The sequence below is a fragment of the Uranotaenia lowii genome, chromosome 2 (assembly GCF_029784155.1).
Source record: "Uranotaenia lowii strain MFRU-FL chromosome 2, ASM2978415v1, whole genome shotgun sequence".
Lineage (NCBI taxonomy): Eukaryota > Metazoa > Arthropoda > Insecta > Diptera > Culicidae > Uranotaenia > Uranotaenia lowii.
The window spans coordinates 77,523,027-77,585,902 of record NC_073692.1 but is presented as its reverse complement, the minus strand read 5'-3'; the positions used below and the strand labels follow the sequence as shown (position 1 = coordinate 77,585,902).

At 39.1% G+C, this 62,876-nt stretch overlaps 5 protein-coding genes across 5 annotated transcripts; all 5 read left to right on the top strand.

Moving 5' to 3' along the window:
* The first annotated feature begins 17,138 nt into the window (after positions 1-17,138).
* On the top strand, positions 17,139-18,875 carry LOC129749760 (uncharacterized). Its single transcript, XM_055744830.1, has 3 exons — positions 17,139-17,260; positions 17,323-18,162; positions 18,224-18,875. The coding sequence occupies exons 2-3, from the start codon at positions 17,847-17,849 to the stop codon at positions 18,334-18,336; spliced, it is 429 nt and encodes a 142-aa protein (XP_055600805.1). The 5' UTR covers positions 17,139-17,260; positions 17,323-17,846; the 3' UTR covers positions 18,337-18,875.
* A 16,022-nt stretch (positions 18,876-34,897) lies between these two features.
* LOC129747670 (methionine aminopeptidase 1D, mitochondrial) lies at positions 34,898-36,362 on the top strand. Its single transcript, XM_055741977.1, has 4 exons — positions 34,898-35,091; positions 35,300-35,519; positions 35,587-36,040; positions 36,100-36,362. The coding sequence occupies exons 1-4, from the start codon at positions 35,024-35,026 to the stop codon at positions 36,294-36,296; spliced, it is 939 nt and encodes a 312-aa protein (XP_055597952.1). The 5' UTR covers positions 34,898-35,023; the 3' UTR covers positions 36,297-36,362.
* A 957-nt stretch (positions 36,363-37,319) lies between these two features.
* LOC129745209 (cilia- and flagella-associated protein 20) lies at positions 37,320-40,484 on the top strand. Its single transcript, XM_055738144.1, has 2 exons — positions 37,320-37,762; positions 40,039-40,484. Exons 1-2 carry the CDS (start codon positions 37,487-37,489, stop codon positions 40,363-40,365), a joined length of 603 nt encoding a protein of 200 aa, XP_055594119.1. The 5' UTR covers positions 37,320-37,486; the 3' UTR covers positions 40,366-40,484.
* LOC129745210 (uncharacterized) lies at positions 38,313-39,523 on the top strand. The gene is made up of 2 exons (XM_055738145.1): positions 38,313-39,168; positions 39,229-39,523. Exons 1-2 carry the CDS (start codon positions 38,919-38,921, stop codon positions 39,513-39,515), a joined length of 537 nt encoding a protein of 178 aa, XP_055594120.1. The 5' UTR covers positions 38,313-38,918; the 3' UTR covers positions 39,516-39,523.
* Positions 40,485-48,285: 7,801 nt separating the features above from the next.
* LOC129741581 (uncharacterized protein K02A2.6-like) lies at positions 48,286-52,371 on the top strand. The gene has a single exon (XM_055733317.1). It carries the CDS (start codon positions 48,286-48,288, stop codon positions 52,369-52,371), a length of 4,086 nt encoding a protein of 1,361 aa, XP_055589292.1.
* Positions 52,372-62,876: the final 10,505 nt, after the last annotated feature.

The window sequence follows — 62,876 nt, the reverse complement described above, 5'->3', positions numbered from 1 at the left end:
GCAAATTAATTGCTATAGTTAGAAACAGGCAGAGCTCATTGAGATGTCTTGTTTAAAGGAGTGAAAAACTAATTCGAATTGTTCATTTAGATAGACCCACTGATTGTACTCAGATGCGTAACGGTCAAGATTGAAAATTTGAAATATTACAAGAGTTTTGAGAAAATTTATGATCCTCTTTTTGTCGAACAAACTGGATTTTTCGAGCGGTGGAATAGAAACTATCTTAAATCCGATTTCTGAGTTACCTTTTAAGTGGTTTTGACTTTTGAAGCAATTGAGTGAATCCCTTGAGGAGTATTTGCGGATTTCTTAAGAAATGGCAAGAGAATTTAAAGTTTTTTTTTCAGAAATTTCGGAAATGTAATGGTCAACTGTTCTCAGTAAATTGAGACCGACGATTCTCTACAGTCGAAAAAGCTATTAACGTTCTTAATCAGAGTTTTATGATTCCCTATACACATCAAGAACGGTCATTAAACCTATTTGTGCCCTCGCAGCCAACAATGGTAGAAAAGCTAAACTCTAAAATAAACACTTGTATCACGATCTGTGGGATTAACGTAATTTTTTGCAGCTAACCACGAACATTGGTCATAATCCCAATTATTTTTCCCAAGGATTTTCTCAATCATCAAACTCGAAGGGGAATACCGTTTCGATACAACTACTGTAGGAATTTCGGATAGACCACAAATGAACTCAGGCAATCCAAATAAGTAAATTTATTTTCAATCACTGATCCTAAAAAGACAAAAAAAAATCAAGTATCGTCTAAAAGCTTCTGCTTTGATAGGTGCAGTACTTTGATTATTTGACCATTCCAAACCTTGTCCTTGGTACCTCACAGGTCCTGGACCAACCATAAATCCGGAAAAGATGGCAGAGGCATCGAGGCAATCGAGATCCTTTTTGCTGCATTCTTGAGACACCGGTACCTAAAAGAAAGAAATAAAAAGAAAACACAAATTCATGTGTAGCTTTTCTTATTTCAAACGATACATAAAACTCACCAAAAATCTCCTCCGTTTGTTTCCTTCCGTCCCCACCGAGGTTGATGTGAAGAGCTGGAACAACGAGGAAACATGTTTAATCCGAATTGTAGATAAATTTCGGATGTGTTATAGAGCACACAAAAACAAAAATAATCAAAACTTACCTGCTGATATTTCGATAGTATTCCACTATTCCGGATATTTCTTCCCCGCAGTTTTAGCTAGAACCGTAGAAAGAAACGAAAACTTAAAAATTAAACTAAAATCTGCACAATTAGCGCTTAGGAGGATTTATACTGTGAAAATAAGGACTTACCTGAGAATCCAAACAGCAACTTGTAGGTAACTTGTTTACTTTCGGGTCGACCCAACTCGTTTATAATGATTTACTTCTTCTTGTATTCCTGTTCATGAACATTTGATTTCATCGCATTTGACGTTTGCCGTGAGTGCCGTCATTAATGATCGCTACAACAGCGAAAGACACTGAACCAAAACCACTAGCTGTTTCTGTCACCAGGTGACTGTAAATTATGCGGATTGTGAGTTTGGAAGGTTCAAAAGGTTGATAACTTATTTTGATCAATCAAAATAAATTAAAGGTATTCGAAACTTTTACATTCATCTCTCTTGGGCAAAATGAATGAATTCATTTTGAAAAGGGACGATGGGGTAATGTAACCGTTTGGTACAATCTAACTATTTGTGACTTCGCCACAAAATCCTACCACTCCTGTACTCCGTTGAGAGTAATACCACAGTAGATCCAATCCCTCTTTCCTAAACGCCTAAATGCAGGCACTTTTCTCTGAGGGATATCCATGGGCGTCGGGTTTAGGCAGGGTACATGCCGGGGAAGTGTGATCACCCGGAGAGCGAACACACCCGCGTAAAAATTACATTCTCCTTCGTATGTGTGTCGGTCAATTGTAAAGTAGATTTTTGCACATGCGGGGCGAGTTCTTTCTGCCTGTGACCGTTTCAGAGAACGGAAGTGCGCGTCGTTAAAAGTTCGTACAAATTGTGAAAATTGTGGTGTAAATGGTTATAAAGTTTTTTCATATTTACAGATAAAAAGTAGCCAAATAAACCGTAGTAAGGCTTACAGTGGCTTATACCAATTAAAAGCCTAGTTAAAATCTTATAAACTAATTGTTAAAAGTAGTACGGTTAGTAGAAGTTATGATGTTTGTTAAAACGAATGTAAAACTTATTTAATGTATATATAAAATAGATTAAAAAAGTGGTTAAAAACACAAAAACCACATTCAGTGTGAAACCGAAGTCGACAGAACACAACATTAAAAAGGTAAATTGTAAAACAAGAAACAAACAAAAATATAGATTGTAAACCACATGTAAATTAAAAGACGTCACAGATATATGCTATAACCCATTTGGCAGGTCCAAGAGGGCCTTTTTTGTGTTTCCACCAAATTTGCTCAACAGCACGACGCAGCTGACACCAAAGCGGGCAGAAAAGAAGCGGTCGGAAAGCCAAAATCCGACGGACCATCGAGCCTACCAAGAAGCACGTCCCCTCGTGGTGAAAAACCTAACTACGCCGGTGACATCTTGGAGAGGATCGTGGGCTCTTCCGGGACGCCGGTAAAGAGCCCGTGATACCCTGGGCGGTGCTGTAACCATCAGCCGTCCAACCCTGGTCTACCAGTACTCGATCAACATCATGCAGCCATACAACACAACAAGGTTCAGCGGAAGGCGAAATTTCGATCAGCTGGCCAAAAATATTAGAACCGCAAGTATATATATATATCCATGTGACGTCATGAGGGAACCAAATTTGCGAATAAACACCCCCCAAATAATGTAAAACATATTAGGATTTCTGTTCTTTATGGGAGAATTTTTTATCCACTTACACCATTTGCTCGGTAACGTTACTGGCTGAAAGCCGTCCCTCCAAACTTCACTTTTGAACGGTCCAGGTTGGGATTTGCTAGCTCCGATTTATCTTGATTTTCTTAAAGATTTTGACCCGGTTGATAGCATGCGAGGTACCACCCGGTACGTCCCTGTCTAGCTTGGTTCTTTTTGGATATCCCTTCTGTGAGTTCCCCGGAGGAAAGTGTCTCGGGTTGAAAAGAAAGCAATCTTGCATACGATCCTGAGTTCCATCATAATTTCTTTTCCCATGTTCCCACCCACTGAGTGTAGCAGCTGTCAAGTTACAATCCCAAATTCAGCTCAGAATCCCGAAAAACGGCTTCTAAAGGCCAGAAAACGCATTTTAAAGTTGTGATCCCAAATTAAGCTCAGAATCCCGAAAAACGGCTTCTATAAGCCAGAAAACGCATTTTAAAGTAGTGATCCCAAATTAAGCTCAGAATCCCGAAAAAAACGGCTTCTTTAAGCCAGAAAACGCATTTTAAAGTTGTGATCCCAAATTCAGCTCAGAATCCCGAAAAACGGCTTCTAAAGGCCAGAAAACGCATTTTAAAGTTGTGATCCCAAATTAAGCTCAGAATCCCGAAAAACGGCTTCTAAAGGCCAGAAAACGCATTTTAAAGTTGTGATCCCAAATTAAGCTCAGAATCCCGAAAAACGGCTTCTAAAGGCCAGAAAACGCATTTTAAAGTTGTGATCCCAAATTAAGCTCAGAATCCCGAAAAACGGCTTCTATAAGCCAGAAAACGCATTTTAAAGTTGTGATCCCAAATTAAGCTCAGAATCCCGAAAAACGGCTTCTAAAGGCCAGAAAACGCATTTTAAAGTTGTGATCCCAAATTAAGCTCAGAATCCCGAAAAACGGCTTCTATAAGCCAGAAAACGCATTTTAAAGTTGTGATCCCAAATTAAGCTCAGAATCCCGAAAAACGGCTTCTAAAGGCCAGAAAACGCATTTTAAAGTTGTGATCCCAAATTAAGCTCAGAATCCCGAAAAACGGCTTCTAAAGGCCAGAAAACGCATTTTAAAGTTGTGATCCCAAATTAAGCTCAGAATCCCGAAAAACGGCTTCTATAAGCCAGAAAACGCATTTTAAAGTTGTGATCCCAAATTAAGCTCAGAATCCCGAAAAACGGCTTCTAAAGGCCAGAAAACGCATTTTAAAGTTGTGATCCCAAATTAAGCTCAGAATCCCGAAAAACGGCTTCTAAAGGCCAGAAAACGCATTTTAAAGTTGTGATCCCAAATTAAGCTCAGAATCCCAAAAAACGGCTTCTATAAGCCAGAAAACGCATTTTAAAGTTGTGATCCCAAATTAAGCTCAGAATCCCGAAAAACGGCTTCTAAAGGCCAGAAAACGCATTTTAAAGTTGTGATCCCAAATTAAGCTCAGAATCCCGAAAAACGGCTTCTATAAGCCAGAAAACGCATTTTAAAGTTGTGATCCCAAATTAAGCTCAGAATCCCGAAAAACGGCTTCTAAAGGCCAGAAAACGCATTTTAAAGTTGTGATCCCAAATTAAGCTCAGAATCCCGAAAAACGGCTTCTAAAGGCCAGAAAACGTATTTTAAAGTTGTGATCCCAAATTAAGCTCAGAATCCCGAAAAACGGCTTCTATAAGCCAGAAAACGCATTTTAAAGTTGTGATCCCAAATTAAGCTCAGAATTCCGAAAAACGGCTTCTAAAGGCCAGAAAACGCATTTTAAAGTTGTGATCCCAAATTAAGCTCAGAATCCCGAAAAACGGCTTCTGAAGGCCAGAAAACGCATTTTAAGCTCAGAATCCCGAAAAACGACTTCTAAAGGCCAGAAAACGCATTTTAAAGTTGTGATCCCAAATTAAGCTCAGAATCCCGAAAAACGGCTTCTAAAGGCCAGAAAACGCATTTTAAAGTTGTGATCCCAAATTAAGCTCAGAATCCCGAAAAACGGCTTCTAAAGGCCAGAAAACGCATTTTAAAGTTGTGATCCCAAATTAAGCTCAGAATCCCGAAAAACGGCTTCTATAAGCCAGAAAACGCATTTTAAAGTTGTGATCCCAAATTAAGCTCAGAATCCCGAAAAACGGCTTCTAAAGGCCAGAAAACGCATTTTAAAGTTGTGATCCCAAATTAAGCTCAGAATCCCGAAAAACGGCTTCTATAAGCCAGAAAACGCATTTTAAAGTTGTGATCCCAAATTAAGCTCAGAATCCCGAAAAACGGCTTCTAAAGGCCAGAAAACGCATTTTAAAGTAGTGATCCCAAATTAAGCTCAGAATCCCGAAAAACGGCTTCTATAAGCCAGAAAACGCATTTTAAAGTTGTGATCCCAAATTAAGCTCAGAATCCCGAAAAACGGCTTCTAAAGGCCAGAAAACGCATTTTAAAGTTGTGATCCCAAATTAAGCTCAGAATCCCGAAAAACGGCTTCTAAAGGCCAGAAAACGTATTTTAAAGTTGTGATCCCAAATTAAGCTCAGAATCCCGAAAAACGGCTTCTAAAGGCCAGAAAACGCATTTTAAAGTTGTGATCCCAAATTAAGCTCAGAATCCCGAAAAACGGCTTCTATAAGCCAGAAAACGCATTTTAAAGTTGTGATCCCAAATTAAGCTCAGAATCCCGAAAAACGGCTTCTAAGGCCAGAAAACGCATTTTAAAGTTGTGATCCCAAATTAAGCTCAGAATCCCGAAAAACGGCTTCTATAAGCCAGAAAACGCATTTTAAAGTTGTGATCCCAAATTAAGCTCAGAATCCCGAAAAACGGCTTCTAAAGGCCAGAAAACGCATTTTAAAGTAGTGATCCCAAATTAAGCTCAGAATCCCGAAAAACGGCTTCTATAAGCCAGAAAACGCATTTTAAAGTTGTGATCCCAAATTAAGCTCAGAATCCCGAAAAACGGCTTCTAAAGGCCAGAAAACGCATTTTAAAGTTGTGATCCCAAATTAAGCTCAGAATCCCGAAAAACGGCTTCTATAAGCCAGAAAACGCATTTTAAAGTTGTGATCCCAAATTAAGCTCAGAATCCCAAAAAACGGCTTCTATAAGCCAGAAAACGCATTTTAAAGTTGTGATCCCAAATTAAGCTCAGAATCCCGAAAAACGGCTTCTAAAGGCCAGAAAACGCATTTTAAAGTTGTGATCCCAAATTAAGCTCAGAATCCCGAAAAACGGCTTCTATAAGCCAGAAAACGCATTTTAAAGTTGTGATCCCAAATTAAGCTCAGAATTCCGAAAAACGGCTTCTAAAGGCCAGAAAACGCATTTTAAAGTTGTGATCCCAAATTAAGCTCAGAATCCCGAAAAACGGCTTCTATAAGCCAGAAAACGCATTTTAAAGTTGTGATCCCAAATTAAGCTCAGAATCCCGAAAAACGGCTTCTATAAGCCAGAAAACGCATTTTAAAGTTGTGATCCCAAATTAAGCTCAGAATCCCGAAAAACGGCTTCTAAAGGCCAGAAAACGCATTTTAAAGTTGTGATCCCAAATTAAGCTCAGAATCCCGAAAAACGGCTTCTAAAGGCCAGAAAACGCATTTTAAAGTTGTGATCCCAAATTAAGCTCAGAATCCCGAAAAACGGCTTCTAAAGGCCAGAAAACGCATTTTAAAGTTGTGATCCCAAATTAAGCTCAGAATCCCGAAAAACGGCTTCTAAAGGCCAGAAAACGCATTTTAAAGTTGTGATCCCAAATTAAGCTCAGAATCCCGAAAAACGGCTTCTATAAGCCAGAAAACGCATTTTAAAGTTGTGATCCCAAATTAAGCTCAGAATCCCGAAAAACGGCTTCTATAAGCCAGAAAACGCATTTTAAAGTTGTGATCCCAAATTAAGCTCAGAATTCCGAAAAACGGCTTCTAAAGGCCAGAAAACGCATTTTAAAGTTGTGATCCCAAATTAAGCTCAGAATCCCGAAAAACGGCTTCTATAAGCCAGAAAACGCATTTTAAAGTTGTGATCCCAAATTAAGCTCAGAATCCCGAAAAACGGCTTCTATAAGCCAGAAAACGCATTTTAAAGTTGTGATCCCAAATTAAGCTCAGAATCCCGAAAAACGGCTTCTAAAGGCCAGAAAACGCATTTTAAAGTTGTGATCCCAAATTAAGCTCAGAATCCCGAAAAACGGCTTCTAAAGGCCAGAAAACGCATTTTAAAGATCCCAAATTAAGCTCAGAATCCCGAAAAACGGCTTCTAAAGGCCAGAAAACGCATTTTAAAGTTGTGATCCCAAATTAAGCTCAGAATCCCGAAAAACGGCTTCTATAAGCCAGAAAACGCATTTTAAAGTTGTGATCCCAAATTAAGCTCAGAATCCCGAAAAACGGCTTCTATAAGCCAGAAAACGCATTTTAAAGTTGTGATCCCAAATTAAGCTCAGAATCCCGAAAAACGGCTTCTAAAGGCCAGAAAACGCATTTTAAAGTTGTGATCCCAAATTAAGCTCAGAATCCCGAAAAACGGCTTCTAAAGGCCAGAAAACGCATTTTAAAGATCCCAAATTAAGCTCAGAATCCCGAAAAACGGCTTCTAAAGGCCAGAAAACGCATTTTAAAGTTGTGATCCCAAATTAAGCTCAGAATCCCGAAAACCGGCTTCTATAAGCCAGAAAACGCATTTTAAAGTTGTGATCCCAAATTAAGCTCAGAATCCCGAAAAACGGCTTCTATAAGCCAGAAAACGCATTTTAAAGTTGTGATCCCAAATTAAGCTCAGAATTCCGAAAAACGGCTTCTAAAGGCCAGAAAACGCATTTTAAAGTTGTGATCCCAAATTAAGCTCAGAATCCCGAAAAACGGCTTCTATAAGCCAGAAAACGCATTTTAAAGTTGTGATCCCAAATTAAGCTCAGAATCCCGAAAAACGGCTTCTATAAGCCAGAAAACGCATTTTAAAGTTGTGATCCCAAATTAAGCTCAGAATCCCGAAAAACGGCTTCTAAAGGCCAGAAAACGCATTTTAAAGTTGTGATCCCAAATTAAGCTCAGAATCCCGAAAAACGGCTTCTAAAGGCCAGAAAACGCATTTTAAAGATCCCAAATTAAGCTCAGAATCCCGAAAAACGGCTTCTAAAGGCCAGAAAACGCATTTTAAAGTTGTGATCCCAAATTAAGCTCAGAATCCCGAAAACCGGCTTCTATAAGCCAGAAAACGCATTTTAAAGTTGTGATCCCAAATTAAGCTCAGAATCCCGAAAAACGGCTTCTATAAGCCAGAAAACGCATTTTAAAGTTGTGATCCCAAATTAAGCTCAGAATTCCGAAAAACGGCTTCTAAAGGCCAGAAAACGCATTTTAAAGTTGTGATCCCAAATTAAGCTCAGAATCCCGAAAAACGGCTTCTATAAGCCAGAAAACGCATTTTAAAGTTGTGATCCCAAATTAAGCTCAGAATCCCGAAAAACGGCTTCTATAAGCCAGAAAACGCATTTTAAAGTTGTGATCCCAAATTAAGCTCAGAATCCCGAAAAACGGCTTCTAAAGGCCAGAAAACGCATTTTAAAGTTGTGATCCCAAATTAAGCTCAGAATCCCGAAAAACGGCTTCTAAAGGCCAGAAAACGCATTTTAAAGTTGTGATCCCAAATTAAGCTCAGAATCCCGAAAAACGGCTTCTAAAGGCCAGAAAACGCATTTTAAAGTTGTGATCCCAAATTAAGCTCAGAATCCCGAAAAACGGCTTCTATAAGCCAGAAAACGCATTTTAAAGTTGTGATCCCAAATTAAGCTCAGAATCCCGAAAAACGGCTTCTAAAGGCCAGAAAACGCATTTTAAAGTTGTGATCCCAAATTAAGCTCAGAATCCCGAAAAACGGCTTCTAAAGGCCAGAAAACGCATTTTAAAGTTGTGATCCCAAATTAAGCTCAGAATCCCAAAAAACGGCTTCTATAAGCCAGAAAACGCATTTTAAAGTTGTGATCCCAAATTAAGCTCAGAATCCCGAAAAACGGCTTCTAAAGGCCAGAAAACGCATTTTAAAGTTGTGATCCCAAATTAAGCTCAGAATCCCGAAAAACGGCTTCTATAAGCCAGAAAACGCATTTTAAAGTTGTGATCCCAAATTAAGCTCAGAATCCCGAAAAACGGCTTCTAAAGGCCAGAAAACGCATTTTAAAGTTGTGATCCCAAATTAAGCTCAGAATCCCGAAAAACGGCTTCTATAAGCCAGAAAACGCATTTTAAAGTTGTGATCCCAAATTAAGCTCAGAATCCCGAAAAACGGCTTCTATAAGCCAGAAAACGCATTTTAAAGTTGTGATCCCAAATTAAGCTCAGAATCCCGAAAAACGGCTTCTGAAGGCCAGAAAACGCATTTTAAAGTTGTGATCCCAAATTAAGCTCAGAATCCCGAAAAACGGCTTCTATAAGCCAGAAAACGCATTTTAAAGTTGTGATCCCAAATTAAGCTCAGAATCCCGAAAAACGGCTTCTAAAGGCCAGAAAACGCATTTTAAAGTTGTGATCCCAAATTAAGCTCAGAATCCCGAAAAACGGCTTCTAAAGGCCAGAAAACGCATTTTAAAGTTGTGATCCCAAATTAAGCTCAGAATCCCGAAAAACGGCTTCTAAAGGCCAGAAAACGCATTTTAAAGTTGTGATCCCAAATTAAGCTCAGAATCCCGAAAAACGGCTTCTATAAGCCAGAAAACGCATTTTAAAGTTGTGATCCCAAATTAAGCTCAGAATCCCGAAAAACGGCTTCTAAAGGCCAGAAAACGCATTTTAAAGTTGTGATCCCAAATTAAGCTCAGAATCCCGAAAAACGGCTTCTAAAGGCCAGAAAACGCATTTTAAAGTTGTGATCCCAAATTAAGCTCAGAATCCCAAAAAACGGCTTCTATAAGCCAGAAAACGCATTTTAAAGTTGTGATCCCAAATTAAGCTCAGAATCCCGAAAAACGGCTTCTAAAGGCCAGAAAACGCATTTTAAAGTTGTGATCCCAAATTAAGCTCAGAATCCCGAAAAACGGCTTCTATAAGCCAGAAAACGCATTTTAAAGTTGTGATCCCAAATTAAGCTCAGAATCCCGAAAAACGGCTTCTAAAGGCCAGAAAACGCATTTTAAAGTTGTGATCCCAAATTAAGCTCAGAATCCCGAAAAACGGCTTCTATAAGCCAGAAAACGCATTTTAAAGTTGTGATCCCAAATTAAGCTCAGAATCCCGAAAAACGGCTTCTAAAGGCCAGAAAACGCATTTTAAAGTAGTGATCCCAAATTAAGCTCAGAATCCCGAAAAACGGCTTCTATAAGCCAGAAAACGCATTTTAAAGTTGTGATCCCAAATTAAGCTCAGAATCCCGAAAAACGGCTTCTAAAGGCCAGAAAACGTATTTTAAAGTTGTGATCCCAAATTAAGCTCAGAATCCCGAAAAACGGCTTCTATAAGCCAGAAAACGCATTTTAAAGTTGTGATCCCAAATTAAGCTCAGAATTCCGAAAAACGGCTTCTAAAGGCCAGAAAACGCATTTTAAAGTTGTGATCCCAAATTAAGCTCAGAATCCCGAAAAACGGCTTCTATAAGCCAGAAAACGCATTTTAAAGTTGTGATCCCAAATTAAGCTCAGAATCCCGAAAAACGGCTTCTATAAGCCAGAAAACGCATTTTAAAGTTGTGATCCCAAATTAAGCTCAGAATCCCGAAAAACGGCTTCTAAAGGCCAGAAAACGCATTTTAAAGTTGTGATCCCAAATTAAGCTCAGAATCCCGAAAAACGACTTCTAAAGGCCAGAAAACGCATTTTAAAGTTGTGATCCCAAATTAAGCTCAGAATCCCGAAAAACGGCTTCTATAAGCCAGAAAACGCATTTTAAAGTTGTGATCCCAAATTAAGCTCAGAATCCCGAAAAACGGCTTCTGAAGGCCAGAAAACGCATTTTAAGCTCAGAATCTCGAAAAACGACTTCTAAAGGCCAGAAAACGTATTTTAAAGTTGTGATCCCAAATTAAGCTCAGAATCCCGAAAAACGGCTTCTAAAGGCCAGAAAACGCATTTTAAAGTTGTGATCCCAAATTAAGCTCAGAATCCCGAAAAACGGCTTCTAAAGGCCAGAAAACGCATTTTAAAGTTGTGATCCCAAATTAAGCTCAGAATCCCGAAAAACGGCTTCTAAAGGCCAGAAAACGCATTTTAAAGTTGTGATCCCAAATTAAGCTCAGAGTCCCGAAAAACGGCTTCTAAAGGCCAGAAAACGCATTTTAAAGTTGTGATCCCAAATTAAGCTCAGAATCCCGAAAAACGGCTTCTAAAGGCCAGAAAACGCATTTTAAAGTTGTGATCCCAAATTAAGCTCAGAATCCCGAAAAACGGTTTCTATAAGCCAGAAAACGCCTTTTAAAGTTGTGATCCCAAATTAAGCTCAGAATCCCGAAAAACGGCTTCTAAAGGCCAGAAAACGTATTTTAAAGTTGTGATCCCAAATTAAGCTCAGAATCCCGAAAAACGGCTTCTATAAGCCAGAAAACGCATTTTAAAGTTGTGATCCCAAATTAAGCTCAGAATCCCGAAAAACGGTTTCTATAAGCCAGAAAACGCATTTTAAAGTTGTGATCCCAAATTAAGCTCAGAATCCCGAAAAACGGCTTCTAAAGGCCAGAAAACGTATTTTAAAGTTGTGATCCCAAATTAAGCTCAGAATCCCGAAAAACGGCTTCTAAAGGCCAGAAAACGCATTTTAAAGTTGTGATCCCAAATTAAGATCAGAATCCCGAAAAACGGCTTTTATAAGCCAAAAAACGCATTTTAAAGTTGTGATCCCAAATTAAGCTCAGAATCCCGAAAAACGGCTTCTAAAGGCCAGAAAACGTATTTTAAAGTTGTGATCCCAAATTAAGCTCAGAATCCCGAAAAACGGTTTCTATACGCCAGAAAACGCATTTTAAAGTTGTGATCCCAAATTAAGCTCAGAATCCCGAAAAACGGCTTCTATAAGCCAGAAAACGCATTTTAAAGTTGTGATCCCAAATTAAGCTCAGAATCCCGAAAAACGGCTTCTAAAGGCCAGAAAACGTATTTTAAAATTGTGATCCCAAATTAAGCTCAGAATCCCGAAAAACGGCTTCTAAAGGCCAGAAAACGCATTTTAAAGTTGTGATCCCAAATTAAGCTCAGAATCCCGAAAAACGGCTTCTATAAGCCAGAAAACGCATTTCAAAGTTGTGATCCCAAATTAAGCTCAGAATCCCGAAAAACGGCTTCTATAAGCCAGAAAACGCATTTTAAAGTTGTGATCCCAAATTAAGCTCAGAATCCCGAAAAACGGCTTCTATAAGCCAGAAAACGCATTTTAAAGTTGTGATCCCAAATTAAGCTCAGAATCCCGAAAAACGGCTTCTATAAGCCAGAAAACGCATTTTAAAGTTGTGATCCCAAATTAAGCTCAGAATCCCGAAAAACGGCTTCTAAAGGCCAGAAAACGCATTTTAAAGTTGTGATCCCAAATTAAGCTCAGAATCCCGAAAAACGGCTTCTAAAGGCCAGAAAACGCATTTTAAAGATCCCAAATTAAGCTCAGAATCCCGAAAAACGGCTTCTAAAGGCCAGAAAACGCATTTTAAAGTTGTGATCCCAAATTAAGCTCAGAATCCCGAAAAACGGCTTCTAAAGGCCAGAAAACGCATTTTAAAGTTGTGATCCCAAATTAAGCTCAGAATCCCGAAAAACGGCTTCTAAAGGCCAGAAAACGCATTTTAAAGATCCCAAACTAAGCTCAGAATCCCGAAAAACGGCTTCTAAAGGCCAGAAAACGCATTTTAAAGTTGTGATCCCAAATTAAGCTCAGAATCCCGAAAAACGGCTTCTAAAGGCCAGAAAACGCATTTTAAAGTTGTGATCCCAAATTAAGCTCAGAATCCCGAAAAACGGCTTCTATAAGCCAGAAAACCGACCCTTGGTCATCCCTCATGAGCGTGTACGCTGAGCAGTCAGTCAGTCAGTCGGCGATCTAGCGAGCGAGTTAAGTGGTGTGTGCATTCTCCCAGTAGTTCGTGATCCGGTGATTCAAGGTGTTGTTCCCGAGCTACGGAGCTCCGGACAGGTCTGCACATTGGCGACCGTGGCAGGTGTTTCTCTTTGACTTGCTGGAGCGGTTTGTGAAAGTCGAGGTTGGAGAAACGAAAAGCGGACCGAAAAGAAAAACACGTGTTCTAAGATTCACGTAGAAATAATGATAGTCAAACTCGCTTTAAAATCAAACGGATTACAAGTTACCCATTGTTAAACATACTGAGTAAAATAAATACCCATTGGGTAGAAGCATTTGTAGCAGGAAAAAACCTACACCGTTGGTTTCTATTTCAGTCAAATGGAAAAAAAAGAAACCGTTATTTCGAATGTGGGAAATAAGTGATTTTACGAACGAGCAGATTATGAAATATTGCCAAAATTGTGATGATGAACATGATATATAAAGCGAGTTGAGAGGACAGCCTGAACATATCGATAAGAATTCAAGCGAGTTGAGAGGACAGCTTGGAATTCAAAGGCGAGTTGAGAGGACAGCCTGAAAATATCGATCAAAATTCAAGCGAGTTGAGAGGACAGCTTTGAATACAAAGGCGAGTTGAGAGGACAGCCTGAACATATCGATAAGAATTCAAGCGAGTTGAGAGGACAGCTTGGAATTCAAAGGCGAGTTGAGAGGACAGCCTGAAAATATCGATCAAAATTCAAGCGAGTTGAGAGGACAGCTTTGAATACAAAGGCGAGTTGAGAGGACAGCCTGAACATATCGATAAGAATTCAAGTGAGTTGAGAGGACAGCTTGGAATTCAAAGGCGAGTTGAGAGGACAGCCTGAAAATATCGTTATTGTTGGATAATGTTATTGGGAAGAAAAATACGAGATAATCTGATTATTTGATTTGTTTACAATTCATACTGATATTTTGAACTGGTGGAGATAGCTTGTCTGGAGGGTTAATCAATGAATGTAAGAGACTGCACCTTGAGTTAAGAGCTGCATGGTCATCGTTAAATTATAACACCGTATAGATTATGTCAACCGTGTATCAAATTCATAGAATGACGTTCCATAAGTAAAACATAAAAAAGCGACTAGCCTAAAAACCACTGCGATTCAACTTGTCTTTTGTTTCTTTAATAGGGACACTTTTTGTGATCCAGTACAAATCTGAACTATAAGGATGGTGTACAAATACAAATATAATGTGGTTCAACATATTAGTTTACGTTTACGATTTTTGATCACCGCCAGTTGTTGTTATCTTTTTAAGTTGATATTTTTGGGTGATTGTTGAGTCAAATAATAGCAATTTCTTAACATTAGTTTATGGAGAATATTAAAAAGACGATTTCGACAAACGAAGTTTGGAATAAAGGTGGCAGTGAAACATAGCATGGGCTGCGCATTTGTATTTTAATTATGCTTTGCATTAGTTAATTGGCCTCGTAAGTTCATAGAACTTTACATCAGCTTATTGATAGAACTCATGTAAGAAGTTCATTAGACATTTTTCGAGAACAAAATCGAACATGTTCAAAATTGAAAATTTGCTTTTTGCTTTCACCTTTAAATGCAATGTCTTGTTTAATCGATTAAAATCTGACATTGTTATGAATCGTATTAAAAATTAAAATAAAAAATCCAAAGAAGTACGGAATCAAAGAAAAAGGAAGCATCTTATTTGTGTGATGTGCAGTTTTGATAAAGCAATTAAATAAAACGTAGACAAACTTGTTTTTTTATTTGCAAACTTCTTTGAAAAAAAGCGGGACATTTCGAGTAAAAAGCGGGACGTCGGGACATTTCCCAAAAAAGCGGGACATGTCCGCCTTTTGCGGGACGGATGGCAACCCTAGCTGAATCCTTTTTAATAAGTTAGCACATTCATTCTCTTCTCCGTTTGACTCATTCGGCCAGTTGGGGACTAATAGGTATTAATTATCTGTGACTGTTCCGGCATGATGTGGAAAAAAACATAACTAAAGGAACACAGCTTACAACGAATAACTTTTACATCTTGTTTTCATAAGCATGCATTTTTAGTCGTTATTAACAGTGAGCGTCTTTGAGTATGCAAACAGTAATCAATATGCATAAAATAGGTAATATGCTTAAATGCCTCGTACATAAAAGCACACCCAAAATAATTTTCACTTAAAAAATAAGTGACATCTGTAGTAAATTCTCGCCATACGTAATTTCATTTGAATTTTAAGTAATGGGTCAAGTGAATTCACTTAAGTGACCGGTCAAGTGAATTACACTATGACGTTCGAGTGAAATTTATCTGAATTTCTAAGTAAATTTCTAGTTAATTATCTCTCGCGTGTTTAAATAAAAGAACATTTATAGAACAGCACTTCGATTTCAAATATTTACATTACGCTTCGCCATAAATTTATTGATTGGAAAATTCCATCGTAATCCCAAGGCAGATCGGTAACTGCGGATAGTGCGATTTCTAAATCTTCCCTGCTGCAAACCAGAAAATCTGTCCAGTCCAATCCACAAGCTGAAACATGATAACACCCCGCATAATTAAAAACAGTTGGGGATATAGTACTAACTATTAACTTAATATATTGGTAGCAGTACCAGTATGAAATATCTTCCAAGTATCATTTCATTATACATGTTCAAAATTTTATTACCTCAATAAATTATGACAGGATCGTATCAGTGACAGTGACAATATGATATATGATTTAGTAAGTATAGTATAATAAGAGAATAAAAATTTGCAACCTTTGAATATTGTCTCTGGACCTTATCCAGGACTCTAACAGTGTACGACAAAGTTTCCTTATATTTTCTTAGCATTAGACATTAAATTAAAAAAAAAACAACATTGACAACATTGTATGAGTTAGACAAGTCGTTATCATTTCACCTCTTGCGGATAATAACTAATATTGTTATTTTAAGATGTAGTTGTGAGCTTATGCATTTTTTCGCTCTTGGGTTCAGCATCTGCTAATTTTCACTTCACTTCGTTAAAATTTGTGTCGGCAACCCCACGCCAGGTTCGGAACTGAAAACTGTGTTCAAAATGGCTCCGAAAAAAAAGAATCACGCTGAGAAAAACACACAGAACGCGAAAAGTAAGTAAAACTATATTATATTATCGATAAAAACTAGTGAGATTAAATAAAACTAATGAAATTACAGAAACAAAGATCTCTGCTGAGCGGAGAGCGGAAAAAAAATCTACTGAAAGGCTGAACAATGCAGATCTGCACAAATAGGTAAGATTGTATAATCCATGTATAATATCAGAAATAAAAAATAAAAATCTCAACATTTAAATTTTTTAATTTTATTTTATTTTTTGTGGGAAAGAATTGGAACTATATTGGTTATGGTACAGGGAAGCTCTTTTTAAAAATATTTTACAATATGCGGAACGTATGATTGAGCGTTATTTTTACTACAAACTACTATAAGCAAACTATATCCATTGAAGTTGATGAAATCTATGATTTTGTATTCCAACGTAGCTAGAACATTCAGGTAGATTGTTTTGCTCGCCAAAAGTGGATGATATTTTAACCGTATCCAATAATGTAGCATGAAATATTTGTTCGAAAAAATCGCTCTTTTTGAATGGTAAACATGCTTAACAGCCCTTTCCCCATATGGTACTTTAACAGATAATCATAATACAGATTGTTAATATGGTCTGTGTTATTGTACATATACTGTTCACTTTACAATAAACGATAACGTTTAGAGACAATATAGAATATTCTCTATATATTGTAATTGATTATGCGGGACCTTTAAATAACTTTTTCGTACATCACGTTTAACATAAACTACCGCCAAAATCCCCTATTAAAGAATTGGGAAAATCCAAATCCAGCATAAGCTTTAAACGCTGCTCTTTAGAATTTGCCATTTTGAACTCTGAAAATAAACACAATTACAACCTCCCGCATAATCAAATATCATACACCTTATCGTCGATATTATTCTGTTCTGATTACATGAATAGTGACTATTCGAGTAATAATTCTTAAATCTTTTAATTTTTGACTAAATTTTCCACTTTTGATGTGTCTTCGCTTGAAATGATTCAAAAATATTCAAGAAAGATACCAATGATCCTTAAAATAAAACTCTGAATGCATCAGAGTGTGTCTTTAAGCCTAGTCCACACTAGGAGACGGTTCGTCTCGAGACGGTCTCAGCGTCTCCCATTTTCTTCGGGAGACACTGAGACCGTCTCAGGTTTCCAACAACAACAACAGACAACAAAGTTCGTCTCATAACAAAAATCGCAATTCATGTTGCCTAGTGTGGACTAGGCTTTAGTCTTTACTGGCTTCAAAACAAATAAAAATGGCGCGTGTTTTTTGTTTGGCTAGCAGAAACGACGGAATTTATTTTATTTAGAAAATCCTCAGCTAAAATGTAAGTAAAGGAATTATGTTTTCCATAAATTATTTTTAAATTGTTCCAATTATTTTTTTCAGTAATTAACAACCCTACAATCCTGAGGTGCACCGTTTGATGGTCCGGAAAGGAAATTTGCCGGTCAAAACATTCGCAGCAACAGCAGCACAATCCAGTATATGACTCCCGCCGGAAGCGATCCAGTACCGCTACCGAGGGTCCCCTCTGGTGTGGCTGGTGAAGAAATCGATGAATGGCTAAAGATGTCCAGGGGGACTAATCGAAGCATTCGATAACTACTTCCCCGATGGCCAGTCCCCAAGATTGCGTCAATGATCCGCACTCACGGCTGTCGGTCAGACTGTTTTACAACGAACAAAATTAAATATTCTTATTGCTAAATCAACAAAACGGGCAGGATCCCCCATTGCTGATGGTGTATGTGCATCGCTAAATGGTAGTGATCTGTGTGGTAGACACTTACCGATTGTCTTAGCCGAGGCCGAGGTCATCCACTCTTCCCAGCGGCCAGAAACGGCGCAGCGAACATTGTTCCAGCACCGCCTCGAACCACAGATTGTCGCAGCGAGTAAAAATTCGAACGATGACCGTGATGAGGACAGAAGCAAGGCAGAGAAAGAAGCCACGCATGCGAAGCGTCCCGATAAGGAACCACTGGCAGACGATGATGGTCTACGATCGTCTTGAATCACTCATCCGTGACGCTGCGCTTGTCCCGTCTAGGAACAACCGAGGACACGGCCGTAGCACTCATACACGAAGCAATTCCCTTGGAGGCTCGTGTTTGGCAGCTCACACAGTGCACCCGGCCACAAGTGCGGCAAATGCAAAGTACCTCTACATCTGCTCAAAGTATGAGTCCAACATAACAACTTCGATGAATAAGCGCACCGATGAAGGTTAGTGAAAAAGTTTTTTGTTTTGCGAAAGCTTTAATTTTTTTTCAATTCTCCGTTTCAGCTAGCCAAAGTACAGCAGATATGCAAGTAAAAATTCCCCCACCCTGTCGGACAAACAACGGAACGGTTCATGGGCCGCATAGAGTTGTTTTTGACATTTCTCACGCACATTAACTGGTATCCCACTGGCGTGTACGGGCGAGAACGGGACAATTAACCTCCAAAAATTTCAGTGCAAAAATCGAGCAGTCGGCCGACAAACACGTTCGTTTTTTAGGTTAATGTTCCCAAAATGGAAAAGTGTCAGTGCAAAGCCCTATATTATGACACGAATACTACTAGCGGCAAATAGGACTATAGAATTATTGCAGCAGCTGTGGCCGGGGGAAATTAGGGGAACATGCCCTATTATGCGCCACCTAAGCGAATCGCTGATTTTCTAAGTATTCCACGTACAAATTGTGTTAAAAATGGGTGTAATCGTTGAAGAAAAGTGTTTTCTACAAATTCCTATGATTTTTCATTACTCAAATTGCAATAATTTCTTTAAAAACATGATTTTTAAAAACCATATTCAAAGCCACAGAACAAAACTGTGTTGCGAATACGCGCCGCTGTGTATTCAATACGCGCCTAGCAGCCGAACACACCCGAGAGCAGCCGAAGACCGAAAACACACCAATACTTTCAGACACTTTGACTGAAAAGAAAATCAAAATGGACTAATAGAAATTTAACAAAAAATGAAAAATAGATTTTTTGGGCTGAATTAACGCTCAAAATATGGTTTTAGACTTTTTGTTAATTTTCAATGAAAATTGGCCTTTTTGAAAAATTAATGCTATTTTCAGCCTACTACGATTGGCGCGTTATAACGAGCGCATGGGCCACGATAGAACATACCCATAAAAAGCATACCTTAGCGAGTTCAGTATGATTTTTTAGCATAAAATCATAGTTTAGATTCTCCTCTTTCGATCTGTCAGAAAATATTGTCTTATTTGTTTTTCTCTACTTGATGACACCTTATTGAAAGTGTTTTAAAATTTAGATCGAAATGAAGAAAAACCTAAATTGTGAAATTATCACGACACAGGGGCATTTTAAGGAAAAATTCATACTTGCCATGACCAATCACAGCATTTAAAACAAATTGGTAATATTTTGCAGGCTTAAAATGTTTCAGATTCTTCAAAACAAGAGTGGCGCGTATTAGCCACATGGGGCGTTATATGAACTTTTCCCCTATAATTGTCTATTGTGTTTGAAAGAAACTCAATAGCGGTACTGGAGATGGCATCAGCACCGGATTCCCAAATTGAAAAGTGGTGGCTGCGAAGCAAACAAGGTTAATCCGAAAGACTCGAATCCCCAAAACTGCGAAAAAGGAACCGGCTTCTATGGCACTGTTACAGCCCGGCCGGATAAACACCGGAGCAGTTTTAAACAAGTTAACACTGGGACACATAGAGACGGTTTCGTTGCACTGTTGACTCACCCGGAAAAATCATCTGTTGGCAATAGAGGTTGTAAATTTGGTAAAAACCAATGATGTTTTAAAGTTTTTTTTTTATTTTTTCAAGGTTGTTCCTGATGTATGTCGATCAGCGGAACCGATCGAACAAAGTGTTACTTTCCTCGAGAGACCTGAGTCTCCTCTCCGGGCATTGGCTTCAACCGTACAAAAATTCTCTCGAAATGCCGTGGAGTCCTCTTCATAGTGATGAAATTTGTAAGTTTTAAAATGTCATACTGTTATGTTTTTAAAACGTTAGCTTTAGTTGTTGCTGTATAAGCGTAGCCGGAAGCTTCTTTATACAGTCAATGTATTATCAACGGACAGGCAATTCTTACATAGCAGACAGTCGATTTTGTCAAACGCCTTGAGCCTTACTTTTCTGGTATCCGTTGTAATACACAACTCATCCCGATCAGGAGGGAAAAACAAAATTATATCAAAATGAGATAATTTGATACTTATTTTTTTCTATCTAAATGAGTTATAATTCAGTACTCGTAGGATGTTAAAATATCTCAAATTATATCAAAACATCTATACGATCATAGCTAAATTATATCAGTTTTTGATATGCTCCTATCAAGATTATATCTCGTTCAGATAGCATAGTTTGATATTGGACAGAACAAATTATATCAAAATTATAACTTATCAAGATATGAGTGCTTCGAGAAAATTTTCTAGTGGAACGTCAATAAACCACATTATTTGATAAAACCATGCCCCATTTTTGGTTTCCCAAAAATTTGATTCAATTTTATGAATCTGTTGAACGAAACTCGTTAATGTAAGGTTTGAGCTGTTGACTTCGATCCCGATCAGGAGAGCATATCAAAATAATAACTCAAACTTATCTCACCAAGATATTTACATCTGATTCAGTTTTAATTAAGTACACTGAACCAAATCTGGCAATAAAATTTATAGGGTCAATCTAATAAATCTTAAAGTTCAGTGTGTAATAGAAGCTACTGATAAATCCAGTACAAAATATTGGAAATTCCATTGAATCTTAGCAGCTTGTTACAATCACTATCAATTACAAGAATTTTTCGATAAATTTTAGCAGTTTAAAGTTAATATATTTTTTACAGAATAGCTATTCCTCCATTCAGTGTGCTTAAAATTCGCTATTTTCAGTTTGAGTACAATGAGTTGGTAAGTTTATATGTTTTAAACCTCATAGAAATAGTTATAATTGTTTGAAATTGATTTTTTAGGAATAGATACGGTTGCTACGAGCTTCATCAATAATCCCTCCATGCAGGGGAAGCGAAAAAGGCATTCGATCTTAGACCAGTTATTGTTAAACAAATTGTTCCTCCGCTGGGAGGAATGGGAAATCACCTTCATTAGGGAATTGGATTGTTCTTCCCGGAAGAGATGGATGGAACTGCAATTTATTAAGGGTAATTTTTATGACTTACATAATCTTGAGCATTTTTATATAAAACTTAATTACGATTCCAGACATCCAATATTTTTGGTCGGATGTGCTTTCGATTCTCATACGTTACTGGATTGAGTCTCCTAGGGCCCGCCGGAGAATGCTTTCTATACCCGGAAAAAGTGCATGCCATCATCCAGCTAACAGAACATGACCGATTCTAAACAGGATTGAGGCGGAAACCAGGTCTGTTCTGATTTTAAATTGAAAGGTAAATTAGAATTTGATGGTTAATGTTAAGATAAACAGGTCTATAAACTGCTTTTCTTTTTTCAGATTGAAAAAAATTTCCGTTAGGATCATCGACGAACTAACAGCCGACTCCAGAATTATGCACTCGGGAATGTGGCAGTAAAATGCTGGAGCAGGCGGAATCAAACAAAAAAGACAAACTACGTCCTAAGTGTCTATTTTTTACCCGTTTACCAAGGATGCCACTTACTGAAACAAAATTTGATTGCATTTATAAATACATCAAATTTTAATTCAATTTTGAAGCTTAAGTTGCTTTACTGATCATATCACACACGCCAGCAATTGTATATCAATACAACTTAAAAAATAAAATCACAATAATGCCGAAAAATAAACAAAATACGAGCATATTTTATTACACTAATAAAACCATTCATTTCACTACCTTGAACAATAAATTTTATCAAATTGGCTCGCTTTAGAATTCATTGGAAAAAATATAAAATCAATCATTCGTCTAATGGTAAAAAGTATTGGATTTTCTTTTAGTGCGAAAACACTAGAATTCCCAATAAACCTTATAGCCAGATTTTGTTCAGTGTACTCTGAATTATCGATTTTAAGTTTCTCCAATCTGAATTACCCGAGCAGACTTCTATGGCAAAATTATAGCAAATTTTGCTATCACGCCATGAGAGCCAAATTTGCTCTCATTTTGCTTGACATAAGGTGGTACACAGCAAAAATGAGAGCACAAATTTTCATACTTGGTTAGCAAAGTGATACCAAATTTTGCTAAAACTGAGACCCTAACTACAGCTCGTTTTCTGAAAGCTTGGAGAGCACAATGATGCTAATATAAGGCATCAAATAATTTTTAATGAAAGCAAAATTTAGCATCATTAGGCTTTCAAAACGATCTTAAAACGAGGCATCATTTGGATCTCCAAAAAAGTAAAATTCGGCATCGCTTTGCTAGCCACGTAAGGAAATTAATGCTTTCATTTTTGCTGTGTATCACCTTAAATTAAGCAAAATGAGAGAAATTTTGAATTTCAAGGCGTGATAGCAAAATTTCATTTAAATTTGCTCTAGGAATAGTGCTCGAGAAACCTTCCAAGTTTTCGCATTCAAAACCGAGTTGGATGATAAGCGGCTTTATTGAGTGATTTATTATGAAAATGGAAAAACACCGCGTGCAAAAACGCCTGAATGTATACGATTCATATGACATCAACCAATTTAATTTTTTTCCTGAGCATATCACCCGACGTAACAATTTATATTTTCAATTTACTTTTGCATTTATGATTGTTGTTGAATCAAGATGATAAATCATCGAAACTATCGTTCAAAATTTCAACATCTTTACTTCTACTTTATGACTTGTAGTACAGATATTATGATTCTAAATTTTTAATGAATTTTTTTTTTTTTTTTTTTTTTTTTTTTTTTTTTTTTTTTTTTTTTTTTTTTTTTTAAAAACGAACACAAACACATACAGGATCTCAATGAAACATGATGTTTCCTCGAAGAGATTCCCTTTTCTTAATTCTAAGCGTACATCTTTCGAGGATATGATGGGTAGCATCTTACAAATGCTAAAACCACCAACCCACAGAAAGTGTACTATATGTGCCGTGATCGGGATTCGATCTCATGCCCGCTGGCTTAGAAGACTTGAAGGCTATCCTCTACGCCACGGGCTGGCGGCAATGAATGCATTTTTCATGAATTTTTTTAAAATAATTCATCTTAATATTCTGGTTTTATGATCTAGTTTCATACTTCGAGCTCGGAATTCTGACCATGCGCAAGTATTTTTAATTCCAATATTCAAAACTAAATCCGAATTGAATTAGAAGCCTTCTTTAAATTAATGTATCCTATTATAGTTCATGAAACTGATTTCGAAAGCGCTGGTTTGCATTTAATAATCTCCATGCACAATGTGTACATTGTACATAAATCACTATTTTGTTTTGATTAAAGTCGTTTTTACAGCTCCGATAAACTAAGCAGGTACAGCTATGTTGTTCATACGTTTTAATGTAACAGTACTATAAAAAAGATTGAAAACATAAATTTTAATTCAGATACTCAGAGTGATTTTACTCTTCATGATTTCGACGAATAAGATTTTTTTTAAAACTCGCACTTAAATATACGTCTTGAATCAAAATGAACATATGAATTTGTTTTTCTTTTGAATCGTTAGGTTTAATTCTTACTAAAAATAAAGTTCACTTCAATTCTTTTCAATCATTTATTCTAAAATCAGATTTATAATAGTGTAAGTTTTTAACAGGTATTAATTTTTAAGCTTATCAAAAATCTGCAGTAACTCTAATCTGTGAATTTACTTTTGTTATGTTAATTATTCAAATTCAGACATTACATTTTCTATCAACGATCGAAGTTTGGATTGTTCACGAACCATGTATTATATTCTAATGAACAAAACGCCTGAATTTATACTATTATACCATCGATATTATTAGCTTGTGTCAATTTAACCAATTTAAAAAAGTCGAATGAAATGCATAGAAAAATTTGGCCTTTGTGTAGACAACGAGTCCATGAAGTTTCAAAAAATCAGCCTTTACTCATGGAACAGCTTCTATTCGCATTATTGTATCTTAGAATAAAATTCTTTGAAAGAAAAAAATATTGCGTAAATTATGTTTATTATCCTGTGGTTTTCTTGGATCCATGCAAAACAAATGGTTACACCTTTAGGACCAAAGATATTCGTGGGTTTGACCATGCTACAAACAATTGAAGCGCTTGTGATCAGAGGGGAGCAAGTGCCTAAATGATAGTTTCGAGAAAACGCTTCAAAGTTGTAAAGGTGCTCGATTTTTTCATATATTTTTCGAATTCGAGCAGCTTTAAGTCAATCAAAAAAGTATTCAAAAGAATTATAAAAAATCTGAGTTTTGCACCAGATGTACATTGAAACATGAAGTTCGTTAAGTAGACCTAACTCTAATTAAATGATTTTGGCACTTGCATCCCTCTGATCCTGAGGGCCTCAATTCATCAAGCACAATAAATTTTGTCTTTTTAAATTACTCAGTCACGTCTTTGGTGTAAAGTAATAAAAATTTTAGCGAATGAAATTCCAATTGCTGGGATTTTTATGTCTCCCTTTCAAGTTTAAGTAATAAGCTCATTATTTTGTTTACCGGTAAATTAGTTAGCAATTCTGGCAAAATAGTATCTCTTCGAAAGTTTTTATAAATTCTCAATTTATTAAGTGTGATGAGTGGTCAATGGTTTGTCGTAGTTTAGAATGTTTTTCTGGTAATCTTAGGCACTTACCTGTGTAGCAGCTGATTTTACCTAGGTGAACATTACCCTACTGCACTTCCGTCGAAAACCTTCCAAAACAAAACGTGCGTTCGTCGTTTCCTCTCATGTAGAATCAGGGATTTCATCTGAAGTACAGAACCACAGCTATTCCTTGCTTTAGGCCGATGAGCTCAATACCCGGAGTTTCTTGCTTTGACTTTATTTTGATCTGGAATTCTGTGCGTTCAGCTTTAGTCAGGGCCAGCCAGGTTTCGAGCGGGAGAGCGGCAACGATATCTGGAACACTGTTTGGATGACTGAATACTACCCATCTGGTTACTCGTCGTAGTTGTGCCAACATAGAAGCTAGCGGTTCTTTTTAATTTCCACTTCACCGAACTCACGATGGTAGAAGCAACTCGCATTTGCACTTTACTGCAAGATTGTTTGTTTACGTTCCTACACGCTTACAAATTTAAACTAAGCATTGGACAAAATCGAGGAACTTTTTAATTCCTATAAATCTTTTTCTTTTTTTCAATAATTTTTCAAAATAATATTTTAAAACGCTAATATCAATAAGAATTTCTGAAGCAAAAATATTACCATAAACTTTCTCATTGCGAATAACCAAGTATTTATTGAATTTTCTATCTTCATGATGATAAAAAAAACCTTTGAAATTAAAACAAATTCTTTTAATCAATTTTTTTTTAAGTTCAAAGAATAAATCATTTCTTTTCAAAAATATTATTTGAAAACAAACTCATAACACATTGTTTAAAAAAAAGAAGTTTGTTTCTAAAGAGTTTTTTTTTAAATCAAAATCTATTCGATTTTGGTTCGAATTCCAAGTTTTCTCTGAGGAATTTTTCGAATTTGCATAAAATTGTGTATGCAACTCGTTGCAAAACTCGATTTTCTCCAGCATTTGACGCATTAATCCAATTCGCCAAGCCTCGATAAAAACGTCAAGTGCAGAAGAAATTTTTTACCACTTGTAGCATAAATAAATATTCCATTAGCAACTTAAGATTCAACATTTTGGCAACTACTTGATTTGAGAATGTACAGTCAAACTCAAAATAAAAGGATCACCTTATGAGCCTATAGAAAACAAAGAGACGAAATGCCACGATTGGAATTGTCAATTTTTGTCAGTGTCATTTTCATTCCAATCGAGCGAAAGACGGTGGTTATCTTTTGAATAAAAAATGTTAACAAAGCAGATATTTAACCAAATTATTTCTCAATTATTTCTAATCAATTTCGAACAAAGTAAAAGAATTGTGATCAACTTTTTCTGTTCATCCGGAACAACAGTCACAAGAATTTTTATTATGGCAATGCTGGGGCAACATGGTTGCATGGGTCACTAATAAACTACCAGTTTGAGCCACAGCACCCAATTTTGAGTTTGTAATCGGAAGCGTGTAACTTAAGGTTGCCAGAATTTTTTCCACTCCCATCCGGGCCTAGCAATTCCGGGCATTTTTTCAAAAAAACCTGGCAAAATCCGGGCATGGATTTCAATTTTTCAAATCCAAAAACCGGGCAAAATTTAGATGTTATTACATATAAAAGCAAAGAAAAAATGCAAAAAAAATGAAATTAATATTTTATTAATGTAATTGCAGACTTCCGAAAACTTTTTGGAACACTTAAATATTTAAAGGTTTATAAAAGTAAATCAGCGAAATTATTTGAAACAACCGTTGAAAATTTCCATACCGTTAATCGATTTTGCTGAAACTTACTCAAAAACTTTGATTTTTTTTTGTTTCTTTGTGAAAATTGTGAAAAAATCCGGGCAATATCCGGACTTTTTTCACGATATCCGGGCAACCGGGCCGGACCGGACTTTCTCGAAATTTTGCATCAAATATCCGGGCAAACCCGGATAAAACCGGCCAATCTGGCAAGCTTAGTGTAACTGATTAGTTTTTAAACAGGATGGATCGTAGACAGCGTTCATATACCTAACCATATTTATTAACACCATGATGTTTTTTTTTTTCAAATCAATAAGTTATGTTACATTTTGATTTCAGATTTGTGTTTTTAATTAAGGATACCCAAATAAAGCCTGATTTTACAATTGGTTTAGTTTAACAGCAAATGATGCTATTATTTTGGTTTTAGGTTTTAATTTCATAAAAAAAAACTGGTTACCTTAATGATGGCTAATTTTGCTATCGGTGTAAATTCTACAGTAAATTTTGCTTCCATTTTGCTGTTGATGCCTAAAATTGGTCTCAGTATGCTGTTAATAAAACGTTTTTGAAAACTTAGTTATGCCTTAATTTGCTCTCACACAAAATTCAACATCAAAAAATGCTATCGGTTTGCTGTTGATGCCTTTTTCAGGTCGCAAGATGCTATCAATTTTGGCATCAAAGTCTGCTCGGGTATATCTTATTCTGATTGGCAGACTTGAATGGGGTTGAGCTCATTTTCAATGATAAAGATTTTTTTCGGATTGTCCTAAAATAAAATGATTATATCATATTTTGATATACGTGCCACTTTTTCTGAAACACGGACATCGAAGTCATCGGCCCAAACCGTGCATTAATGAGTTTCGCTCAACAGATCCATAAGATTGGATGCAATTTTTGGGAAACCAAATATGGAGCATGGTTTTAGCATATTATGTGGTTTATTGACGTTCCACTAGAAATTTTCCTCGATGCACTCACATCTAGATAAGTTATAATTTTGATAGGTTTTGTTCTGTCCAATATCAAACTATGCTATCTGAATGAGATATAATCTTGAAAGGTGCATATCTAAAATTGATATAATTTAGCTATGATCGCATAGAGTTTTTGATATAATTTGAGATATTTTAACATCCTACGAGTACTGAAAAATAACTCATTTGGATAGAAAAAAAAATTGTATCATAATATCTCATCTAGATATAATTTAGTTTTTCCCTCCTGATCGGGATGTCCGTGTTTCAGAAAAAGTTGTACGTATATCAAAATAAGATATAATCATTTTATTTTAAGACAATCCGAAAAAAATCTTGATCATTGAATATGAGCTCAACCCCATTCAAGTTTGTCAATCAGAATAAGATATAATTCAGATTGGAGAAACTTAAAATCTAGGGTAACATTTCAAAAGGGCGAAACTGCCAAATGTAAACAAACGGTCATTCCGGATGTACGCGGTTGCACTTTACCTAATAAACGCGGTTTCATCTAAAAATCGCTTAAAACATTCAAAAACTTGATAAAATTTAATTGGGCGAAACTTCATGTTAATGCATTTTCGTTGAAACGTGAAGTTACGCCTATTCAAAATGGGATTAATTTTTCTATTCGTGTAGGGCCAATAGGCGTAACTGAGTTGACCGTGTGTGACAAAACGGCCTAACGACAAAACTAATAAGTTTTTGCGTGTAGGGCCAAAGGGCCTAACTTCAAAACCAAAACAAAAACGGCCGATCAATTGGGCGAAACTTGCAGGCGTAACTACAATCGAAAACGAAAAAGGGCGAAACTCGAAAATCTCACAAACTATAATGAAAAAAGTTAAAGTGGTCGATTTTTTAAATAGGATTTGATTAGATGTTCCGAAATTTCAAATGCGTTTTTCTCGGTTCAAGCTAACTGCTAGTTTCGCCCTTATGAAATGTTACTCTAGAAATCGAAAATTAGGAGTACTTAATTATAACTGAATCAGATGTAAATATCTTGACGAGATACGTTTGAGTTATTATTTTGATATGCTCTCCTGATCGGGAAGGGGACGCTTATGATCCCGATCAGGAGAGCATATCAAAATAATAACTCAAGCGTATCTCACCAAGATATTTACATCTGATTCAGTTATAATTAAGTACTACAAATTTTCGATTTTAAGTTTCTCCAATTTGAATTATATCTTATTCTGATGGACAGACTTGAATGGGGTTGAGCTCATTTTCAATGATCAAGATTTTTTTCGGATAGTCCTAAAATTAAATGATTATATCTTATTTTGATATACGCACAACTTTTTCTGAAACACGGACATCGAAGTCAACGGCCCAAACCTTACGTTTATGAGTTTCGCTCAACAGATTCATAAAATTCATAAATCCAAGTTTTGGGAAACCAAATATGGGACATGGTTTTAGCAAATCATGTGGTTCATTGACATTCCACTAGAAAATTTTCTCAAAGCACTCATATCTAGATAAGTAATAATTGAGATAGGTTTTGTTCTGCCCAATATCAAACTATGCTATCTGAACGAGATATAATCTTGTAAGGAGCATATCTAAAATTGATATAATTTAGCTTTGATCGCATAGATTTTTTGATGTAATTTGAGATATTTTAACATCCTACGAGTACTGAATAATAACTCATTTAGATAGGAAAAATATGAGTATCAAAATATCTCATTTTGATATAATTTAGTTTTTCCCTCCTGATCGGGGATGCAGTTGGATTAGTATTTGGTCCACCTCTCGCTCTGTAGGAAGAAAATAGACACTCTACCATGTCCTGACTACCGCGATACGTGCAAAACTCTTCCAGCTCTCCGGTCAAAATGTACTCATTGTATAGGCCTTTTATTGTGGTTATATCACAAAGAATGCCCTGGAAGCCCACTCTTTTTGGTGTATGAAGAACATTTCGACCAGGTGTTATCTCAATTTTTAGGAAGAGGTCGTTCAACATTTCCAGGGCTTCGAGAACCATCTGTCCATTAGCTAAGTTTAATGGACATTTGAAGCCTTGCATCTTGATTCCATGCTTCGAGTTCAGAATATCAAACATATCATTTACAAGGTGGAAAAATTCGGCTGTTACTTTAGCCTCTTCCCAACCCACCTCATGTTGACTCAGGTGCATAAGGGCTTTGGCAACGCTCGCACTGAAAGTTTGAGCCGCCAAATTAACTTTCATTTTCCTTAACTCGTAGTCAACATGGATTTGTTTGCATTTGGTCATTGATAGACGACGGACCTTCTGAAACTCAACTAAATCTTGGAAATGCTACCACTGAACGACACCCGAGGGAATATAAAAACGTTTGTTTTTTCCCAAATGATTCCGTACCAGCTTCAACATGTGGCAAGGATCTAGTAGAACATGAACTTTGTGATCCCGATCAGGAGAGCATATCAAAATAATAACTCAAACTTATCTCACCAAGATATTTACATCTGATTCAGTTTTAATTAAGTACTCTGAATTATCGATTTTAAGTTTCTCCAATCTGAATTATATCTTATTCTGATTGGCAGACTTGAATGGGGTTGAGCTCATTTTCAATGATAAAGATTTTTTTCGGATTGTCCTAAAATAAAATGATTATATCATATTTTGATATACGTGCCACTTTTTCTAAAACACGGACATCGAAGTCATCGGCCCAAACCGTGCATTAATGAGTTTCGCTCAACAGATCCATAAGATTGGATGCAATTTTTGGGAAACCAAATATGGAGCATGGTTTTAGCATATTATGTGGTTTATTGACGTTCCACTAGAAATTTTCCTCGATGCACTCACATCTAGATAAGTTATAATTTTGATAGGTTTTGTTCTGTCCAATATCAAACTATGCTATCTGAATGAGATATAATCTTGAAAGGTGCATATCTAAAATTGATATAATTTAGCTATGATCGCATAGAGTTTTTGATATAATTTGAGATATTTTAACATCCTACGAGTACTGAAAAATAACTCATTTGGATAGAAAAAAAAAATTGTATCATAATATCTCATCTAGATATAATTTAGTTTTTCCCTCCTGATCGGGATGTCCAGATGGGTGAATGAAGAAGGTTTTCGGTGGATATTGGTCCAAATTGCATCCAAACATATTTGCCATGTTTATGTTGCTTCGTAAGCCATCGAAAACTAGGGTTATGACTTTCGTTTTCACGTTCTCCAAAGCAATCAACACAGTTTTGGTTATATCAGCAAATTGGTTAGATGATAATCCACTAGTGAAAACATATGCTACCGGTATTTTTCAGTTTGTTTGCCAGGATGAGACAACATAAACCAGGACCTTCTTAGCCACGGTAAAAGACTGCTCACCAGAGGGAATATTGCCCCAATCATCAACGCCATCGAAACACTTTTGGTAGGGATTCCATTGGATTTGTTGCTTGATGGACATTTCGTCGAGTGCTAAAGACAAATATAGCGTTTTATTCACTTGACTTAAAGTTTTTACCTGTTCTTAAATAGCATTCAGACTTTCTTGTGTAACGCCTGGTCGACCACTATATTTTGACATCCAGTTCTTCAGCGTTCTCGGAGAAGGCATATTTTTACCGAAAGTATCACGCAGATACTTGTATGTTTTCGGATTGTACAAATGTATACAAAACTTCTTCATATCTGAGCTGTACCCTTTACCATATCTCCCGAAGGCAAGCTCTTTCAAGAGACTATCAGTTGCTGTGGGTTTACTCTGTACTCTTCGCGCATTGCTCTGTTTAAGAGCTTTCTTCAATCGTGTAATTTCCACTTTCTGTTGTTTTATAACACTATTCTTTTTAGAGAACTGCCATTTGATTTTAGACATAGAACGAAGCTGAGAATACCGAGAAACGCAACGGTAGTACGGTAGTTAGACCCGAAATTTGACAACCGTAACACACGAAGCTAAGGTGCCTACAACCCGAAAAGTGTATGAACTGTGGAGAATCCGCTGCCCACAAACATTGCTCCAAGGAACCACATTGCTCTATGGCCTGAGAGCACGCTTATCATAACTACAACTCATCTCATTTCAGTACTCCCCAATCAGCAGGTGCTAGGGTTAGCTGGAAGGCAGCAAGTGCAGGTGGACGTCCGGAGTCCAACGAATTTCAATATCTACTCAGTTTGACTCGTCGCACAAAGTGGTTCAACGAAGTTCAGAAGATCGGCGTGGGAAACTTGGTTGTAATTGTGAACGAGGTAAGAGCAATCTGCCAAACCGGTAAACCCGACGGCAACGTCGGTGGAAACACCGTGCGATGATCGAGCGGATCCGTACGAACAAGTACAGGAAGCGCTGGAGGACCTACTAAGCTTCCCGGAACTCCAAGATCCGGGAGCTCCAGTATAGTTGGTCACGGCCATGGCTGGCATCGCTGACCTTGTGGAATGTGTGAAGGGGAAGTCCAACATCCACAAGGAAATACGCGAGAATTTAGAATGGCAAAATTTGAAAGCATTTGATCAACTAGATATGAAAAAGCAGAGTAGAACATTTACTTTGTACCAGCTCCGGATAAAAAATATGCATGCACTGAACCCAAATTCACTCTTAAAATACACATGATTTTTCACTTAAAAACAAGGATCCAGTGATTTTCTTCCATTCAAGTGCGACATATACATTTCACTTGGCAGTCACTTAAATTTCAAGTGAACTCATCCACCATTCACTTCAGTCGTCACTTGAATTTGAAGTGAGAAAAAATATTCACTTCCCTATCACTTGAATTTCAAGTGAATGTCAGGTTGTAATTGTGTTTATTTTCAGAGTTCGAAATGGCAAATTCTAAAGAGCAGCGTTTAAAGCTTATGCTGGATTTGGATTTCCCCAATTCTTTAATAGGCGATTTTGGCGGTAGTTTGTGTTAAACGCGATGTAAGAAAAAGTTATTTAAAGGTGTTATCATGTTTCAGCATGTGGGTTGAACGGGACAGAATTTTTGCTTTGCAGCAGGGAAGATTTAGAAGTCGCACTATCCGCAGTTACCGATCTGCCTTGGGATTACGATGGAATTTTCCTTTCGCCATAAATTTATGGCGAAAGCGTAATGTAAGTATTTGAAATCGTAGTGCTGTTCGTTAAATGTTCTTTTATTTAAAAACGCGAGAGATAATTAACTAGAAACTTACTTCGAAACTCAGATAAATTTCACTCGAACGTCCTAGTGTAATTCACTTGACCGGTCACTTGAGTGAATTCACTTGACCCATCACTTAAAATTCAAATGAAATTACGTATGGCGAGAATTTACTACAGATGTCACTTATTTTTTAAGTGAAAATTATTTTGGGTGTGGTGTTGCGGGATATGGTAACCCTCCTACCTTTTTAAAAAAGTCTTTTCAATTGAGTTCATAAAAAAATATTTGAAATATCTGTAGTACGGACGAGGAAATAAACAGAAGAAATAAAATTATAAGTTCATTGTAAAACATGAATTCAGATTGCCCAGAGATATAGCAATTCTGTAGAACTAAGACATCCTTTAACTAACCGTGTTAACAATTTGTTAACTGCCCTTCAAATTCAACCATTACCCGAAATTGAAATTTTACTTCGAAATGGAAATCGAATATGGAATCAAACAACACTCAAAATTGATTGGTGTTTAAAGAAATCGCTACACTCGGGAGTAAGATCGCAGCAATTCCTATATACAGGGATCATGTTCAGAAACTCTATAGTACAAGCTGCAAAATTTTCACAGACGGATCTGTAGCTCACAATAACGTTGGTTTAGGACTATGGTCAAGCGATCTACGAATCTCCAAAAGAATTCCTGATGAGTGCTCCATATTTTCAGCTGAGGCGTTCGCAATATTAGAAGCCGTCCGATATGCTCAGGCTACTACAATTCCTACAGTGATTTTTTCGGACTCTGCTAGCTGCATTTCAGCAATCGAAAGCGGGACCTCAAAGCACCCTTGGATTCAGGCTATAGAGGCAGAATCGGCTTCTAAACATATATCTTTTTGCTGGATTCCAGGACATGCTGGAATAATGGGTAACAGTCTAGCTGATGAACTAGCAAATGCTGGCAGAAATGAACCGATAACACAGCTCCGAATTCCAGCTCAAGACGTAGTTCGTAACATAAAGTCCAGTATAAGACTGGCCTGGGAAAAAGAATGGGATTTAGAAAGAGAAAAATTCTTAAGGAAAATTAAAAATACCACAACTGTTTGGAAAGATCGATCTTCTAGGGAAGAAATGCGAGCACTCTGTCGTCTCAGAATCGGCCACACTAGGTTAACACACTCAGGACTCTTCAGCAGACAGCGGAGCAAATTGGATTGTGAAGCTTGTGGCGTGGTTGCTTCTGTCCAACACATACTTCTAGACTGCCGGAAATATAATGACACTCGAGAAAAATTCAGGATCGTCGGTGACATCAGCGAGGTACTATCCAATCAAGAGGAGAGAGAGAATTGTTTGATAGAATTTCTTAAAGAAACTAGATTATTAAGAGAACTGTAAAAATGTAAATGTAAATACTTTCTTGACCCGAATGACAATTGTTAAAGGGTCTTTAATAAATATTAATAATAATAATAATAATAATAATTGTAAAACATCTAAAAACCCGATTTTCTTTATTCATATGATGACAAAAAAAAACAATTTTGAAGAAATTAAAAAAATGCATTTTGCAAAATATGCAACCCATAAAATTTATGAGTTGCATATTTTGCAAAATGCATTTTTTTAATTTCTTCAAAATTGTTTTTTTTTGTCATCATATGAATAAAGAAAATCGGGTTTTTAGATGTTTTACAATGAACTTATAATTTTATTTCTTCTGTTTATTTCCTCGTCCGTACTACAATATCGAGCGCCTTGATAAATTTAAAGCGCATTTTCTCGAAACTATCAATAGGGCAATAATATTCTCAGGGAATCTGAGCGCCTCAATTATGATTTTCAGCAAAACTTGAACCAGATATTACGCAGCGTTCAATGATAGATTTTAAAACGACTTAACATGTATTTAAAGAAAACTTTACATCAAAATTTTAAATATATTCATAAACTCAGCTTCTCAAGCGTATGGTTAAAAATTCACATTTTAAAAATTCCGTATCAAACAGTTTTGTTTATGAAATTTCATTTGGCTCATTTTTTACTTTGAAAAATAGAAATCACGAAAATCAAACTCCAAACATTTAAAGATAACGATCCTCGAAATCAGAAATTGTTTACCAAATTTTGTTTCTTATGTTCGCGAGTGCATACAAGAAGTATTTCACCAAGCGTCATAAACCATAAGGTGGTATGAATAAAAAAATAGCAATTGCTTCGATAGCTTTTACTCTGCTCGAACTTTTGAATGGCAACATTTGAAAGCATTTGCTCAGCTAGATATGAAAAAGCTGAGTAAAACATTTACTTTCAACCTGCTCCGGATTAAAAATATGCATGCCATTCGAAGATATTGACTAACAAAACTGCTCGAAAATAGCAAAAGCAATTACTAGAGCTTTATTCATATCAGCCATAGTCTACTTTCAGGCGTTGAAATGAGCTGCTCGAATTTCATTCGAGCAGACGCATTCAACAACTGTTGCAGGGGGAGAAAGCGATAAAAACCAAAACAGCTGATTTTCTACGAGCTTCATCGTTCGGGAAAACAAAATAAAACAGTTTATAATCTACGCCGGATCTTTAATGTAAATTATCCGGATGAAGTTTCTTAAAGCCGCTAACAAACTTTACCGGGACGGCCGACGGGGATTCTTCTGGAAAAAGGAGTAAGTACAAAGTATATCTACAAAGCCATTCCAGATTGCATATTGCGTAAAAATGTTTTGCTCAATTCTGTGCTCACCTTAAAAATCTTAAGTTAAGATTTTAACAAGTAAAAGTAAGTTGGTATATTTTACCTAAAAATGATCAAAATCTCGTTAATATTTTGAAAATCCTTTCAACAGTTTTATTCGAATTTTTCAATATTCTCAGTTATGACTTCGGTACTTGCAACCTGGTGGAACCGGGGTCGGTTTCCCCCGAATGTTCGGTACCGGAACACATCACGAAACCAGATTACTACTACGTGAGGAACTCGGCTTCCGACTGCACCGGAAAGCCGGAAATCAAAACTACCGAACAAATTCACCGGATGCGCGAAAGCTGTAAGTTAGCTGCCAACATTCTCAAGAAAACGTGCAGCATGGTTGAGGTATCTTTGATCGATATGGTTAATTTGACTATAATATTTTAATTGATTTTAAATTTTCAACGAACAGGTTGGAATAACAACAGACGATATCGATGCGTTCGTCCACAATGAGGTGATCAAAGCCAATGCTTACCCGTCTCCTCTACGCTACATGGGATTCCCCAAATCGGTTTGTACCTCGGTGAATAATGTTGCGTGTCACGGAATACCCGATGATCGGAAACTTTTGGACGGAGACATTATCAATATTGATATAACGGTATTTTACCAAGGCTATCACGGAGACTGTTCTAGGACCGTTAATGTGGGGAATGTCGACAAACGGGGCCGATATCTAGTGGATAGTACTGAAGGTAGTCTAAATGAGTCGATCCTGTGCTGTGGTCCAGGGCAACCTCTGTGCGTGATTGGTAAATCGATCGAAAAGTACGCTAAACGGAAAGATCTAACCGTTATGCCGGCCTTTCTAGGCCATGGAATCGGGAGCTTTTTCCATGGACCGCCCGACATTTTCCATTTCGGTGAGTAAGATTTAAAATTCGCCAGCGAGTCTTTTATTCTGATTCGATTTATTCAATAGATAACAACTATCCGGGAGTTATGCGACCGGGAATGACGTTCACTATTGAACCCATACTAACCCTAGGAGGGCAAGATGCTGCAATTTTGGAGGACGATTGGACTGCTGTTTCGGTAGACAATGCACGATCGGCTCAATTTGAGCATACAGTTCTGATAACCGATAATGGATGTGAAGTTCTCACCGTACCCGACTAATGGAGTGCCACGTGTGTTTATTTTTACGACAAATTTGTTATTAAACTGCAAAAGACAAAGTTGAAACATTTTGTTCTATTTTAATCGAAAATTGAGGAAAAAATAACAGTTTTAATTATTTTTCAAGATTGTGATTCCCATAACGAGAAGATTTCGACTCCATAGGTGGTATGAATAAAAAAATAGCAATTGCTTCGATAGCTTTTACTCTGCTCGAACTTTTGAATGGCAACATTTGAAAGCATTTGCTCAGCTAGATATGCAAAAGCTGAGTATAACATTTACTTTCAACCTGCTCCGGATTAAAAATATGCATGCCATTCGAAGATATTGACTAACAAAACTGCTCGAAAATAGCAAAAGCAATTACTAGAGCTTTATTCATATCAGCCCATGTATTTCAAATTCAAATGTAATTAAAAAAAAGTTATGTTTGTCCTTCCTATACTCACATAACTGAACTTAGAAAATATAACACAACCCTACATGATAAATCTATCTTTTATGTTAAGACAAAAATAATAAACATACAGTTTTTTTTAGGGTTTAACAATATTATGCAATCGCACAGTATATGATTTAAAAAAGGGACACAACATTTCATTGAACGTGCTTGGAAACATTATTTTCCTCCAAGAAAAAAATTATAGGGATTTGAAAATTTAAACTGCATCTCCGAAATTGAAAATAAATAAAATAAGAATTATTTTGAGAAAAGAGGCATATAGAGCCCAATGTGCACTTATTTCACGATTTAACAATACTTGGAAACATAGTTTCATAATGAACTGGCCAGTAAAAGGAAAATGAAGAACATTTAATTGAAAAACACTTTTTAATAATATCTTAATATGTTACTGAAACTAATCCTGCACACGCAGCTGTTCTAATGCTGTCAGATCAAACTCGAAACGCCTAAATGTATGCAACAGTCGTACCAACACAATCTTATCGTACCTCGGAAATACTCCCATCGTGGGTTTGGGTGAATTGGCTGCGTCCTGGCGTTGGAAACCGACATAAACAAAACTGACAGCCCGCAATTTGTTTGGCTCCCTCGTCGGTGCAAAATCGGCAATTCTCGCCCTAATCGGCAGCAGTTGTTAGCAAAATCCTTCGGTGTAAACTCCAAATTCTCAGTGAAAGCGTTTCGAAAACCGGAGCAGATAACGGGGCGAGGCTTGGCCAGCATGTTCAAGAACACCTTCCAGTCGGGATTTCTGTCGATCTTGTACAGTATCGGCAGCAAACCGCTTCAGATATGGGACAAGAAAGTACGCAACGGACACATCAAACGAATCACCGATCAGGACATCCAGTCGCTGGTACTGGAAATCATCGGAACCAACGTGAGCACAACCTACATCACCTGCCCGGCCGATCCGAAGAAAACGCTCGGTATCAAGTTGCCGTTTCTGGTGATGATAATCAAAAACTTGAAAAAATACTTCACCTTTGAAGTTCAGGTAAGTTAGTTTGCTTTATTTTTCCTTTGAGTACCTATTCAAAAGGGACATACACACTTCCGGGAAAAGCAATTTGCAAATTGAAAATCGATTTATTCCTTCCGGATTGAGGGCGTTGCACCTTAGTAGCTTTCTTTGCTTTGCGATTGCGGGGTAATGTGTTGTGATTTCTTTCTTCGATGTCCTCAGATCGGCGACCTGTATGGAAAGGGATCAGGATAATGATTCTGTTCCGACCGCGGTTGCCAAAACAAACTGTCTATATTTGATCGTGTGAGCCATCAACCGAACGTGTCTTGTGTTCGCTACTTCTTGACTAGTAGTGCCTGTCGAATCGTAGAACTTATCAAACGATGTTTCGATGAATCCATGTAACCTGGTGAAGAATTTTGTTTTTTTTACTGGTCTCTAGATAAGGAATAACCATACATAACCATAAGTTATTCTACTAATGTATCGCTTAGATTTACGTTTACACACGTTGAAGTCAAACGGTGTTGTCGAAGTGTCCTCGTGGATACGTTTAAATAAACACGATAAGTCAGGTTGTCAAAAATAAAAGTTTGCTGAAGTTCGGTAAGTCGTTTTTCGAGCGTGCCCAAATTTACAAGTGCACAGTATTGTTCATAAGACGTAATTCGAAGTGGTTCAATCCAAGGAAGATGTAGAGCATACCTTATTAGGTATCGTTGAACTTCTCTAGGTGGTGTACTCTAAAAGGGAGCCCATACCTGAGCAACGTACTGCATTATGCTTTCTACTTTTCCAGCAAGTAGCTACCGATACCATAAAGCGACAAGTTTAAGCGTATGAAGGTCCTGTGCAGGTATCAGGAACCCCAAGAGGTTCCCTCCGCACTCAAATTCACATCAGTAAACACAAAATTTAAATTCAGGAACTCTGCCACGGATATTTCTGATATCTACCAGAAAGATTCATGGCATATTCATATGAAGTGTTGGAGAAGTTGAATTGACAATACTGCTCAGATCCAGATCGTGTGATATTGATCTGGAAACAATTTACGCATTTCAAAGTGTACCTGTTAAATATGTGCATAGATAAACGTCACTATGTTAGGTAGTAAGTTTTTGTCAGAACATACGTGAGGTAGAAATTAAAAATTAGATTTAGAATAACCTGATCAATCTTCATAATGTTGGGCATGCTCTTACTCGAGAAATCATTACAAATGGATCATCTTCAAGCATCAGTTGCCGGTGACGAACGTTCATTGTTCAAAATTTGCAGCAAAAAGCTTGAACATATAAAAGGTTACAAAAAGTTGACGCTGGAGATTAAATTTAACAAACCGTTCGACGAAAACCAGGTGCAAAATATAGTTTTTGCAGAATGCCTAGCTCGTATCAATGCTTTTCAAGAGCTGGTAAATTACATAAAAATGAGTAAGTGCTATATAGTAAATTGTTTTTAACTAGCCAAATATTAATCGTATTTTTTTTCAGATCTTTCAGTACAACCAACGGACCAGCTGCAAATTGATTATTTATCGCGGAGACCAACGAAACGTTGTAGTACAGGAATGGTTCAGGCTGAATATTTGAATCACGTTCTCTTGGTGGAATGCGTTAACGAAATTCAAACAGCAACCAAACTGTTTCTCGGAGGACAGTTTCGGGTAACTGTATTCCAGCAAGCTAAAAAGCGTAGTTTTGGAATGAACAAATCTGGCAATGGAATGTTGTTGAACATAAGACGAAAAATTCGATCTTTTTCTTCCCCTCAATTATGACGCAGGCTGCTGATAATATTTTGCTTTAGAAATAATTTCTGTGATAAAAAAATTAAAATTCAAATATTAAAAATAAAATTAAATTACAGTGACCAATTCTCATTTCAAAATATGTACAAATTTAAAAGTTTCAATAAAACAAAAAACTTTTGTAATCTAAACCAAAAGCGTTTCACTTTTTTATACAGGTACTCGTTCACGAGCCAAAACAAACATGCAACTGTTTGAACTCAACCCCCAACTTTGAACTTTTTCCAATCAATATCAGCCCATGGAATGGTTGCTGGGGCTAACAGACCAAACAGACACTCAGTCGGCAGTGCAAAGTTCAGCCAATGAGACAAAGCATTGCCCTGGTTCTGTCTATCGTCGTCTATTGACGCCTCTCCTTGGGCCAATTTCAGAACTTCCCCTACCCACGTTTTACTCATTTACTTGACTGAATTCATTTATTTTCACTATCCGTTGTCGTGAGTTCCATTTACAACTGCACGCTTTTTATTTTTTAAACTCTCTTCAACAGGTCCTGGACGACAAAAACGTTCGAAGAAGATTTAGAGCGAGCAACTACCAGTCCACAACGCGCGTTAAGCCATTCATTTGCACCATGCCAATGCGATTAGACGAGGGTTGGAACCAAATTCAGTTCAACCTGTCAGATTTCACGCGGCGCGCCTACGGAACCAATTACGTGGAGACACTTCGGGTGCAGATCCATGCTAACTGTCGGATACGGCGAGTGTACTTCTCCGATCGGTTGTACTCCGAAGACGAACTTCCGGCCGAGTTTAAACTATTCCTACCAATACAAAAACCCCAATCGAAGGCAATTGCTCAACAGGCATGCTAACTTGGCCATCAGTAGTCCTCAACACAATTTTTACCAAATAAATACCATTTGCTGTCAAGTTTATCATTGCACCCGAACTAAAGCTATCGTTTTTTCAATTTGCCCAATAGATAATTAAATTCGAATAAAAAAATTCGAACGCAAAACAAACGATGAAGTGCACTTACAGTCTGAATAACCATGAAATCACAAATCGATGACTCATAAATCACGAGATAAAAGTTTTTCCATTCTATAATTCACGTCATGCATCAGTAATAGGAGTGAGACTCCTATTAAAAAATGTTAAAAACCAGATTTTCGAAACTCGTACCAAAAAACAACTCATGTAGGAATAAATACAAAAGGCTGGTAAACAGAAGGAAACAAACCTAACTGCATTTAGCACAAGTTTGCTGACTGATGCTTGGACTCGATAGTGGCGCGGCAATGTGAATTGAATTCAATGAACGATTCCCCTTTCGAGAAGGGGGAATAACTCATGTATAAATTTATAGCGGTAATAATCTTTTGTAAGGTAATTTCAGGAATGACTAATAAACACTTTTGATGTAAGAAAAACTGTTTTTGCATTTTAGAAAGAAATTCTTTGGGTTCTTATTTAATTTAAGTTTTTTATACTATAGAGATTTAAGGTCCTTATCCAATTATCTACCCATCCCTTTTAAATTTGTCAGATTTTTCATGAAATAATTAAAAAAAACTTTTATAGTATGCTAGCAAAACTTTTATTAACAAGGATTCAACACAAAACTCACATGAAAATGAACAAAAAACAAACAACAAACATTTTGTAATTTTCGCTTTTTGTATTTTTTTTTAAAGTTGTTTCAGTTTTTTAATTTTTTTTTCTCGTTTTGTAATTTTATTGACATTTTTAGTAATATTTTTATCATGTTCGGTTCGTTTAACTTGTCATATTTGTCTAATTTTTCATTTTGTCACGTTTTTTGACATTTCTGTTATTTTGGAAATATTTGGAATTTTTAGCAATTTTGTCATTATTGCATTACCTTTTTTGCCATACTTGTCATTTTGCGATATTTGCAATTTTAGTAATTTTGTCATTTTCTTCTTCTTCTTCTTCTTCTTTCTACTTCTGGACTGTGGCCAGGGATGCCAGGTGTTGAGGATGAAAAATCTGGGCTATTTTGAAAAAAAGTCTGTGTGTGTCTGGGCATAAGGAAAATCACAAATTGGTACTAAACAAGACATTAAATTTGGTGAATCGTGTGAGCGGGGAGGGGGGAGGTGGGGTTGTGTTTGTGCTTTGGTGTTCGGGTTATTTTCGAGTTGATAACTAAATAAATAACACTGTTTCCTACCACGTACCATGCCGATCTTATTGAAAAAAAGTTTAATGATTGATTGGTCATACCAAAGAATACAAGCCAGATTTTAGTCTAAGCTGCCACTTTGATATCAAATCTGATACATTAATATTAATTTTATCTGCCAATTTTGAAAGTCTGTAAAATCTGGGCACTCTCAGCAAAAATCTGGGCAAAATCTGTGTCTGACCAATATCTGGACGAAGGGTCAAAAGTCTTGGTTTTACAGACAAATCTGGGCACCTGGCAACCCAGACTGTGGCTGTTTGGGCCAAGGCGGGTAAAGCTAGGTGTGTTCTTATACCAATGCACGGAATCGTCCATCTTGTGACACTTGTGACAGGCAATCGTAATCGTAGGCATGGTAGGCGAACAATTCGCTGTCAAAAAGCGCACCGTCTCCACCCCCCACCAATGAGAAACTTTTAGTACCCCTTGCCTACTTTTCCTCAGTATGCACCCACCCTACTGGAGGCACTCTGGTTTGGGCTGCAGTCCTGGGTTGCCAGGTGCCCAGATTTGTCTGTAAAACCAAGACTTTTGACCCTTCGTCCAGATATTGGTCAGACACAGATTTTGCCCAGATTTTTGCTGAGAGTGCCCAGATTTTACAGACTATAACGAGAGGCCCGACACGCTTCCGGTTCTTAGCAGGTGGCTTAAGCGCCACTTCCGAATGGAAGACCACCTGCCCTTTCCTAGTTTGCCCAGCTGATGAGACTCGGTCGCGAGTTCCTTTTGATTCCCTGTTTTGGGAAAGAAGCGGAAGGGACTCTAAAAAGGGATTCGTACTTCGACCTCTGAGGGCCGCCCCGAAGTCGAAAAGTACCCAGAGAAATTCGTGGAAGGGGGAGTTACCTGTTCGTTACAAAGCAAGCTAGGGGTTCGGATCGTTGGACGAGACCCAACCCTCTACTTGGACCGGAAAAGAAAGGATTCTGATTGGATTCGCGGCCAATCTCCGCAGTAAAGAAAGCAAAAAAATAAATCAATCGCGAACAACGAACAAAGTGTGACCCCCTTTCCGTTTACCCCAATCTCCTCTTCATCACAAATGTAGTCGTAAATTTGTTACAATCATGATTTTATTGTATTTTGTTCTGTGTGTTGTGTAAGTTTTACATAGTACTGTTTGGCCTGACTACATTTTTTTCCTCTTCGAACTTTTTATGGCAGTGCTTTTGGTGGAGAAGCTGGGTTTTTGCGGGACTGATCAGGTCCGTTTCAATTTTAATTTTCCATTTTAATTAGGATTTTCCCATCCCGTGGGCGGTGAAATGGCTACTTTATTCGGCTCGCCTATCCGATAAATTACGGTAGTCTGTCAAAATGACTTGACTGACCAACTTTCCACTAGCGCAACGAAAACGGCTAGAGTCGCGTATACTAGGGGAAGTGGCTCACTGTACAGCAATCACTAGCAAAGTAAGTATGGCTTATTATGAGTACTCACGCAGTCCGGTAGCTTACTAGCGGGGTTTTGGCGAGAATAATAACCTCGCCAGTTCAGCTGCTTCCTTGAAGCTACCTGTTGCTCTCCCGGTCGAAGGATGCTGGTTGACGGGCTATGCAGGTGGCTGCGACGGGTGGCTAGACCAATTTTTGCTTGGCCGGTAACCACTTAGTAATTGGGTAGCTACGTGGAGTGTCCGCTGGAAGAACCGTTGCAAGTATCGTTGCTCTGGTAAAGGCGAAGGGCGAACAACGGTGAAATAGTGACGAAACGTGGCTGAAGTAACCGACGGGCTTGATGTCGGCAACTAACGGCGCATGCGAATCCGGAACACCGTTCCTTATCTGGCTGGCGGTGTCGTTGGTGATTCCCGAGAGTTGTAGGAATCGCTTGTGGCCTGCAACCGACTCGGCGTCCGTAGCCTGGGTGGATGTCGGGTGCGCATGCGTCGAACCTGTAGCTGATGAGCAGGAATACAAATTTCACGGGTCAGGGTTTCCTCTCAACCCAATGAGGTTTTCCACCTACCTCAAATGCACTTTATAGAACTGCACTGCACTGCACTACTTATCTTGCCCTATTGCCACTATCTCGCGACTAGATGAAAAGAGATCTGTTTTAGATTGAGGTATAAAGTCAAGAATCACACTTCGAACTACGAATTTACCTATCGAAAAACTACTTTATTTGATTAGTCCTGTCTCTTCCGATCACTGGACGTAAGTGAGTTGGGAGCTTCTGATGCCCTCTGACAGAGCTGACCTAGCTTGACTTCGTAACCGGAACTACCCGATACGACCAAGTCTAATCGCGAAGTTAAACAAAAAGATCCCAATTCGCGAATTCTCGAGCAAGCTTCGTCTTCCCCTTCGGAAACCGAATTCTAGAGGCCAGTCTTGTTCTTTCCCAAAACTCAGGTTCACAAACGCATCCCGAAGGAGGTCATTCACCTGGCACAAAAAGGAATGTGGTTGGTGATCTAAAGGAGGACAGCATCTTAAACCACATGTTTTGAACCAGAAACGCAGGGGACTGAGACAATCGGAGAATCATCGTCAATGATCAAACAAATTTTGAAGCCAATGATTGAATTTGTTATAATTTGTTACAATTTGTTAGAGAGAATTAGAAGGTTTCAGTTAAAATGAGAGAAACCGGTGCTCAGAGAGAGTGAAAATGTGCTAATTGTTGCAAATGTTGCAAATTGTTACGATTTGTTAAGCAGTTGTTGAATTTTGATCATTACCATTCCAAATGCAAAGAATTCTCTCTCCACTGCAATCCCTTGCAGAAACGTGTCTATCTATTTCAATGATGATTTCAATGATTGATCAGTTGGGGTGGAGCCTCAACTGATATTAAGTGTTTGTTTCGTTCTTGTCTTAAGTCGTTTTAATAAGGGCAAAATTTCTATTGGCATGTTTGAACCATTGGAAACAATAATATTGAATTTATATTAGCCCCCCCCCCCGCTCACACACGATTCACCAAATTTAATTTCTTGTTTAGTACCAAATTTGTGATTTTTCTTATGCACAGACACACACAGACTTTTTTTCAAAATTGCCCAGATTTTTCATCCTCAACACCTGGCATCCCTGCTGCAGTCCAGGGGGTGTAAGGGCCAGTGGCTTAGACTATATGCCCTGTTATACTTCGTCGGTACGATTTAGAATTCGATCTTTGTCTTGCGTACAAATTCTACGATTTCCTTATAGTGCATAATTGTCTTTGACTTGAAGATATCTTGAATGTTTGAATATAATCCGTTGAAATCGTATTGTAATCTTAGAGATGTGAACCGGGGACATTCTATTATTATGTGGTTTGCCGTTTCTGGTACTGAACAAGTTTCGCAATTGGCGTCCTCAACTATTTTCATCCTCGCCAGCCAGTACTTCGAGTAGTCGTGAGTGGTCATTAGACGGTTCAAGAGACGAATGTCTCTGCCATCCATATCTTGTTCAATGAACCATGGAGTTTTTGAGAATTTGGGTTGAATGGAATGAAAAATTTTGCCTTTCTCCTCCGAGTATGAGCTGTACCAAGACTCTGTTTTCTCTCCTAAGTACCTTTTGAAGAAAGCCATGCTGTCCTTTACCATCAAGTGGTTTTCATAAACGTTAGCCGACTGAAGGCCGTGCTTAGCCAGACTATCTGCAATTTCGTTTCCTTGGATGGAAACGTGGCTAGGGATCCATTGAATAGCAACTTGATGGTGAGAGCATACTCGTAGAATTTCGATTAAAATCCTTTCATCTTGTTTGGACTCCTGGGCTGCCTGTAACATGAGACAGGATGCTTTGGAGTCAGTGTATATTACCGATCGCACCAGTGATCTTTCTTCGATGATCCGTGTAGCTTCTCTGATGGCAATTAATTCTGCTGAGGTTATACTTGTTTCCTTGCCTAACAGCATGGAAAGCCGAAGATTCGTCATTTCGAAAAACACTCCTATGGAACACTTCGACCCATCTTTCGAGGCATCAGTAAAAACACGTCCCCTACCCTTGTTTCTACCGTTCATAACGAATAAGGCGAGTTGTTTGGATCTCATCGGGTTCGTATTTTGTTTCGCCGTAGTTAGACCTTCCAATTCAGGGAATATTTCGACAGGTTGGAAAAAGTCTGAGCGTAAGATTGGCTGAATGTTATCGAAAATCTCTTTGTGGACCCAGTAAATTTGCACTTGATACGAAAATTTCTTCCAGCTATTTTTATCTTCTGGTAGCACCACATTTCTCAACTGTTGGGCAATGACATTATTGCGGGAGAAATGTCTGCATAATTCCTTGCAAGTCACGAATTCTTGTCTTAACCCTACGGGCTCTTGCCCACTGAGAGCAACAATTACATTTCTTGGAGTGGATCTGGTCAAACCTGTAACCCTTCTTAGGCACTGGTTATTGATAACTGTAAGTATGTTGCGGTTTGTGCAACTGGAATTGTTGTAAACCGAACAGTTTTGTTCCATAGTGGCTCTAAAAAGTGCCGTGTGGATTTTTAGCATCGTTTGAGGGTGAGCTCCATGTTTGACTCCATTGAGAACCTTCACCATGTTGAGTCGGTCTTGAATTTTTGCCTTCAGATCTTTGATGTGAATTCCGAAGCTCAGAGAACGGTCAAAAGTCACACCCAGGTATTTATGACATTTTACAGTTTCCAGTCCGATGCCGTTGATAGATATATTAAGCTTTTTAGTGCCATTTTGAAATAGTAGAGCTTTCGTTTTCTCCGGGTTGATGGAAAAGTTAAGTGACTCTGCGATAGTTGTAAAATGATGAGCGGTCAGGCTCATACCAGATTCTTCAGGGAATTCGGAAGGTGAAAGGACGGACTCAAACACGCGGTTTTACAAGAACAAAAGAAACTTTATTTGAAGCTAACGATAGCGATACGTCTATTCGCGACGGGGGAAACAAAAGGATTGAATACGATCGGCAAGCAGTGTTGCCGATAGCACTGTCAGCCAGGAAACGATACACACTCAATATAGAGTAAGCACAAGTGCGTACATTGCTTCCCAACACTCCTCCTCAATGGTAGCACTTTCAAAACAGTCCAAGTAACTCACAAAACTTGTTGTGCTTCAGCGGTCCCAACGGTTTCGTAAAGATGTCGGCAACCATATCTTCCGTTGGACAGTACACGATGTCAACGACTCTTCCTTCGACCAGACCTTGGACGAACCGCTGCTTCGTGTCGATGTGCTTCGTACGACGACTCGAACGCTCCGTGCGCACGAATGCCAGACAACTTTGGTTGTCCTCCTTTATTACGGTTGCTTGCTGTTGTAGTTCGTGGAAATCGGCAAGAAGCTGTCGTAGCCAGACAGCCTCCTGACAGGCCGCACTCAGGGCGATATACTCGGCCTCCATCGATGATAAACTAACAGTCGCCTGCCGACGACTTGCCCACGACACAACTCCTCCTGCGAAACTGAACACAAGTCCGGACGTGGAACGACGGCTGTCGGGGTCGCCGGCCCAATCAGCGTCGGAGTAACCAACTAAACCTTGATCTGGTTCTCCTCCTAGGCGGAGCCAACAGTCCGCTGTCCTCTTGAGATATCGAAGAACTCTCTTGGCTGCAACCCAATCGCTTTCTTTCGGTGCCGCAAACTTTCGACCTAGTATTGCGGTACAAGCAGCAATGTCTGGCCTACAGACGACGGCCAGATACAGCAACTCTCCAACTAAACTTCTGTACAAAGTTGAATCTTCGAAGGACTTGTCAGTTTCACTCTTGAAATAGCCGGTATCCATGGGAGTCTTTGCGGTCTTTGCTTCGGTCATTCCGTGACGCTCGATCATTTGCTTGATGTAACTTCGCTGTCGTACTTGGAACACACCATTCTGCAACTGCACCTCCATGCCAAGGAAATGCTGGACTTGGCCAAGACACGTCAATTCAAACTCTTTGCTGAGCTCATCACAAACACTTTTAACACTTGCTTCGTCTTCGGCCGCAATAAGAAGATCGTCCACATAGACTAGCAGGTACGTCTTCTTGCTCCCTTGCTTCACAAACAAACACGGGTCTCCATTCGATACTTGGAACCCGACTCGTTCCAATACTTCCGTCAGCCGCCGGTTCCAACAGCGCGCTGATTGCCTCAAACCATAAATGCTACGATTCAGTTTGCATACCCAATCTTCCTTGCCCGGAGAAGCGAATCCGGGTGGTTGTTTCATGTATATTTCCTCGTTGAGTATTCCATTCAGGTAGGCGGTCTTCACGTCTACATGATGAACAACCAACTTCTGCTTGCCAGCCACGGCGAGAAACATTCTCAAGGTAGCGTGCGTGGTAACAGGTGCGAATACTTCGTGGTAGTTGTCATATCCTGGCAGTTATTCTGGCAACACTGTATGCTGTCAGCCGAGCACGCGGTGAAAATCTACTGCGTAATAAAATTCACTTTTACATCAGCCACCATTTGTAATAGTACGCGATTATACCTAGAGTAAATTAAAACGTTAATTAGAAGTTTACTCGTGCGTTTTACTTAATTCCGGATACGGGTTATCTTCCTGCTACTTCTGCCCTGCTGCAAATACAACAATTTGGCGACGAGTGCGTATTCAAACCTGCGCGAGAGATTACTGGAAGTACCTAACCTCTCTTTCTACAAAGATGATCCATCCGGAAGGTGCTGCTGCTGCTGCTGGGGCCGGTGCTGCTACTATGCCGGTGACGTTTTCGTTCGAACCGTTTAACCCAGCTGCTGGAAAGTTCGATCGGTGGTTAGACCGATTGCAAATTTCGTTCCGGATCTACAAAGTAGCCAATGTAAACAAACGGGACTACTTGCTGCATTACATGGGCGGTGCGGCCTACGAAATCCTGTGCAACAAGCTGATGGACGAGCCGCCGCTGGAGAAAAGCTACGATCAAATTGTGACGATTCTCAAAAACCACTTCACTCCTGCTCCGTTGGAAATATTAGAAAATTTTAAGTTCCAAAGCCGTAAACAATTGGAACATGAAACGTTGAGCGACTACCTGATGGATTTGGAGAAATTAGCCCAGACTTGCAATTTCGAAGCCCACCTAAACAAAGCTATCCGGAACCAGTTCGTTTTCGGAATCCGGATCCGTGTTATCCAATCGCGATTGCTGGAAGTGCGCGATTTAACACTCGAGCGGGCGAAGGAGATTGCGTTCGGTATGGAGATGTCGTTCCGTGGGACCGACGAAATGCATGGTTTCCGTCTTCGGCCGTCTGCAGACGTAAAGTACATCGAGCACGGCAAAACCAAGAAGAAGAAGAGCAACAATCAACTATCTTCAACCAACTCGACTGCAGCTGCGTCGTCTAAAAAGTTCGATGGCCAAAAGAGAACATGCTACAGATGCGGTGATGATGGTCATTTGGCCGACAAATGCAAGTATGTGACTACCAAGTGCAAGTTCTGCAACAAGAAGGGACATCTCGAAAAGGTTTGCCAATCGAAAAGGAAGGAAGAGATGAGAAAGAACGATGCACATCATCTGGAGGAGCCGTACGTGGTGAAGGATCTTTTCCACTTGCGTTCGGCGCTGAACTTTTCAAGCAAGTTCATGCTGAACATTACCGTCAACAAGAAGGTACTCACATTCGAGGTCGACACTGGATCCCCGGTGTCATTGATCGGTTCCCAAGATAAGCAACGGTATTTCCCTCACCTTACCCTTCATCCTGCTGACCTCCGACTGGTAAGTTATTGCGATAATGAAATTTCGATTCTCGGTAAAATTTTTGTTAACGTTGTTGCTAATGGAGATGAGACACTACTTCCTTTACACGTTGCGGATTCCAGCCGCCACCCACTAGTAGGTCGAAACTGGCTTCGTGATTTAAATATCGATTTTAATCGCATTTTTAAACCTGGTACGCATTCAATGTCTCACTGTAGCTTGGTGCCGGAAGTTACCACGACTGCTTTAAAAAATATTTTGCATAAATACCCTAACGTGTTTAATGACCGTATTGGCCATATTTCTGGTGTGCGGGCTACACTTACGATCCGTGACAATACTAAACCAATGTACATTAAAGCAAGACCAGTTGCATTTGCAGTTCGCAATGCCGTTGACAAGGAAATCGACAAATTAGTTAGTGATGGTATCTGGGAAAAGGTAGACCATTCTAACTGGGCCACACCTGTCGTGCCAGTGCAGAAGGCAGGCGGTAGGGTGCGCTTGTGCGGAGATTACAAAATTACGTTAAATCCCAACTTACTTGTCGATGATCATCCCCTTCCAACGGTGGAAGAGCTTTTCGCGACTGTCGCGGGCGGACAACGATTTTCGAAAATAGATTTGTCGCAAGCTTACTTGCAATTAGAAGTGCGTCGCGAAGATAGAGAGTTACTTACCCTTAGTACACATCGTGGACTGTTTCGTCCAACGAGGCTCATGTACGGAGTGGCCTCAGCCCCTGCAATCTTTCAAAGATTAATGGAACAGATCCTACAAGATATTCCGGGTGTGACAATTTTTATCGATGACATTCGCGTGACAGGTCCCGATGACCGTACCCATTTGCTTAGATTAGAGGAAGTACTTAAGAGATTAGATGCTCATAATATGCGAGCTAATCGGGAGAAATGTGATTTCTTTGCGGACAATATCGAGTATTGCGGTTACAGAATAGATCGACACGGTGTCCATAAGCTACGTTCAAAGATTGACGCGATCGAAAACATGCCAATTCCTACCAGCAAGGAACAAATTCGTTCTTTCATCGGTCTCGTTAGCTATTACGGTCGATTTTTCCCCAATCTTAGTACAATTCTATACCCTCTTAACAATCTTTTAAAAGATGATGTTCCATTTAAGTGGAGCAATGCGTGTGACAAATCGTTCAATCTAGTTAAGCGTGAAATGCAAACCGACCGTTTTCTTGTCCATTACGACCCCACTCTACCGGTGATTCTAGCTACGGATGCTTCTCCTTATGGGGTTGGTGCTGTCCTAAGCCACCAGTACCCTGACGGTTGCGAGCGACCTTTACAGTACGCGTCGCAAACATTGAGTAGAACTCAACAAAGGTATTCTCAAATCGATAAAGAGGCCTACGCGATAATATTCGGTGTTCGCAAATTTCAGCAATATCTATACGGTCGTAAATTTACTTTGATAACCGATAATAAGCCGGTTAGTCAGATTTTCTCGGAGGTAAAGGGTTTACCTACTATGTCGGCAATGCGTATGCAACACTACGCCGCGTTTTTACAAGCGTTTGATTATAGTATACGTTATCGTCGTTCGTCGGATCACTGTAACGCTGATGCAATGTCGCGACTACCTGTTGCCACTACTGATTCGGGATTCGAAATTGAGGAATCAGATGCCGTCGAAATAAATACGATTCAGACACTTCCCTTGACTGTTGATGAACTCGGTAGCGCTACACTACAAGACAAAGGTGTGCAAGAGTTGATGCGTGCGCTAAGAACCGGTAAAGCGATCGATGCTAGATTTCGTTTCGGTATTAACCAAGAAGAATTCAGTCTGCAAAAAGATTGCTTAATGCGTGGTGCTCGCGTTTATGTTCCACCTGCTTTGCGCGTTAGAGTTCTGAATGAACTTCATTCAACACATTTTGGAATAACCCGAATCAAATCACTAGCTCGAGGTTACTGCTGGTGGGAAGGCATTGACAGGGACATTGAGAATCTTATCAAAAGCTGCGCGTCTTGTCAAATGAATAGAGCAAATCCTCCGAAAATTTCGTTTCACTGTTGGGAAACCCCATCAGAACCCTTTCAACGTGTCCATGCGGACTACGCCGGTCCGTTCATGGGTTTCTATTTTCTGATATTAATTGATGCTTATTCGAAATGGCCAGAGGTACGTATCCTCAGGAACATGACTACAGAAACTACAATACGCGTTTGTCGGGAATTTTTCAGTACATTTGGCATTCCATCCGTTTTTGTGAGTGACAATGGTCCTCAGTTTACGTCCGCGGATTTCGATAAGTTTTTGAAGATGAATGGAGTCGTTCACAAACTAAGTGCTCCCTACCACCCGGCGACGAATGGTCAAGCCGAAAGGTTTATCCAGACTATGAAATGCAAATTGAAGTCCATGGATTGTAACAAATCCGATCTACATTCCGAATTATACAATATCTTACTATCGTATCGAAAAATGATACATCCGACTACAGGACATTCCCCTGCTCAGATGGTATTCGGCCGTCAGTTACGTTCTCGTTTAGACCTGATGATTCCTTCAGACGACCCTAAAGACAGTGTAGTTCAGGGAAAAGTACGTGACTTGACAGTTGGATCTAGGGTGTCAGCACGCAACTACGATCATTCTACAATTTGGGAGTTCGGTGTAATAAAAGAGCGTCTTGGTAAGTTGCACTACCTCGTACAGTTGGATGATGGACGTGTTTGGAGGAGACATATCGATCAACTACGGGCTGTTGCTGTAGAGGAGCAAGACTCGTCGAAAGAGGTAACATTTTCGCGGGATGGTGGGTTTAACGATTGTGAGAACTCAGAAGTTTCAATCGCAGTAACTCCCCAGAATCCAATCCCAGATATTCCTTCCTGTACAGATCCTATTCCTGATCCACAAAACTCTCCAAAACCTACCGTTGCTATATCTCCTACTCTACCAACTGGCAACACTGCTGTAAACCGATCACCAGGCGTCCAAGCGAACCAAGGACTACGTCGTTCAGCAAGGACGATCAGAGCTCCACAGAAACTGGACCTGTGATTCGACGGAGTAGTCTTTTTCCGGGGGAAGAGCTGTCATATCCTGGCAGTTATTCTGGCAACACTGTATGCTGTCAGCCGAGCACGCGGTGAAAATCTACTGCGTAATAAAATTCACTTTTACATCAGCCACCATTTGTAATAGTACGCGATTATACCTAGAGTAAATTAAAACGTTAATTAGAAGTTTACTCGTGCGTTTTACTTAATTCCGGATACGGGTTATCTTCCTGCTACTTCTGCCCTGCTGCAAATACAACAGTAGTCTACTCCACTTCGTTGCGTAAAACCTTGAGCGACTACACGGGCCTTGAACTTCGCGACTTCTCCATTTTGGTCCTTCTTCAGCTTGAAGACCCATTTGGATCCTACGACCTTGCGCCCTTGAGGTAGTCTGGCGAGCTCCCATGTTTCGTTTCGGCGATGGGAGTCGAGCTCCTCCTCCATCGCTGCGCGCCATTGGGGTACCTTTATTGCCTCTCTATAGTTAATAGGTTCTTCTACAGCCGCACACGCTGCCAATACAACTGCTTGGGTTAAGTCGTAATCTTCAAAATGCTTGGGAATGGCGCCTAAATTACGACGTTCCGATCGACGAGGACAATCATTCTCTTCTGACAGCGGGTCATCCGCTTCAAAAAACTCTTCCAGATGAGAATCATCTGCGTCACTAACCTGGTCCTCTTTCGGAATCACTACATTCTCTATCTTGGCTGGGATCTGTTTCGAATTGGGAATCTCGATCGGTATTTCCACTACGTCGGAATCTAATTCCAAGAATTTGGCATCGCGGCTTATCGTAATAAAATCTGTTTCGGGATCAACGAACCTATAACCTTTATGCTCGGGCGAATAACCTACAAACGTCAGCTTTATCGCTTTGCTATCTAACTTGCTACGTTTGTTTTCCGGAATGTGTACATACGCTTCGCTCCCAAAAATGCGGAGATGCGACAAATCTGGTTTTCGTCCCCACCATAACTCATACGGCGTCTTCTGTAGAGATCTAGAGGGCAAACGATTCTGCAAGTAAGTTGCAGTCAACATGGCTTCACCCCAGAAACGCTGCGCTAAACCCGAATCTATCAACATACATTTAGCCATCTCAGTAACCGATCTATTCTTGCGCTCGGCTACTCCATTCTGTTGAGGAGAGTAGGGCGTAGTAAATTGCGGCTTGATTCCCTTCGATTTGTAAAACTTGCGGAGGACTTTATTGTCGAATTCACCTCCACCGTCCGATCTAACGACACGCGGCTTTCTGCCGAATAGATTCTCTGCCCAATTTACGTAATCAATCAAACATTCAGTGGCCTCATTCTTACTCTTGAGTAGATACGTCACGGTAAATCTACTGAAGTCGTCAATTATGTGCATAACATATTTGTTGCCGCTCGGTGTAACTGTACGCATTGGACCGCACAGGTCAGTATGCACGATATCCAACACTCGCTCAGACTTACGCTCAACAACTTCGGGAAACGGCGCTCTTGCTGACTTTCCTTCTAAGCAGCACTCACACACCACACGCATTCCACAGTCGCTTACCTTCATGCCGGTGGCTAGCTGTTCCCGATTGATCCTTTCAGCTGCTGCCCAGTCACGGTGGCCTAAGCGACGGTGTCACTGGTGACGGCAGTTCTCATGGTGCTGTCCTGACGACGCCTTCAACGATGATTCAGCCAAACGCAGGTAGTACAACCCGCCGCAACGACTTCCAGTCGCCACAATCACGCCTTCCGCATCAGCAATCTTACAGTTCACTTTATCAAAATGCACTTTTAGATTCTTCTCAGACAATTTTGGTACCGATATCAAGTTCATTGACAATCCAGGTACATACTTCACTTCACTGATGTTTATTTTCACTGCACTGTTGTCACCACTCACTCCCATCAAGACCCCACTGCCCTCCCCGAGGATTTTGGTTGTCTTGCCATTCGCAACAGTGATACAACCACCATCAAATTCACTCAGACTTGTGAAGAACCCCTTGTCACGACACATATGTGCAGTAGCACCACTATCAATCACCCAAGATCCCTTACTTGGTACTCCCGTAGTGAAAGCAATCGCTCGACTATCACTTTGAGCTGCTTTTGCACTATTTTCTTTTTCCTTTCTTCTCACATTATTTCCCTTCCACTTCTTTCGCTCTTCTTTCAACTGGGGACAGTTGCGAATAAAATGGCCAGGCTCATGGCAATGGTGGCACACACGCGAACCTCTCACTTGCTTATTCGCTTCCGAACGCATTGCCTTTTCACCCTTAATTGCACCACCCTCTCGCTCTCTTCGACGATGATACTCGTCACTCAATTTTGCTTTCACAATATCCAAAGACAAATCATCATCAGCACGGCTGTCCAGTGCGGAAACTAGATTATCAAATGAAGGAGGGAGACTACGCAAAACCATACACACTTTTGTGTCTCTGTCCAGCTCGGTGCCAGCGGAATCGATACGATCAAACAGTTCATCGATTTCGATCAAATGCCGCTCCAAATCACCCCCTTCCGTAAGATTTAACGAACACAATCTTTTCAACAACGACACTCGCACTGACCGCGTGTTCTTCTGATGATATGCTTGAAGAGCATCGAGAACATTTTTCGCATGGGTACAATTTTTCACTATCGACAATTGGCTGTCTTCCAACAGCAGCACCATTGTCGCCTTGGCCTTCCGATCACTGGCATACCACTCTGCACTTGGTTCTGCCGGAATCGGTTCACTTGCCACATCCCACAAGTCTTCCCGGGCTAGCAACATCTCTAGGCGAACGCGCCATGTTTGCCAGTTTACCCCGCTGAGCTTCGGTATGGAAAACTTCGTTTCACTCATCTTTCCGTCGGATCTTTTGCACTTAACCTCACTTCCAAGAGGCAACCAAACTTTCGCGATTTATCTCGACTGTCTACGCAGATAAATACTTTCACCGGTAACTTTCACTCCGAACCGTGTCCTGGGCCCATAACCTGATGAGCGGTCAGGCTCATACCAGATTCTTCAGGGAATTCGGAAGGTGAAAGGACGGACTCAAACACGCGGTTTTACAAGAACAAAAGAAACTTTATTTGAAGCTAACGATAGCGATACGTCTATTCGCGACGGGGGAAACAAAAGGATTGAATACGATCGGCAAGCAGTGTTGCCGATAGCACTGTCAGCCAGGAAACGATACACACTCAATATAGAGTAAGCACAAGTGCGTACATTGCTTCCCAACATAAAATTGATCAGATATTCTTGACCTAGCTCGTTGAGTCCATCAATATTTTTGGCCCGGAGCAAAATGCCAAAATCGTCGGCAAACTGCACCAATTCGACTTCTGTGTTCGCATTTCTATGCAGGTCTATGGTGTAAATGTTGAAGAGAGTGGGAGACAACACATCACCTTGAGGGAGCCCGTTGTTTATAGTTCTAGTGATAGTTTTGCTACTTGTGTGAAACACAATTTGTCGATTGTTCAGGAAAGAAATTGTCCAAAGCAAAACATCTTGTGGAACGCCGATCCTCAACATGATTTCTTCCAGCTTATCCAGTCTGACTGCTGTGGTATCCTATTCTGGGTATATCTTAGAGCAGAATTCGAGTTGTCAGATTTAGAGTGTAAGAGCAGTGAATAAAGAAAAGGTGTATTTGTTTCGAAGTGAAAACCAATCTTTTATTTTATATTAAAGAAAAGCCAAATATTACATTGGCGATCCTGCCAGGAGAATGAAATCATACAGGACTGGTATGTATATCGAAAACAATAACTTTTTCTTTATATTTCGGATCAAACAAATGAATTTATGATTTAACTACAGCCAAGACACTGAAATGAATTGTCATATAAGTTTTCGATGAATCTTAAAGTGAAATAAATTCAAATATTATATAATGAAATCTTTCAAAGACAAGATGGTTTGAGGTTATTTTGATTTGACATGTCAGTTATTGTTGTTAAACATTGTTTGAGGCTGAATAAGTACATTCTCTGCAAATATGTGAAACATGAGTCCATAAATATTTTGAAAGTATTCAACCCGTCAGTTAGTTTCTGCATATCGCATGGTTTCTGGAGTAGAGTTCTGCTACTTTCTAGGAAACGAAAATATGTTTTGTAAGTAATTTTTATATATCCTGCACAATTGAAATCCGCTCAATTAATTAAATTAAGCTAAAATTTATCCTTGAGTAGAGTTCAAGCTCCTTGCCAAGGAAATGATCGACTATGTTGAAAACTCCATGATGTGTTAAACAGCTTGAGTAGAGTTAAGCTCCTTACCAAGGCACATGTTTAACGACTTGAGTAGAGTTCGGCTCATTACCAAGTTTATTTTTGAATGAAGTATAATTGGTTTACTAAAAAAAAAAATAACATCTTGAATAGAGTTAGGCTCCTTGCCCAGATGTCTTTATCGAATGACTTGAGTAGAGTTTAGCTCATTGCCAAGTCTCTGTACTCAATAAATGCTACTCCTTACTGAAGGAAAATATGTTAAACAGCTTGAGTAGAGTTTAGCTCCTTGCCAAGACACATGTTTAACATCTTGAGTAGAGTTTGTTTCATTACCGAGTTTGTTTTATGAACGAAGTTGTATTAGTTTGTAATTGGAAAACAAAATTATTACACATCTTGAGTAGAGTTTAGCTCCTTGCCAAGATGCTTTTATTGAAAGATCCGAGTGAGTTTACGAAGAATAAAGAGTTAGTAAGGATACAAAACAAGTAAGCACCTTGAGCAGAGTTTTAGCTCATTGCCAAGCGATTTTTTTTACATAAAACCTTGAGTAGAGTAAAGCTCATTGCCAAGGATATTATAAAAAAATTTCAAGCTTTGATTATTTAAAGTAAATTAAAATAATTAAACTATACAAATGGTGCTGCGAGTATGAAAAAAAAAAATGAATGAAAATTCGCACTGTATTCTTAATTATATTTTGAATTGCTCATAGCGACGAGAAAGAGAGCTATGAATTTGTATGTAATTTTAAAACAAGCTTACCATTTTTGAGTATGATTCGCACATATAACTGTGCCTGTGAAATATTTCATGAAATTCAGCTTTCGGTGCAATCTACAATTAGTCATCCAAAATCGTAAAGGCTATTTTTCTCAGTGTTAAATTTGCGATCCTTGGTGTTTTTGTGTTCAGCGTGTAAGCGAAAAAAAACAAACCAAAGTAAGCGCGCGAATTGTTTTTGAAAACGAAAATTGTTAACGAGGAAATTGTTTTCTAACGTGCGCTCGGAAAATATACCCGAAAGTTCTGGTGAGGAAATATTTGGTGACCATCAGGAGTTTAGAAGTATTCCGGTAAGGCTAGTGGTAAATTAGTTTTTTCTTTCCTCATGGAAATATGTATTCAATAATCCTGCAGGAAATGAGTGGTACATGGCGAGTAACCGACGTTTCCGATGCGGAGGATTCGGACTATGCGGATAGCCGATCTACAATTGGTTTGCGAAAAAGGGAAACGTTGCTTGAATCGGAATCCGAACGATCTACTAAGCGAGATGATGTGAATGCAACAAAATCTGATTGGCTCTCCGGTTCTTGGCCATTGAAAGCATTTGACGGAACTCTACCTTCCAATGAGAGAAAGGCAGAGTGGCTACGTTACCGGAACCAATTTGAGCGGATAGTGTCGTGCAAGTCTAAAGTCGATCCCGGTACAAAATTGACCGGCATGAAAATTTTTTCGGGTCCATTTCTGCTAAGTATCATTGAGATGCAAGAAAAATTGGTTGATAACACACAGGATGACATCTACGAGGCCACGGTTTCGGCTTTGAATAAATATTTTAGCCAGTCGTGTGACACAACCAAAGAGCGTATGAAATTTCGGGAACTACGTATGGGTAGAGACGAACCATTTGCTGATTGGGTATTACGATTGGAGGCGCAATCAAATTTTTGTGAGTTTACCAAGGCACAAAGGGAGGAAGAATTTATTCAGGCCCTTTTACGACGCTCGATTCCGGGAATTGCAAGGAAATTGTATGAGATGTCCGATATTTTTGGAAACAACCTTGAGCGCATTATTAATCACGGCAGACATCTTGACTACATGCGAACCGAAGAGGCGGAATACAATATTAGAGACAAACAAACGGATCGTCATGAGATATCGGAAAATACTGGAAATACTTCAGCGGAGAACATTAATGTTTTGAAAGTTCGCCAATCCGGACCAAAATTTGCACCATATCAACCATATCACCGATTCGCACCATATCAACATAGATCAGCAGCTCGATATGGGAATCCCCGCCAGGGACAAAGATTCGATGGTTTTCGTTCATCATCAAGGTACGTTGATTCGCGCTGGAAAGGTGGATACAATAATTTCCGCCCGAGTCCAAAATATACCGATTCTAATTTGAAGCCGCCATCAACCAGAGAGTCTCTTGACGTTAACCAAGACAACAAGTGTTCTAGTTGTGGGAATGAGCATGATCAAGGACGTTGCCCGGCATTCCGACTGAACTGCCGACAGTGTGGCAAGATAGGGCACTATGCCAGAGTGTGCCAGTCCTATGATCAGAACGTACCCCGCCCAGGCCGGCGGGCTTTGTTGAACAGTCCGATCAACAACCTAGACGAGGTAGCCCGAATTAATCAGGTAGATAATGAAATATTAAATGAATGAATAGGGTTACTATTCTTCGTTTTTCGTTTTCTCCTAAACTTGTTTTTTTTTCTTCCCTTTTTTATATTTTGTTATTTTTGTCAAATGAATTCTAAATACAGTTGATTAATAAAAACGGTCAAACGTGTTGTCCTATTTCGAAAGATCCAAGATTTGTTGCATGTATGATTGGTACAGAATGTATCAATTTTCTGGTAGATTCTGGAGCTGCGGTTAATACTATAACCACGCAAGGTTGGAATATGATAAAGAAAAATTGTCGGACTGTTATCCAAGATCTAGTATTACACCCTGAGGAAACGCTGAAAAGTTATGCCAATCAGTCACCCTTAGAAGTTGAATGCACTTTCAAAGCCTACATAAGCGTTAAAAATTACCAACATTCGGAACACCTGGCAAAATTCTTTGTTGTTAGAGGTACTCAGTTATTTTTGCTGGGTTATGAAACAGCTGTCCAACTAAATTTGTTGCGGATCGGGGTTAGTATGGATATCAACGTCACCGAGATACATTCTTCACGCCACGAAAAAAAGGAGCAGCAATTGGAGTTTCCGAAGGTGCCAATAGAAGGGGTAAAGTTCAGAATAGACACCACGAAGCCTGCCAGGCAAATAATTCGATACAACATACCGAAAGCTTTTGAGGCAGCAGCAAACGACAGGTTGAAGGCTATGGAGAGAAGCGGAATAATAGAACGAGCTGATAAGGAAGGAGATATCATTTCTTTCGTTTCGCCACTGGTTTTGGTCCCTAAGGGAGGCAACGATTTTCGGATTGTGGTTGACTACCGATTGGTGAATAAATCCATCATTCGGGAGCCATATCCTATGCCTTCCTTGGAGAAAATTTGGTCTGATATTCCAAATGGCAACGGCATACTGTACTTTTCGAAACTTGATTTAAAGGACGCATATTTTCATGTCGAGTTGCACGAGCAGGTATCTACTGTTTTAGCCAACTTAATTTGGTGCCGATGATGTTTGAGATATGAAGAATGAAGTATGTGATAATTTTTTTTTTCAGGTGCGACATCTTACTACATTTATGACGGCAAATGGCCTGATGCGTTTTAGACGACTTCCGTTCGGCCTATCGTGTGCTCCAGAACTGTTTCAAAGGCTTATGGAAAGGATACTTAGTAGATGTCGGAGTTTTATTGTGTATTTGGACGACATACTTGTCTACGGGCGTGGTTTAGATGAATTGCGACGTAGGGTAGAAGAAATTAAAAAAGTGTTGATTGCTAATAACCTAACAATCAACGAAGACAAGTGCAAGTACGACAAAACTTCCATCGAATTTCTTGGATTCGTTATCGACGGTACAGGTATTTTTCCGGAAAATAAGAAGATTTCGGATATAAAGCTATACGATAGGCCCAAGGACGTGACTGAACTTCGTAGCTTTTTGGGGCTACTTACTTTTATAAGTCCTTTTATAAACAATTTTTCGCATAGAACTAAGCCGTTGCGCGAATTGTTAACCGTTGGGGAAACCTATAAATGGGAAAATCGGCATCAAGAAGCATTCGAAGATCTCAAGTACGCTGCGGAACACGATCTTATCAAACGCGGATATTTTGACGTGAATGACAAATCTATTTTATATACAGACGCCTCACCGTGGGGCCTGGGGGCAGTTTTGACTCAGGAAAATTCTCGTGGGGAAAATCGGATTGTAGCATGCGCGTCTAAAAGCCTGACTGCAGCGGAAGGCCGGTATCCACAGTTACATAGAGAGGCGTTGGCCATAGTATGGGCTATGGAACGCTTCACCTACTATCTTTTGGGAAAACATTTCATTCTACGCTGTGACAATGAAGCTTTAATGTTCATGACTAAAAATAAGAAAGACGTGGGTAAGCGTATAATGTCCAGGGCTGAAGGTTGGTTGATGCGTACAGAACATTTTTGTTATACCTTCGAGCACGTAAGGGGCAAAGAAAATATAGCTGATGCAGCCTCTCGGATCTGTAGAACTAAGAAAGACCCAGAGTTTGGTGCTTACAAAGAGCCTCACGAACTGTGTTCGGTAGTCGCGAATCCAAAGGACATCAACGAACAACTTCTGGCAATAACTAATAAACATGTGGAAGAGGAACTGTTGAAAGATGAGGAACTACAATTAGTTATTGGCTTGCTGAATAAACATGAAAGATGGCCTGACTCAGTAATAAAATATCAGGCATTCCAAAATGACCTTTTCATGCAAGGAAGCTTGCTAATGAAACTGGAGAAGATAGTTCTACCGGCATCATTGTGGGAGAGAGCGCTGACGTTGGCTCATCGAAGTCATCCAGGCATGTCTACGATGAAAAATTTCTTGCGACAAGGGCTTTGGTGGCTTGGTATGGACCGACAAATTGAAGACTACGTAAGAAGCTGCCCAGAATGTCAACTTGTAACAACGAACATGAAGCCTCTTCCTATTACGATGACCGAACTTCCTAAAAACCCGTGGGATTACGTCTCTATGGACTTTTCATCAGCTTCGGACGTACATAACTGGAAGGCTCTAGTACTTACAGACAATTACTCCAGGTTTCTTGTGGCTATTCCCATGGAAAAAACGGACACCGATGCGGTAAAAAGAACACTGAAGAGGGTTTTCAATACGTATTACATACCGAAAACAATGAAGGCAGACAATGGCCCTCCGTTTAACAGCGCTGAGCTTCAAAAGTGGCTGAAGGAAGAATGGGGTGTGAAGCTCATTCACAGCACTCCACTCAATCCTACGGAGAATGGACTTGTCGAGCGTAGTATGCAGGGCATAAATAAGGTAACGGCTATCGCCAAACTAGGTAAGAAGAATTGGAAGGAAGCACTCGCGGATTACGTCGCAGCTTACAACTCTTGGCCTCACCATGTCACAAAAATCCCACCTGCGGAGCTCATGTTTGGGAGAGCAGTTCGAGGACTCCTACCGGATAATCGTACAGACCAACATCAGATAGCTGATGAAGATCTACGTGATCGAGATAGGGTCACTAAATTTATTCGCAATAACAGAGAAGATGATCGACGACATGCCTCAAACACTCAAATCAAGGAAGGAGATGTGGTTCTTGTGGCTCATCAGAAACGGGACAAAGCGGAACCAGCTTTCAAGACTAACTTACACGAAGTTATTAAGATTGTCGGTGCCGGAAGGGCCACTGTCAAGGATTTGGAAACGGGAAAAATATTTGATCGCAATGTTAAGGTTCTTAAAAAGTTCGTGAAGCGGGACCCTAAAGAACTCTCGGAAACACAACCGCCACATGACGTGGAGAAGGAAGTAGGAGATTGTGTATCTTTGATGAGAAAACGCCGACTCGAAGATGGAAGACCTGTGAGTGATCAAACCCCAAAAATAAGACCTACAAGGGAGTTACGACGACCAGAACGATATCTGAACAATTTGATAAATTGAATGATTTCAATGTATAATGAAAATTAATGAAAATACAAATCTATCTTTGAGGGGAGGATGTGGTATCCTATTCTGGGTATATCTTAGAGCAGAATTCGAGTTGTCAGATTTAGAGTGTAAGAGCAGTGAATAAAGAAAAGGTGTATTTGTTTCGAAGTGAAAACCAATCTTTTATTTTATATTAAAGAAAAGCCAAATATTACAACTGCGTTAAATGCGTTGGATAAATCGATGCATATCAGTGCCGTTAAAAAATTGAGGCGTCTACTCTGTTTAACCCAATTGAGAACGTAGTTCACACAGGTATTCGTAGATAAGTTCTTGCGGAAACCAAATGAATTATCAGGTAATATTCGTTTCTCATCAAGAAACTTCTGGAGCCGTTCCAGAACAGCTGAATTGGCCAGCTTCGTAATTGCTGGAACAAGAGAAATCGGCCTTTTCCCAGCTA

Excerpts from the sequence above, each read along its gene's own strand:
- LOC129749760 (XM_055744830.1), top strand. The coding sequence starts at position 17,847 with ATGACCGTGATGAGGACAGAAGCAAGGCAGAGAAAGAAGCCACGCATG. Across the intron at positions 18,163-18,223 it reads GAATAAGCGCACCGATGAAG|CTAGCCAAAGTACAGCAGAT; the intron begins GTTAGTGAAAAA and ends TCTCCGTTTCAG.
- LOC129747670 (XM_055741977.1), top strand. The coding sequence starts at position 35,024 with ATGAAGTTTCTTAAAGCCGCTAACAAACTTTACCGGGACGGCCGACGG. Across the intron at positions 35,520-35,586 it reads AAACGTGCAGCATGGTTGAG|GTTGGAATAACAACAGACGA; the intron begins GTATCTTTGATC and ends TTCAACGAACAG. Across the intron at positions 36,041-36,099 it reads GCCCGACATTTTCCATTTCG|ATAACAACTATCCGGGAGTT; the intron begins GTGAGTAAGATT and ends TTTATTCAATAG.
- LOC129745209 (XM_055738144.1), top strand. The coding sequence starts at position 37,487 with ATGTTCAAGAACACCTTCCAGTCGGGATTTCTGTCGATCTTGTACAGT. Across the intron at positions 37,763-40,038 it reads ACTTCACCTTTGAAGTTCAG|GTCCTGGACGACAAAAACGT; the intron begins GTAAGTTAGTTT and ends TCTCTTCAACAG.
- LOC129745210 (XM_055738145.1), top strand. The coding sequence starts at position 38,919 with ATGTTGGGCATGCTCTTACTCGAGAAATCATTACAAATGGATCATCTT. Across the intron at positions 39,169-39,228 it reads GGTAAATTACATAAAAATGA|ATCTTTCAGTACAACCAACG; the intron begins GTAAGTGCTATA and ends ATTTTTTTTCAG.
- LOC129741581 (XM_055733317.1), top strand. The coding sequence starts at position 48,286 with ATGATCCATCCGGAAGGTGCTGCTGCTGCTGCTGGGGCCGGTGCTGCT.